At 39.4% G+C, this 72,089-nt stretch overlaps 1 protein-coding gene across 1 annotated transcript; it reads left to right on the top strand.

Moving 5' to 3' along the window:
• The first annotated feature begins 36,411 nt into the window (after nucleotides 1–36,411).
• On the top strand, nucleotides 36,412–45,435 carry AARD (alanine and arginine rich domain containing protein). Its single transcript, XM_036754803.1, has 2 exons — nucleotides 36,412–36,642; nucleotides 45,292–45,435. Exons 1-2 carry the CDS (start codon nucleotides 36,412–36,414, stop codon nucleotides 45,433–45,435), a joined length of 375 nt encoding a protein of 124 aa, XP_036610698.1.
• Nucleotides 45,436–72,089: the final 26,654 nt, after the last annotated feature.

The raw sequence follows: 72,089 nt of genomic DNA, 5'->3' as shown, positions 1-72,089 counted from the left end.
TACGAATACCAGCTATTATGATGATGATTATGATTACACAATAACAAATCTTTTAAAATTATCCAGATAATTTCCTCAACTTTCTATTTCTATATACTTACAAAGGCAGAGGCTACAAGACACATATAAACTCTCTCTTTAGATCTCAGTGTATCTCAGATGGTCTGTTGTGATTTTGGTATCTTGTTTCATCCCATACTTTCATCATGGGATAAGAGGAGAAAGCACTGAATCTCTGAGTCAGAAGACTGTATTTTGAGTCCTATCTCTGACATGTGTGATCATGGACAAGTCACTTACTTCCTATGGACCTCAGTGTTCTTATCTGTAAAATGGAGTAATAAACACACATGACCTATTTCACAGGACTGTTCTGAGGAAACAACTTGGGACACAGTAAAGCATCACAAAAATGTGAACTGTGATTATAGGACTGCCTTTGTGATAGTAGACTGCTTATCACCAATGTACCACCTGATACTGTATCTGAATTGGCCTTCAGCATTTCCAACAACTTGGTATTTTCTGAAAAGTTTAGCCAAATTACACAGATTTCTGGCACATACAATGTCAAGATAGGGGCTCACAGTTTAGGCCCAAATCCCAGAAAGATTTCCAGAAGAGATTTAGTTGAATTTTATCCTTCTTAACAGCATACTGCCAATGGGCTAACAGCCAAATAAAAGGGGCTAACCGGGAAAGCAGTTTTCATGCTGTTTACCCCATTTATCTATAATGGGTACAATATTTGCCTGTGGCTAAATTTGCCTATGATAAGACTGTGCACTTGGTTCTCTGGTGCTTCATGTTCCAAGGGTTGTGTGTGTGTGCGCGCGCATGCGTGCGCCCTATGCCTTGTCCTGGTTGATATGCTGCAGGTGCACCAATTGCTGGGTCTGGCAACATGAAAACGGCCTTGAAAGGTGGAATTCTGTGCTATCCAGCAAGCCCTGGGGGGAGAGGGGAGCTGATACAGAATGGATACTCCCCCGCTGGATTCAGGGAACCAGGTTTGGCTGGACCAAATACACTTTCCAGCACAAAGGCTCTTCTGGACCCTTTATGAGCAGTATTTGAAGTACTTTATCATCCCTGAATGTTTGAATCTGGTAACATATGAAATGAGAGGGAATGTGGTGTAGTAGATAGAAAGCTGGCCTTGAAGCCAGGAAACACTGGGTTCCAGTCCTGCCTCTGACCTGGTTGTGTGACACTGGCTAGGTCACTTAATTTTTCAGTGCTCTAGGCAGCTAAGACTGTAAGTTACAGAGAAGGTGCTGATCTGCATTGATAGAGAGTTTACTCACCTGGAAGTTCTTTAGGCCAAATGATCTTATAGGCCTAGTTTCTATCCCTGATATATAAATTAAGTCTATTGAGAGCCTGTCAAATTCAACCAGTATTCCACATGTCCTTGATTTTATCACTGTAAAGAAGTCCCACTGTGGAAACTTTCTTCACCAATGCAGATCTGTCCTCTGCAACTTCTAGCTTTAGAGACTCTCCTGGTGCCCTGAGAGATTAGGGATTTGAGTTGGAGTAACCAAGGAATGGTGCCAAATAGTAATATCCATTATATGAGCAGGCAGCCCTTGCTTACAAGGGAGAAGTGAATCCCATGGTAGACAGAATATTTAAATTCCCTCAAATGGGAAAGCAACAATAAAGGAAAGCCTGAGAAACAGAGGTTTGCCCCTCCTGGCAGAACCCTAGAAGGATAATCAGAACAGAGTCTGTAATTGGAACGGCTGAACCAGTCCTAGTCCTTAAAGTGCTAAGTAAGAAGGAAAAGCCAGGGGAAAAGAGTGGTGGGCATGGGAAGACTACGACCTTTCTGGGCTCTGAAATAGCTGACAGGCACTAGGGAAAGCAGCCAATCAACAACAGGTGGTTGTAGCCACACTGGCAAAAAGATAGCATATCAACAAACAGAGGAAAAAGGTCCGTGTCCTTGCCAGTGTGAGCCTGTTAATCCCAGACACCAGTCAAAGAGGCCAAACATCCCTCACCTTCCAGGAAGAGGAAACGGGGCAGGGAGAGGAATGGAAGTATTAGAAGGTGTGTATACTTTCAGCTCCATGGTCAGCAGATGTGGTGAATCTGAAGTTGGCTCAGGGAGCACTGAAGATGCAACCACCCATGTAACAGTCCCAAGGCTCTCAAAGCTGACTAGTATTTTCTGGCCATTGTACCCTCCAGGGAGAAGAAGAGCAGATATACTTACCAAGGAGGACAAAATGTTCCTGGGGTCCAGTGGATTCAGGCAGGCAGGCTGGCCTGCATTTTCTGCTGTTTGGATTGTTTAGAGCGTTAATTTGTCCAAGGAACTAAGGCTTGACCTATCAAGGTAGTTTCCAGGTTGCCTAAGTGAGTACAAAAGCCTATCACACAGAGGGACTGGGGTGCTCCTGAGAATCAACATCCAACTTTGATTGAATGCACCATAGCGGTGAATGCTGAGGCCCGGTAGCTGCACCCCAGGAAATCAATGCTACATTGTTGTCCAATACATTTTTCATGTACTTTTAAGTAAATGTCTCTTGCTGCAAGTTATATGCTTTATAAGGTTAGGCTAGTTTATATAGAATGGATGTGGCTCCCATACATTCTTTTACCGCACTTGCCAGGTTAATTTTCTTAAAGAAAAAAAAAAACACCCTTTGTTATGGCTGCTGTTCAAAAACCTGTAATGGCTCCACGATGTCTACCGGGTAAAGTTCAAAGCTCTTCCCCTAAGATTCTCCACAATCTGGCCCCAATGAACTATTTCAATCTTCCCATTCCTTGCTAATACAATCCCCTAGTAAGTCAACAGGCATTTATTAAGTGCTTAGAGTGCACCAAACATTGTTTTAAGTGTTAGAAATGCAAAGGAATATATATAAAAAGCAAAACAACAACGCAAACAAAAAAGGTCCATGCCCTCAAGGAGCTTACAGTCTGATGAAGGAGACAACATGTAAATAGCTAGGTACATACGAAATATTTACAGAGAAGATGGAAGGGAATCTGAAACAGAAGGCATTAGCGGTTAAGTGTTACCAGGAAAAACCTCACAAAGAAGGTGGGTTTTGAGCTGAGTCTTGAAGGAAGACAGGGAAACTGAGGCAGAGGTGAGAGGGCAGAGTATTCCAAGAGTAATATGGCCAAAGTGAGGCATCACACTACAATGGAGTGCCCACATACTCACTCCCCATAATATAATGTTGGAGAATGATGTGGTGACATTATGTGCTGATAAACATCAACGTCACAGAAAAATATATACATGTATGTATATACGTATGTGAATGTCTGTAAATATGCACATATGTGTATATGTATATATAAGTATATGTATATGCCAAACTCTGTGTGTGTGTGTGTGTGTGTGTGCGTAGAAAAACTTCCTGCAAAGGATGTGTGTGTATATGTGCATGTGTGTGTGTGTGTGTGTATGTATATATATAAAATGTATATGCACACATGTCCATTGTAGGAATTTTGTCTATACCCTTCTCAGTCTCTGGATTTGGCACACTCATTCCAACTTGCCCTCACCTTTCACTTTATAAAGTCTTAATTCCTAGAAATAAAACACATAGTTATATTTAAACTCTTTCAAGGTTCTAGGGGGTATCCCTGTTGAGGGGAAATATACTTTTCTTATCCACCACTATAATTCCAAAGTGTTTTCTGTCTATACCACCAGTTACTCAGAATAAGGATACTTTTAGATGTAAAACGTAACCATTTACTTAAGAGTATGGCAAAAGAAATAATGTGAAATCAAGTCAATCAGCATTTATTAATCACTTACTATGTGCTAGGCACTGTACTTAGTACTGAGAATATAAATGGAAGTAGACAGTCCCTGCCTTCAAGGAGCTTACACTCTAATGTGGGATGATGACATATAAAAAGGAGCTGAAAAGATGAGGTTGGGGGGTGGGAGAGGAGGTATGTCATGCAGAGGCAAGGTAGAGGAAGTCTGGTGAGTCATCAGGGCAGCCTGGGGAGAAATGAAGATATGTTTGCCCCGGGCTTCCTCTCTAAAATGGAGGGTCTTGGAGGAACTAGCCAATCAGAAGAAGCCTCAGGCGTGGAAGGTACTTCTTATGTGAGAAGTTTTCTGGATGTGGAGTGAGCTTCCAGGGTGAAGAAGTTTCCACGCATGGTAGAGAAAGTCCCGCAGAGATGAGTCTCAAGAAGAATGAAGAAATAAAAGTATTATTGATACTAATATATTAAAGCTAATTATAAATAGCAGAATACATCAAATTGCACGTATAAATCCAGACCACCTTCTCTCTCCCTCCAAAGCACTCAATATCTATAGTGAAGACTGAACACTCAATTTATATGAACCCAGCAGGGAGATATGGGATGAGGATGATGATGATGACTAGCATTTATGTAGCATTTTTGAAAAGTTTGCAAAGTGCTTTACAAATATTACCCCACATGGCACTTAAGGTAACACAACTCTTGCCTGCAGGTTTCAACATTACTGATCCATCAGGAGCATCTGCACCACACAAAACAGCTTCTCTGCTCACTGCTTGACTATTGATCCTCACCACTCTAGCTGGGAAAATCTTCTCTTTTAGAAGCTCTTTCATTTTACCATTGTCCTTAAAAGAGCATTTAGAAAATGTCAGGTCTTATGATGAAGCCAGAAAACTGTAGAACTCATCAGACTGGCTGTCCTTGGGTGAGACAGACCAGTCCAGCTGGTTATTCACCCACCCCCTGATGCGGTGTTGTCCAATCAGAACAGAGCTCACAGCTACTTGGCTCAGCCAGCTAACCAGAAATCAAAGCAGGGGCAAAGCCCCTTCTGCTTTACCCTCTCCAGTCAGAGGTGGCGGCAGAGAGCAATAGTCCCTAATGAGAAGCTTCGCTTCTCTCCAAGTGGTGCAGAAAGCACCGTACCTGTCACTGGAGCTCTCCGCCGCTGGAGTCAATTCTCTCTCCAACCAATCAAGCACCACTCAGCAGGAGCCTTCTATCATCCAATTGCCTCTAGCTGCCGCAGCTTGCCAGAGCAGATTTCCAATCGCCCTGTTCTCAGGTTTTGACACCTGTTCCTCTGCCTTTCATGACTTAAATGACTCTCAGGAACTTGCCTTTTACTTAAAAAGTCTCCATTCTGCAAATTCCCCCATCTCAAATCAATAGTCTCTTAAAATCAAATGCTTATGTGATCTGCCATTTTAAAATTTGATGCTCTTGAGTCACAATACGGGGCAGCTAGGTAGAACAGTGAAGAGACTGCCGGGCCTGGAGTCAGGAAGACTCATCTTCATGAGTTCAAATCCAACCTCAGATGCTTACTAGCTGTGTCCAATTGTGTCACTCCCTGATTAAGAGGTTTCAGTGGCTCTCTATTATCTCTGGGAGAAAATACAAATACCTCTATTTGGCATTTAAGTTTTTTCAGGCTTCAACATATCTTTCTCAATTTTTTTTCAGATTACTTGCTCTTACATACGGACATCTGGGTAAACTGGCCTAACTTGATGTTCCTTGCACAGGACATTCGGTATCATTCTATTCACTGTCTTTTCTCTGTTCCAGAAATGTTCTCCTTCATCTCTGCCTCTTGGAATCCCTGTGTCCCTTCAAGGCACCAAGCTGACTTTCTATTTCCCCTAGTTGTCAATGCTCACTTTCCCACTCAGTGATTCCCTTATATTTATTTTATATGTATAATGGGGGTAAACGGCAGACCCCTTTCCCCTAGTAGAATAGAAGCTCCTTGAGGGCAGGGACTGTTCAGTTTTCATCTTTTTATCACCAGTATTTATCTCAGTGCCTGACACATGGCACTGTTTCTTGTGGTAGTGTTGCTAGGGTCTATCAATCATATACATTTTTCAACATTACTTAAAAGAGACCTTTAAGGTTTGGCAGCACTAACTGTGTAAAGAATTGTGGTATTGATTATGCCCCATTGGCAACATTTACACCATTAATATCATGACCTTCCCATAACACCTGGCAACTTTCTTGTAAACTTTCATACTGTACTTTTATCATAGTCTATATTAATGATACCAACGATTGGACATTTCTGTCAAGAGCTGCGTGTACACACGGCCTATGCAGTCCCCAGCATTCCACAGTGTGGCTGGAATCAGAGTAAGATGTAATTGGGAGATATTTCATAAAATAAATAAAAGCACAAAAGAACATAAATAATGTTAATATGTGGTTTTCTAAATCAATATGTAGCCAGCAGAGACTTTTATGTGTGGTTTAGTGGGGTCTCTTTCTATATGAGTTTGACACCACTGTCCTATACCATAGATTCAGAGCTGAAAGGGACCTTCCCAGGTTATCCAAGAATAAATTCTTTACCCCCAGTCGAATATAAGTTCCTTGAGGACCAGTACTATTTCATCTTTTTTTTTGTATCTCTAGCATCTTTCCCAAGCCTGGAGCAGTAGATACTCAATAATGCTTATTGAATGAATTGAATTGAAACTAATTCTCCTTTACAGATGAGGAATAGAAAAGTGAAGGCCTGGTCAAGGTCACATAGGTAGTAAGCAGTAGAGCTGGATTTCCATCCCAGGTCCTCTAATTCTGAATGATGATGATAATAATAATATAATTGTGACTGATATAATGATATCCTACACTCTTGCCACTAGATCCTTGATGCCTCAGCATTAGCTCCATTAGGGGAATCCTAACTAACATGGCTGAATGGGTTTAGCAACTGTATCAATGGGACTAGTACATCTGGACCAGAACACAAAAAAGTTTCCCTTAAGCTTTTTTCAGTGTGAAGCAGGTAACTATGCTTAGTTTCTAACAGGAGATTGGGTTACAGAGTTTAGTGCTATAATAAAATAAAACAATAACATTAACCTGATTAATAGCATGTACAATATATTTTTATTTGTGAACGGGGTATCCTACCCACTTGTTTGTAAAAGTGAGCAGGTAAATTAGAGGATCTCCAAGGTCCCCCTCCAGCCATAAATTTTATTAGCCTAAAATCTTTCTGCTTCTTGGAAGCAAGGCTTGAGTCGTCTGCTCCTTGTACTCCCTTTGGGGTTTGGCCCTATGTGTTGTAGAGAGTAAGTTCTCAATAAAAGTTTGTTGAATTGAATTAATAGAGATATCGATTAGTCAAATATTATTTACAAGGTAGTTATGAGAACAAATGGTTCTCTTTGATCTAAAATATAAGCGGTATGCCTTCTAGTTTACAAGCCTACAAACTGTCCATGGTCTTGGGAAAAATGTTGGCAGGGTATGGTACTTTTTATCTTTTTGGACAGCAGGGGGCTCCCAGGTACTGGAGAGTAGCAAGTAAAAAATATATATTTTTTTTCATGTTTTTGAGTTGGGAAGGCAGTGATTCCCAGAGCTTTGGCCTGCTGACTTTCCTGTCTGTTGTTTAGAAAACTGAAGCAATCCCATCCGGGGCTATTGTCAAGGACGTTGTCAAAAAGTTACAGAGAGAAGTAGTGTCACTGTTTCTAGAATCTTATACATCTCTCTTTCTCTATTAGAGACGTGAGATTTGTCTGGACCAGGGACTGGGACTCAGCATCATAGGTGTTTAAAACTGGATAAGAATTTAAAGATCACCTAATCTAATATTTTGTAGATTTTAGATTTTATAGAAGAGAAAACTGAGGGTCAGAGTAGTCAAATGTTTGGGCCAAGGTCACACAGCTAGTTAGTGGCAGAAACAGATGTCTTTTACTATAGCATTCTGCCTTCCACCATATGTTATCAGAAGAACAGTGAATCTCCAGCTTGTTGACCTAGGAATCTTTCTTTCTGTTTCTCTCTCTCTGTCTTTTTCTCTCTGTCTCTCTTTCTTGTTCTCACAAAATTCTTCTGCAAAACATTTTTTATAAAATGTTTATAAAAGTTACCATTTATGATAAAAGCTTTTCTCTTATATTTATTTTCCAATTTTTATTTAGGTATTTTCTATGTATTATATCAGTTTGCCTTTATTTAGAGTAGGACTATGTTTCAGTTATCAACTTAATTAAATAATAATAGTAATGAAGATGATAATGATGAATCCTACCAAGAACTTAGCTTCGTGCCTAGCTTAAAGGCCTAATAGGTGCTTAATAAATGTTTGTTGATTAATTGGAGAGAATTACTAATCTGAAAACATGGCAATTCAGCCCTATATGTACAAAAAATTCTACAGCTACCCAAATTTTCACTGTCCCTACTCACATTTACCAGTTCTTTCTCCAAGCTCATATACTCTCCTACAGAGCACGAGGTTGATGCCTACAGCCAAATTCATATGAAATGGACCCATTCAGTCAAGTTCTGTTGAACAACATAAAATAGACATTTAAAGAAAGTCAGGACTTATTATTTTAATCTTTTCTTTAGGTTGAGCAATTTATTTTAAGCCTTGGGCAACTAATGATAATATTTAGTTTAATATTTCAAAAGACCCATGATTTCATTTATATGGATACTCCTTTCCTGGACACAGATTGCAACTGCCTTAGGAGATAATCTTCATGAATTACTATGATTAAAAAAATATCATTAACTGGTGGCCAACCTTTTGGTAATGAGGCCCTCTAAACTTAGCAGGAATGATTCTCCTATGACCGTTGCACAGTCCACTCCTGAGCCTATCCCCCTCCTTAGCATTGCAGGCCTGGGCACAGACAGTATTTTCCTAGCCCAGATAGGCTACCTTTTTACCACAATAAAGAACTGGAGGAAGGATTTTTTTTGTGGAATAATAATAATAATAATGTATTTCATTTCTATTTCCTACTTTATAATTTATAAAGGTTCTCAGATACATTTACTTGTTTGATCTACATGGGTGTGGGGGAATAAGGAAGGTAGATATTATCCTCATTTTGCAGATGAGGAATCTTAGGCCCTTAGAGGTCGAGTGATTTGCTCAGGGTCCATTAGCTGATAAGTATGTATGGCAGAATTTGAACTCATTTCTGACTTTAAGTCCCATGTTCTATCCATGACACCATGCCAAGTCATAGAATAAGAGCTAGATGGTCCAAAAGTGGCCAATCCATACTTGAAAAATAATTCCTTCTATTATGTATCTTATAAATAATCAACCAGCCATTGTCTGAAGATCCCCAGTAGAAGGGAACTCCTGTGGCAGCCCAGACTATTTTTGGAGAGAATTATTCTTGGAATTTTTACTCATATCAAACCAAAATCTGCCTCTTTGCAACTTTTGCCCATTGCTCATAGTTCTTTCTGGGGCCAAACGGAAGGAGTCCCATCTTTCTTCCATATGACAATCCTTGAAGTACTTGAAAACAATCATCAACCCTCTAAGTCTTCTCTTTTCCAGGTTAAATGTCACCAGTTCCTTTAACTGATCTTCCTCTGGAATGGACTCTAGACCCTTCATCATACTGGTTTCCTCCTCAGGGTGCTTTCCAACTTATCAGTAGCCCAATCTTGAAAGACTGAGTACAAAACGAAGAAGAAACAGTATGTCTTTGCGTACTGACCCAGGACTAAGATGCGTGAGAAATAAACCTAGCTAAGGAAAATGTAGCATCTATGTATTCCAGATGCTATCTGACTCAGGCAAAGGACAGTTAGGCTACCCTCCTTATCCTGGACACGATGTACCTTCACCTATCTTTTTTTTTTTATTTTTTTTATTTTTAGTTTACAACACTCAGCTCTACATAATTTTGAGTTCCAGATTTTCTTCCCCCCTCCCCAACTCTCTCCCCAAGACAGCATGGAATCTGATATATCTTCTACCTTCACCTATCTTGATGCACCCAAGATTCACTGGTGCATGGTAGCAGAAGAGCCGTCCCATTCTTGGAATATGAAATTCCACATAGATAGATACACACAGCTTTTGATGTCAAAATATTTTTTAATGTGATCAAAGATGATTCTTACAATTGATTCTGTTGATGTTTTTCTTAAAACAACAAGCCATAAATTGAAATATAAGTTGTTGTGTGTTTTTTTTTAGGTCCACAAACATGAAATATTTTGTTTTTACTCCATCCTGTTTTGCTTTGCTTCGTTTCAAGTGTTTCTTTTATTATACTCTGTGAAATTTTCAGCATTATTATTATTTCATAAATGTGTCCTTTTCAGAGGACTTCCATAATAGCAACATTTGTATGTGAGTTGGGGAGAAAGTGAAATGTCCTTCTTTTCTCTATTCAATAAGAAGGAGATAAAAAGGAAAAGAATAATGATGCTTTCTTGGGGAAATTCTGATTGCATTTCTGATCAAACTTCCCATAGGTCAGATGGAAGTTGCCTTTTGTTACAAGAAATAGTCTCTCTATGCCTAACAGATCTACTCCATCTACTGATAAAAGCCACTTTTGTTCAACCAAACATAATTAACTCTAAAACTCACTAGGCTACCTGCAAGCTTTTTTCCTTTTCCTTTTTCTTTTTTTTAGACCCAGACTTCTTCCCCTTAACAACAATTAGATATTATATTTCTTCTGGTTAACAGGAAGAATAAGATATATTTAAAAAAAAATTTGCATAAGAGCTCACATCAGCAATATCAGTCCTACCGCTAAGTAAATCAGAAAGAATTCCACAGAGCACCAGAAAATTTAGGAGTAAATTGTACAAATAAAAATAAAATGAAATGAAGGCAAATACATATTTTTTTATGTTCAGGACTTTTAAGGATAAGATTTCAACTAGCCTCTGTGAGTCTCAGTTTCTTATCTGTAAAGTGAGAGTCATTGGGCTAGATAACTTCTAAGTTGCCTTTTATGTTTTTAAATCCTATGAACATGGATCCAGTGCCTTTAAAAATTTGTTTAGATAAACAAGAGAAGAAAAACTTTGGAAACCTGCTTTTGCTGGTATGTTGAGGATGAGATGTTGTACTCCCTTAAAAAAAAACCAACCAAACCTCAACATTTAACTCTGAAGCCACTTCATGCACTCAATTCGTTGTGCTACTCCCATTGACATTTAGCAAATGGAATGTTTCATATGACCAACTATTTCACAAAGGATGCTTTGACTTTTAAGTTGTCCCTCTCCCATGGCATTTGGCTGAGTTTTCAGAACCAGGTAAACATGCTGTATTTTTCACAATGGTGTCAAGGCTAAATCATTTGTGAACCAATAGAATTCATGAAGATATAAATCAGGCTGGAAATGGATATAATTTAGTGCTATAGTTCAGCCCAGTCATTTGCATTTTGTTTATATCTAATTTTGAAATAAAAATAAAATAAAAAATAAGGCAAAATGAATCAATTCTAATTGGATTACAAAAATACCTCTGAAAGGCCCCAGACATTCTAATCCAGTTTTCACAGTATAGTTGAAATAAAGTTCTTCTCAAGTTGTCAATTTAATTCAACAAACATCTCTTGAAGCCCCCACCATGCAGCGCCTACCCTAAGTACTGGAAGATATGCAAAGTTTAGGTAAGGCTGTCTCTGCCCTCAGGGAGTTTATAATCTAGTGGGGGGGGGGGAGTATGGAGGGGGATGGGGTTGGGGGGAATGGGAGTGGGGGAGCGGAATGAGGCATAAGCATACTACTGAAGTAATACATGATAAGTTCATTAGGGAGGACTACAATTCACTTGCATGTCCTGGCATCACCTTCCAGATGTCAGGGTTCTTGGCAAGAACAAATGACAAACAACAACTTTATATGTCACTATACATTATCTCGTTTAATCATTACATCAACTCTATGGGGGCGGGGAGGGAAGGTAAGGAAGGTTGATATTCAGTTTTTTGCAGTTGAGGATTGAAGGTTCAAAGTGTTTATGTGACTTATGGTGCTTCTTCTCCTACACTGTTCGGCTTCACAGACTAATTTTCACAGTTAGTAAAATTTGGAGGCGGGGATTTCTCCTACTTGAAACAGAGCCCATCTACGTATTAGCATCTGGAAGACCGGTTAGAAGGTGAGGGATTCCATTCTGTCTCTCCTTTCCCAGAAGCCTCACAGAATCCTGGCTAGAGTCAGGCTGGACTCGAAGTCAACAATCTTGGGCTCAAATTCCACTACTCATCCTTACCACCTATATCATATAATCTCACTTCGCCTCAGTTTGCTCATCTGGAAAATTAGGAAAACAATACCTGTAGTATCTACCATAGAAGGCTGTTGTAAGGTTTGAATCAATGTATAAAGTCCTTTGGAAGCTTTAAATCACCAAAAAAAATTGTCAATTATTATTGTGGCTTGGGTGATATTCCCTCCTATCTCAGGCTAGTAAAGGAGAGTTTCTGATATTGATACATATTAAAAATAAGTGACTTTGGTAGTTATCAAGGCTTTTAGCTTGTCCTTGATTTGTCAGCCATAAAAGGCATACGTTGTTGCCCATACTTGTCTGTTTTGGGGTTCCTAGTATGGGGCCATGAGTTGCCACAGCTACTCCAATGCCTGGTGACCAATTTACTTTGGATAATATTTCAATTTCACTTTAAAGGAAGTTCATAAAAATACCACAAATATTGACTCCAGGAAGATTGCCACGGTGTTCAGAATGTTTCTTAGAAACTAAAATTCATAATAAAAGTAAATAGCATGGACAGCAAAATCTGAATCCATTGATATATGTGTTGGATTTACTGTTTGAACAGATTTGATGCTCGTTTCCATTTCCCAAAGTCCTTGATGATACTGGTACCCCCAAGATCCCCTAGAAATATTGTCATAAATTTTGTTCCATCAGCTTACCTGGCAGCCTTAGGTAAGTCTGAGGAAAGGCCTTTCAAAGAAATAAACTTATGATGCAGAACATGAGGGCAAGATGAACATTCAAAACAAATTTTAAAAATGAAGTCTTTTTGTTGTGGAAATGAGGCTGTGATTGTATTCACAGACTATAAACTGACAGATTAAAATTGCATGGCTCCCTAGGAGCCATTTCATAATCGCTACCAACATCAAAGTTACCTTTAAACATGCACACACACACACACACACACACAGACTCACTAAGCTCATATACTTTATCTAAGAAAAAAAAGTAAACATTTATTTGAACCGTTACCAGAATCTCCTGGTTATAGCACTCATTCTTCAACAACCTCATTGTAGTGTGAGACAAATATATTTATCACCATTCCTAGGAAATTAAAACTCTGATTAAATGGAATGCTTAGGTAACCAGATCTATTCCTCCCCCACCAACTTGCTATCCATGTTTAAGAAAGAGAAGCAGATCAGAAATAAGATATTGCAAGGTTTTTTTTTTCCAAAGCAAACTTGCAGGTCAGGACCTATTCAACTGCTTCCACAATCTTTTTTCTCCTATAATTCCCATATCTAATATACTCTAGGATTTCATAATTCAAAAGGAATGCAGTATATCTTAAATGTACATAGGGTGTGGAACACTGCTAGATACTGGGTGAGAGACTGCTTAAATAAGACATAGTCCTTATTATGCTCATGAAATTTACAGTGATATGGCAGGTACACAATTATTATAATAATACTACATAATACATAATACCAAGCAATCAACAAGCATTTATTAAGTTCTTACTATGTGTTAGGTCATGCACTGAGCTCTAGGTATTTAAAGGAAGGGCAAAACAGAAGTAGAAGTGACGTAAAGAGCTATATGAGGTCCAAGGTAAAGATGGTTATTATTGATTGGAGCGATGGGAAAAATTTCCTTAAAGATATGGCATTTGAGATGGATTTTATTGATGGATAATTTAATGGGATAGAGCAACAATAAAGGCATAGGGACAGGAAAGTATGGAGGCATGTACAGGGGTTTATAAATAGCCCAAGTTAGCTTAAGTTAAGAGAATGTGACGATGAATAGCATAGATAAGGCTGAAATCATAGAGGGATGCCAGACTATGGATGCACTTGAATGCTGGGTAAAGGAATTTACTTAGTAGTGAATAGGGAACCACTGAAGATTTTGGAACAGTGGAGTGATGTGGCCAGATGTTTATACAAATGATATGTTTGTCATTCTGTGTAGAATGATTTTGAAGTTAGAGAAAATGGTGGCAGAAAGCTTTATAGGAGGGTTTTAAATAGTCATATGAGTAGTTGTAAAGTCCCGTATTAGTATGGGGACAATGGAAAAAGAGGAGGGGGTGAGTAGTAAGAGATATTCTGTTGATTGGCTTGGTAACTAATTGGTTATGAGAAGAGAAAGAAAGGAAAGAATCAAAGTGTCACCAAGGTTTCCAATATGGAAGACTGGGCAAAATGGTGTTGTCACAAATAGAAAGAGTGCAGTTAGAAGGAGAAACTGGCTCAGGAGAAAGGATAATAATAAATTTGGTTGTATACATGTTAAGTTCAAGCTGCTGGTAGGATGGACAGGTGGTGATGTCTCATGGGCAACTGAAAATTTGGGTTTGGAGTTCTGGGCAGAGGTCAGGGTTGTAGATAAGGAACAGGGAGACATTTGCGAATAGCTGATAGCTAAAATAATGGACATTAATAAGATTGTCAAGGGAAAATGGGAGAGTGATCCAAAGAGGACAGAACTTTGGGGAATACCCACCTAAAGAGTTAGAAAGAAGATGAGAAGCTTGCAAAAGGAGACAGAGAAGGAGCTGTTGAGAATGGCAGAACCAGGAAAACTTGGCATCTCTTATGCCAAAGGAAGAGAAAGTGTCCAATAGGAGAGGGTGGTCAACAGTCAAATGTTGCATTTGCAAAGGGCATGAAAAAGAAGAGGCCACAGGTTTTGGCATTTAGGAGATTGCTCACCAATGACCTTTGAGAACAGAGCTCTAATATAGCCAGACAGAAGCCTGATTGTAGTGGATTTCATTTTATCATAGGGTTTAGGTCTGAAAAAGGCCTGGGATGTCACTGAATTTAACCCACTCATTTTATAGATGGGTAAACTGAGGTCCAAGGAAGTTAAGTGACTTGACCAAGGTTACACAAATTTCAAGTGCAAGAGCTGGGCTGTAAACCTAGGTACTCTGACTACAAATCCATTGTGCTTTTACACTGTGCTATGTTGTCTCTCAATTGAGAGTGGGTGGCATTAGGTATTGACAATCCCCTTCCCCCCAATATAATTGTGAGTGAAGGAGAGGAGAAAAGTGGGCTGCTAGATGAGTAGGGTTTAGAAGGGTCAAGGGAAGGATTTTTTTTTTGTCTTGGGGAGAACATGTCTTTTTACTGATGAAATAGGGCCAGTGGAGAGCGAGAGATTGATGATACATGTAGAAGATAGGATGAATGACAGAGCAAGATCCTCAAGGATCCAAGAAGGAAGAGGATGCTGGGCGCAAGATACAGTAGAAGAATAAGCCTTATTAAGGGAAGGGATATCCCTTATTCTGAGACAGGGAGGAGGGATGGGAGAAGGCGATTCGTTCATTCATTTTAACTATGTCATTATAGCATAAATTGTTCATTCACTCACTCAACATACATTAAGGGCCTACTGTGCACAGGTAAATTTTGAAGAAGGAGATGAAGGGAGTCCGCATGGCATGGCCTCATTCTTTTTAATGAAGTAGTAGGCTAAGTTATCTGCAATACATGTGAAGGGTGCAAGTGACAATGAGAGTCCAAGAAATGAGAGAAGGCTTGCAAGAACTCACTGGAGAATGAGATAAAGAGATCAAATAGAATAGAAAGGACTGCTGAGCATTAGTGGGGATCTAGCTGTGCTTACTTATCATGTATTTAGAGTAAGTAAAATCAGTTTTTTAAAAACATTGATGTTTAGATGCTTTTAAAAAAAAGATGGCTTTAGAGTCAGGAAGATCTGAGTTCAAATCCAGCCTGAAATATTTACTCAGCCAGTCAGGCAGTAAACATTTATTAAATTCCAACTATGTGCTAGGCCCCGTACTGAGTATTGGAGATACAAAGAAAGGCAGCAGTCTCTGGTCTGAAAGAGCTCACAGTCTAATGGGGGAGACAATATACAAACAATTACGTACAAACAAGCTATGTATAGGATATAGTAGTGATATGGAGAGAAGGCACTAGAATTAAGAGGAATTAGGAAAGGCTTCCTGTAGTAGGTGGGATTTTAGGTAGAACTTAAAGGAAGCCAGGGAAGCCAGGAGGTGGAGATGAAGAGGGAGAACATCTTAGACATGGCAGACAGCCAGTGAAAATACCTGGAGCTAAAACATGGAGTGTCTTGTTCGTGGAACAAGATATTAATTAAAATGATTAATGCCATTTTGTACAAGAAGACTTGAATAAAAGAAAAGGAATGAAAGAAAGAAAGAAAGTGAAAAATAGCATGCTTCAGTGTGTATTCAAATATTATCAGTTCTTCCTCTGGAGGGAGATAGCATACTTCATCATCAGTCCTTTGGCATTGTCTTGGATCATTGTATTCATTAGAATAGCTAAGTCATTCACAGCTCTTCATCGAATGATATTACTGTTACTGCATGTAACGTTCTGGTTCCATTCACTTCATTTTGCATCAGTTCATGTAAGTCTTTCCAGTTTCTTTGGAAATCATCCTGCTTGTTGCTTCTTGTAAGTGCTGGTTATTATTATAGTACTAGAGAGCAGAGCAGAAGGATCTGGTGGATGAAGTTATTCAGTGTTGAGAAGCAGCAGGTGAGGGGAGGTAGCAGGACAAGGGACTAAAGCTTTAATAAATAGCCAGACAATGGAGTTGAAGCTGAAGGTAGAAGCAAGTGAAGCCACAGTGGGGATGTATGGACTACAGGGCTTGATGAGAGTGAAACTCAGCCTTCGTATGGACAAGTGAGGGAGGAGTCATTAATATTTGAAAGGATGACCTGGGGCAAGATTCTTTGTCTGACATAAGGATTAATTTTGTTGTTGTTGTTCAGCCAAGTCTGACTCTTTGCTACTCCATTTGGAGTTTTCTTGGCAAAGATACTGGAATGGTTTGCAATTTCCTTCTTGCTCATTTGGCAGATGAAGAAACTGAGGCAAATGAGGTTAAGAGACTTGCCCAGAGTCACAGGGCTAATAAGTGCCTGAGGCCAGATATGAACTCATGTCCTGCTGACTCCAGGTCCGGTGCTCTATCCACTGCGCCACCTAGCTGCCGAAGATCAAATTACGCTCAGCCAACTAACTGTAAGACTGGAAAGTACACTAAGGCATTTTGTTGTTATTGTGTTTGTCCTTAGTTTTCAAAGAGGACCATGACATCAGGGAAATGATGACATGACCTGCAGTTGACTTTGATTTGAGTGAAGGAGGGCTGTGCAAGGTCACCAGCCTCACCTTCTCCTCCAGAGCCATCTGGTTCCAGTGACCTGATATTTAGTGTCCGACTGGAGATGACCCAGGATGCAATGGAGACCCTGGCCCTCTTACTCTAAGGCCTTTTCAGTTTGTCACTTTGAGTGAGGTAATGCCCGTTCAGTGAATGGGCCTCTCTAAGAAGTGAGCCTAGGGATGGATGGCCCTTTAATTTAAAAAAAAAAAAAACTGGAAGGGGAAGACCCTCAGGGTTGCTGATCAAAAGAGAAACAGTTACTATTGACATTCACTCTGAGCCAGGAGGGCCCAAAACATGGCCATTAAGTGAAGCTTGGGCAGGGACCTATTGTACTCCCATCCGTGAGCTTCGGCCTGAAATCGCTTTAAGGTTTGATCTTTGAGAAAAGAGAAAGACAGAAATAAAGGCAGAAAGAGAGAAAGAAAGACAGAAAGAAAGAGATAAAGAAAGAAAGATGGAAAGAAAGAGGAGAGAAAGAAAGGAAGGAAGGAAAGAAGGAAGAAATCTAGTCAGTAAATCCCAAGTTAACTGGGCATTTTATATGCTCAGTAACAACCAACCTATTGAGCAACGTAACATTTATTAGGCACTCACTGTGCTCCAGGCACTGTGCTTGGTACTGGGGACATGAAGAAAGGTAAAAGCAGTTTCTGCCCTCTGGGAGCTCACAGTCTGGTAGGGGACAACCATATGTGCAGAAACACACACATCGAAGGTATGTGTAGTATAGATTTAAGGTAACTTTAGAAAGGAAGGCATGGGCAGCTGGGGGCCTGGAAAAGGTCTCCTGTACAGCAAGGGCTGACACAGGTTTTTGTTGGGTAACCTTAAGTAAGCCACAAAATGACAAACACCTGACTTGAGGTTTCCTTTTGTTTCCCAATCCCAGATGTCATCCTCAGGAGCATCGCTGTTTGTGGTGACGATCCCTTTAACAACTTGACCTCTCAATTCCTCGGCCTTTTCGACTCCTCCGCCCTACTTCTAGTACATTCTCCTATCAAATCTCATGTACCACCCCCAAGATCCAGAACTTTGAAATTACACTGTCTGATTCCTCCAAGGCTCAGCTATAATCCTATCTTCTACAAGAAGCCTTTCCTTGTCCCTCTTAATTCTAGGGAAGGTAAATGGAACACGCATTTATTAAACACCTAGTATGTGCCGGGCATTGCGCTCAGTGCTTTACAACTATTTTCTCATTTGATCCTCACAACAACCCCGGGGGTAGGTGCTATCATTACCCCCATTTTAAAGATGAGGAAATTGAGGCAGACACTAGCAGGTGTCTGAAATTGGTTTTGAATTCAGCTCTTCCTGACTCCAGCCCTAGTGCTGTACCCGACACACCACCTACCACCTTCCGTCGCTGTTATGTTTGTCATTTATCATGTGTGTAGCCTGTGTACACAGTTACTTGAATGTTATTTCCCCTGTTAGATTGTGAACTCCTTGAAAGCAAGGACAATCTTTAACCTTTCTTTGTATCCCCAGTGCTTTGCACAGTGACTAGCACATAGTAGGCACTTAATAAATCTTTACTAACTGATAATAATCTCTTATCTTTATACCTTTCCTACTTTTTGTTCACATTAAACGTATTGTTTTTCTTTATCATGCTTTCACTTCCAATCTTTCAGCCTGTCTATTCTCCCAGTTCATCTCTTTTACTATGGGTCCACTGTATTGGGAATCAAGATGGGGTCTTAGCACTTATTCAACCAAGTGCCTTTGAAGAGTTTGGCCTTTATTTCCTTGATTAAATTAGGAGCCTTCTTGCCTCAAGGGAAAGCCTAGTTTACATGGTTTTGAGTGACATGTTTGTGATGTCAGAGGCTTTTAGACCACCTGGGTTTAAGTCGCATTTTTGTGACGATTTTAGGTCACGTGGGTGAGTCACATGTGTGACTCACCTTTGACCCTGAACAAGAAATATAAAACCAGGGGTTGGCTTTCTTTTTTCACAGCAGGAGTATTACGTGACTCTGGGCCAGCCCTTGTCCAGCTCCCGGCTGAACTCAGATGTTGGTAACTACGAATTGTATTTGGTCTGTCTGTTCACGTTTATAATTTGTTTGTATTTGCTCTGAAGTTCAGGGTGCTGGTTTTTCCCCCTGAACTAAGTGAATGACATTTGTATGCTGGATTAAAGTAAGATTGTTAACCCCTGAACATTGCTTTCCTTAGTAAAGCAGATCAAAAGAACCTGGGCTTGCAGAGTTCTGTGAGCTGGTTGTTGTTGGTTTTTCACCCCCACAGCAGCTGCTAGCCAAATTGTTACAACATCCACTTACTATGGATCCAAGTCCTAGCATTGATGCTAGGATCCTTTACACTCCAGACTTTTTCACATTTTAGACTTTTGAATTCTCAGCAGGAATCAATTCCTGTTATCCTATTTCTCTGCTCCTAATGACATTCTCCTGTATGACTGATAAGCTTCACTGGAGAAATTCATGTAATGAAGCCCACTACAAATATTATGGTATATAACCTCAGCTATTGTCCAGATTATAATATTACAGTTGGATGGATAATTTATTGAGCTGATCCATCAGCAAATTTATCTTGGACAAGCACTAAAGATGGATGATTACTTTTTTAATGATCTAAAGCTGCTTCCTGCCATCGAAACCCATCTTTTAAAAACCAATATTCTCCCCTGAGATGTTGTATGATCGAGAATCATGGAACATCATAAATCTCAGAAGAATCAAAATTATAGGTGACCTAAAAAGAGACAATTTTCTCCCCAAGAACTTTAGCAATGAAGGGGGAGAGAGATGGAACAGTACCTAAATGAGATATAGGAAAGATCAAGGGAAGATTTTTTTTTAGGATCAGAGAGACTAAGAATGTTTTTGTTTTTTTTTTTGCATTTGAGAAGGAGCCTGCAAAGAGGGAATGATTGAAGATGCATAAGGTAGAGGGGATGATAGCTTATAGCAAGGTCCTAGAGTAGGAAGGAATGAAATCAAGCTTTCAGGTAGAGGGATTAACTTGAGTGAGTAGCATGGATACCTTTTATGATCAGAGAGAAAGAAGAGAGAGGAAGTGATCACACTAAGAAATTTTGAGGTATAGCAGAGGGGCAATGATGCGATGACTTCGCTCTTCTAAGTTAAGTAGAGTCTAGGTCTTCGGCTACAAGTGTGTGTGAAAGGTAAGTAAAAGGAATGTTGGGGGAGGAGGCGGCTAAGAGAGTAGAAAAATTTTGAACAGATGTGTTGGGTAATGAGATAGGGAGCTAAGGCAGTATAGTGTAATGGAAAAGGATTGGGCTTGGAATCAGAAAATACTTAGATTTAGTCCCTAGTTCTAGCATTTTCTAGTTTTGTGAGCTTAGTTAGCTTAACTCCTCCAAGACTCAGTTTCTTGATCTGTAAACATATCTCAAACTGCCAATAAAATATCTACTTGGATATACCCATAGCTCTTCAAGCATGAGTCCAAGATTAAGCTTATTATATCTTCTCTAAATCTTCTCTGCTTTCTGATTTGACCGCAGCATGACCATTCTTCCTCTCTGCTATGTTTGGAACCCTGTTTCTATAGTTATCTCTTTCCTCTCCTTGGTTTCTCATATTCACCTACTTAACAAATTCTTTCACCTTTACTTCAGCACCATCTCTTATACCCCTCCCTTCTTCTCTTATTCCCATAGCCACCCTTATGTAGGACCTCACTGCCATCTGTAGGGCAGCTAGGTGGTGCAGTGGATAGAGTGCCAGGCCTAGAGTCAGGAAGACCTAGGTTCAAATCTGGCTGCCAATACTTGCTAACTGTGTGACCCTTGGCAAGTAACTTAACCCTGTTTGCCTCAGTTTCCTCATCTGTAAAATGAGCTGGAGGGGAAAATGGTAAACCCACTCTAGTATCTTTGCCAAGAAAACCCCAAATGGAGTCATGAAGAGTCGATTGTGACTGGAAAGACTGAACAACATTGCCATTTATTGAGACTATTGTGATGTGTTTCTAAGATGTCATCTTGCCCCATTCTCCCTTCTCTCCTTTCTGTCTTTCATAATACTGCCAAAATCTTCCTTAAGCATTAATCTGGTCATGCCATTCTTCTGTCTAGAAATATTCAGGGGCTCTATTGACTGTTCAGTAAAATTTATGCTGCTTGACATTAGTGGAGGGGGTTTCCACCTAGCGTATTTCTCACACTGATGAAATCACGGGTCTGGAACAACAATAACAAAAAATGTCATTATAATGAAATAGTACAATGCCATTAAAGTGAAAGTCAGATGAAGTAATTCAAAGTAAAGAAAGCATAGCCAGAAGACAAGTATACATATTAACTAATGACTACAAAAAGAAAGATACCTATGAATTAACGGAGAGTGGAAGGGAATGCAGAGTTTGTGGACATATGAGATGGAGAAATTACTGTTGAAGTATAAATAGATGGAGATGAATGCTTACTTGATGTTCTGTTATTAAAACATTGATATTTAAAAATAGCTAATAATTTATTTTTAAAAGTTAATGTTACATTTCACTTGGTTCCTAGCATGGAATTTGCCAGACAATATCTAAAAAATGTTGGTTGATTTAACTGAACCAGAAAATGTTACAGAATTAGACAAAGTGATAGCAAAATTTACATAGAGGAGCAAAAGTTCAAGGGAAATAATGAAAAAGTAGGAAGGAGATTTGATTTCCAGATATTAAATTATGGTTCTGATAAAGTTAAAAGAGAAAAGTTAACCAATAGAATATATCAGATAATAAAGCAGCAGTGGCAGTCTAGTGTTTGATTAATTTACAAGCAAAATTACTTCAGAAAAGCTTTAGAGAAGAACTACTAGGAAAATAGAATGGAGGTTTGGTGTAAGATGGATTTAGAACAACATGTTATAGGACGTATCAATAAATTATGAAAGGATAAAAAAATTGAATGCGAAGAAATCATACTCTTAAAAAGTTAGAGGAAAATAGGTTATAGCTCTCAAAACTTTGGGCAAGGGAAGAATTCAAAACCAGATTCAAGATAGAGGAGACTATAAAAGACAAAATAGATCATTTCCTTGACCTAAAATTGTTAAAAGCTTTTGCACAAACAGAATCAATGCATGCAGAATGAGAAGAAAAATATGAATCAGGAAAACACTTGTATTAAATATATATGGTTAAAATCTATTATCAAATTTATAAGAAATTCATACTAATCTATATAAATAAAATCTATCCCTCCATAGGTTAATGCTAGAAATGCCTAAAGAAACAGTTTTCAAAAGGAGAAATGCAAATTATTAGTTGTCTGAAAAGCTATTCAATATCAACAATGATCAGAGGAATGCTGATTAAAGCAACTCTGAGTTATCATATCCTACCAATCAAATTGACAAATACGGAAAAATTCAATATTGGAGGCGCTGTGGGACAAATGGGCATGCTTACTACTAATGGAGCTAATAATTGGTACAGTTGTTTTGGAAAGCAATTTGGAAACTATGCAATAAAATACTAACTTATTAAAAATCAATCAATAAACATTTATTAAGCACCTACTATGTGCCAAGCACTGACATTAGCACTTTGAATGAGTATTGGGTTTATATCCAAAGAAGGTCAATTATTACAAGAAAAGGGCCCATATGTAACAAAACATTAATAGCAACACATAATAACAAAAGTTTGAAAAATTGTATGTTCCCAATGATTGGAGGATGGCTGAAAATATTGTTGTATATAAATATAATGGAATTTCATTACATTGTAAATATTAATGAACATAAAAAAATTAGAAAATGGGAAAACTTACATGATGTAATGATGAGTGAAGAAAGCAGCCCCAAGAATAATTTATTCATTGTGAACTCGATCTGTTCCTATTTTTCCAGTCTTATGTTTTATTCTTCTCCACATATTCTATAATCCAGCAACACTAGCCTTTTTGCTATTTCTTCCTTACTAATTCCCTACTTTGTGCCTTTTCACTGCCTGTCCCCCATGCCTAGAATGTGCTTCCTCAATCCTGGCTTCTCTAGATTCCTTTAAGACTCTCCTCAAATCTTACCTACTGTAAGAGACCTTCCCCAGTACTCCCTACTGCTAGTCCTTCCTTCTGAGATTATATTGTATTGTATTATATTATTTTATATATTGCATTATGTCATATTATACAAATACATATCAAATATTATATCATATATTAATATATATCATATAGTTATTCTACATATATCTTATATATAAATTGTTGCTTGCATATTGTCTTCACCTTTGAAATGTGAGCTCCTTGAGGGCAGGAACTATGTTTTTTTCCTTTTTCTTATATATCTAATGCTTAGCACAGAGCGTGGCTCTTAGTAAGTGCTTAAAAATCCTTGTTGACTGATGACCGCAGCATTGTAAATGAAAGTAAGACTAAACATCAATGATATTAAGGTCAAATGCAATGTTAGAATCAAGTTTTTAAGATCAAAACTCCTATCGCTTTATTTTAGCAAGTGGTAAGCTACAAAAAGTAAAATCACATATAACATTAGTTATAATTACTCTCTGAAATGGTTCTACTTAATTGTTTTGTAGAAATGTCCTTTGTGGGGAATTTTAGGTGTTTATTGGGATGTATTACTATGTCAAAACAAAATTTATACTTAAAAAAATCTGCCTAGTATGAACTACAAGTATTTGAATAAGTGAAAGAAAATGAATAAAAATTAAAAACAAACAAATCAATGATGTAGATGTACTTGATGCTTTTTTCTGAAGCATAAAACATTTACTAAATGAAAAAGCAAAAGCAACAATAAGCATAAATTTGCTCATTAAAAGACAAAAACCAGAATGATCAAAACAGTTCTTCAATGGAAGGTAAAAAACAGGAAAAATCAAAACATCACAATCTATTCATAAACCTAGATCATACTCTCCCATCAATGTATGCAACATCCATGGTGGAAAGCAGGCACACGTGTATGTATATAAGTAGGGAGGCACTGAGTGGGGAAACTACTGTGCCTGCATCAACTCACAATTCTGCTCTATTGGCCTTAATGCTCCTTGGTCTCTTAAAGGATTACCTGTATCATATAAAATCCTTTCCCTGCTATCTGCTCCCCTTCTGGTCCTCACCACTCTCCTCCTAGACAAAATTGCTCTTTTTCTGCTCTAAAATGATGAAGCAGGAACAAAGTCTTTTTGCTCACAGCCACTTTTAACAGGGCCTGAGAAAAGTATTATGCTTTCTTAGTGACCAATTGTTCCTTTAAGCCAGAGGACTGCCATGGTCCTCAGATCTTCAAAGAGCAGGGAAGTCTATTTTGTCTAAGCAAAGAACATTTCAACAAAAGCCCATTAAAACAGATGTAATCCTCTCAAACTAGAGAGGGCAGTGGATATCAACACAGATAACCCTGAGAGGTTTTCCCCCTATGAGGCTTTTGAGGGAACCAAAGAGCAACAAACTCACTAGTGTTTCATGTAAGTAGTAGAATGCAGCTCTAAGCCTTTCTCTAGCCAATTCTTCCAATCAGCAAGTTCCCAGAAAGTCAACTGAAGATTTGCTATCTCAGACAGAAGCCCTTTTTATTTTCTGTTCTAGAGATTTTTTGCTTCTCCTCTTGCTGGCCTCTCAAGTACTCCCTTGCTAGCTTCTTTAAAAAATAAAATAAAATTTTAATTCTAAATTCAACAAATATCAAACAGAATGGGCACCCCCAAATATGTAGTAGAACAGGGAAATGGGGGTTGGGGGGGTGAGATTGTACATGAAATTGTGGATCTCTACTATGTAGAGTTTGCTTTTCTTTTAAATGATATAACAAATTCAAACTGTTGCTTTCAAAGCTGTCCTGCTATACTGAAATCGTTTCTGGCCTTCTTTCTGTTCTCTTCTGTGATGCTGGCAAAAGGCCTTTCTTTTGCTAGGAGTTGTTTGAAGTGCCCCCTTTCATTCCTATCATGGATATACTAGAAACCACCTTGAAGGAAAGAATGATTATATATATATGTATTTATATATATATATACACCCACACATACACACACATATATATACACATACACGTAGACACACATATATATGTATGTGTGTATATATATATGTATAAAGAACAGAGGAAAGGCCAGCCAGAGGATCATGGAGGCTGAGAGGATTTTCTTTAGTATGGTGTCATTCACCTCCTTTTTCATTTGAGGAAATAGATTCATGGGAATATTTGCCTCAACCAGCTAAGACATGAGGAGTGGTAGAGAATGATAAGAATCAAGAAATGAAATGTGATTATACTCATAAGTATTCTAAGAATCTGCTACTTTCTCTGAAAAGCCTATGTGAGTTGAACTGCTACAGAGCCATTGGCAAAAGACTGAAAGTAACTATAGATCTCTCTTGCAGGGTAATAGCAGTAAATAGTGGGAAGAGCAGCGGGTGGCTTAAAACATAGTCTTTCAGTGGGAGAGAATCGCTAAGGACCTTTAGGAGGCCAAAATAGTTGTAGTCCTTCCCTGCATGAGAGCATCACTCTGTGGAGGGTGGACGTGTGTGAAAGAGCTGATTCACAGTGCTATGGACTTTCCCTATAGGGCAGGTTATACACAGTATTCCCATTTAATGTTGGATAGAATATTAAGAGGCTATGGAGGTAGTTGAAAAACAGACAGAACAGAGTTGCGAAGAACAGGAAAGACATGACAGCCAAGAGGAAAAAGCTAAGGCATGATTGCTGGCAGGGTGCTGGCCCATCAGAGACCAGCACATGACACCACCAGAAGATGTAGCATGAGTTGCATCTCTACACTCATATGCTCTGGTTTCTTGTGCATCCTGCATGTATATGCCTTTACACGGGTACTCTGGCTGTATGTGTTTCCCGTGTCTGTATGCCCTCTCCATTATCCTTATTACTCTTCCAATGGAAGAAGATTTATGGAGAAAATGCTCTGTTGGTACTTTTATTATGATGGTGCTTCATTAAATAACTTTAACAACCTAAGTATACAATTAAAAGTCCCAAAGACTCACCACCTTGTAGATCAATAAGTTGATTAAAGAACACACCTGATCAGCAACCTACATTTCAATTTTCATTATCCTTTATATTGAAATAATATTTTAAAATAATGCTATGGGGGGGTCTCTTAAAATTGGCATACCCTCAACACCTTAATTTATCTTAATTTGGTTTTTACTAGAGATCATATATTATGTATAATAGACTAGCAATTTAGGATCCCGGCATAGTTTATCTTGGTTGGACTTTGACTAAAGTCATATTTTGTATTTTAATTCCATACAATTCATCTAATACTTATTAATTACCTATCATGTATAAGGCTCTGGGATAGACACTGAGGACACAAAGATAAAAAATGGCTTTTCCCTCAAGGAACTTAGAATAGGTAAGGATAAGAAATATACATGTGTCAAAGCATTGCCCCTTCCCTTCTGAGTGACAGGTTCTGCACTAACCACAGTCAATAGCTCCACATTCTCCTTTCTGGACGTCACTAAGAAATTATTCGGGGGTAGTTTGAATAATCTAGCCCAGCTGCCAGGGGGAGAAAGAAAGACAAATAGAAAGAAAGAGTGCTTGACCAAACCCTAAGAGATGTAGTGGGTGGCACTTAGGGTCTGCCCAGGTGCTAGAGGGTGAAGGGGATAAAAGTCTTTGGACTTGTCTTGAACCAACCTAGAATGCAAAACAGAGACCCATTAAAGTAGTCCCCCAAAGAGAAGAGAAAGTGGAAGCACCCATTGTAGATGGCCTTTTGAGGAGGTTAGCTACAATGGGCAGAAGAGATATAGGACTATTGTTAGCAGAGGTGGAAGAATCAAGTGAGAGTTCATTTTTTTTAGCATAGGAAAGACATGAGAATGTTTGTAGGGAGTAGGAAATGAGTCAGCAGAAAGGGAGAGATTGAAAACGAGTGAAAGATTGGAGATGACAGTGGGGACAGTCTGTTGGAGAAGACAAGATGGAATAGGATCACTTGAACAAATAGAGGGATAAGCTTTGGTAAGGAGGAAGGCCGCTTCATCATCTGAAACAGAGATGGAGGAGAAAGTGGCAGAAGGCACCTGAGTGATAGTGGATGAGGAAGAGTGGAGAAGAGTGACTTCACAGTAAATGGCCTCAATTATTTTTTCTGTAAATATGAGTCAAAGTTCTCATATGAGAGAATGGGGGTAAGGGGAATTACGAGAGGTTTGAAGAAGGATGAAAAGGTTTGGAAGAGCCATTGTGGAGAGAGATAGTGAATTGATAAAGGAGATATAGCTATATACAGGATAAATAGGAAATAATGAACAGTGTGCCTTCCTCCCCGCAAGAAGTCCTGTCCCCAAGGGAATACTAATAGCCAGCTTTTAATAGTGTTTTTTTGTTTTTTTAATATTCAAATTTATTTATTTTTAGTTTTCAACATTCATTTCCACAAGATTTTGAGTTACAAATTTTCTCCCCATCTCTCTACTCCCCCTCACCCCAAGATGTCATGTATTCTGATTGCCCCTTTCCCCAGTCTGCCCTCCCTTCTATCATACCCCCACCTTATCTCCTTCCCTCTTACTTTCTAATAGGGCAAGATAGATTTCTATACCCCATTGCCTGTGTGTCTTATTTCCTAGCTGCATGTAAAACAATTTTTAACATTTGTTTTTAGAACTTTGAGTTCTAAATTTAGTGTTTTATGGTTTGCAAAAAACTTTACAGATGTTATCTCATTTGATCCTCACAATAATCCTAGGAAGTAAGCGCTATTATGATCCCTATTTTCACAGGTGAGGAAAGTGAGATTAAGTGACTTGACCACAGTCATACAGCTAGTAAGTGTCTGAGGCTAGATTTGAGCTCACATCTTCCACACCCCATATAAAGCTCTTTATCCAGCGCCAACTAGCTGCCTGATTTATAATAATACAATGGATTGATTTTAATATCCCACCCAGTTGCCATAGAGATATTCTGTGGGACCTGAGAGATAATTAGGGACATATCGGATTGCTTTGTCAGCTTTTGAACAAGTAGAAAGTGCTTCTTTAGGTAGAGGGCAGTCTTTCTGGTTATCTAAAGGAAAAAAGGATGTTAAGAGTTGCAGCTACCATATTGAAACTTTGTCCCACTCTGCCTGGGACACTATTGCAGATGGAGGTGATGAGGGCACAGTCTCTGGGAACCCCCTTGAGTCTGGAGTGCAGTCTCTGGGAGCCCCCTTGAGCTGTCCCTGAGTCTTCCGGCTGGATCTGGCCTTCCCCTAGGGCCACAAGCCTCACATTGTCTTTGGGCCCAGATCTCTCCTTCTATTGTTACTTTAGATATGCATGCCTTCAGTTACTTCCCAACCTTAGATATTCCTTCAGGAACTTCCTGCCCTTAATTCTATTCTCTTGGTTCCTGGACTCTGACCTCATCTGGTCCTCCTTAGACTTCCCCTCAAGACCCTCCCCTAAACCCTTCCTCTAGTCACCCCAGACCACCCCTCAATCCTTCCTACAATCTTTGTGTATATAATCTCCATCTTGCCTCCATGAAGGTGCTCAGATTCAATCTAATTCAGTAGGTTGAATCTGGCCCGCTTCTGGAAACAGGCATCACAAAGGGGGGGATTGTTTTTTTTTTTAAATTTAAATCTATTTATTTAACATATTTGGTTTTCAGCATTGATTTTCACAGCAGTTTGAATTACAAATTTTCTCCCCATTTCTACCCTCCCCCCCCACTACAAGATGGCATATATTCTGGTTGCCCTGTTCCCCAGTCAGCCCTCCCCTCTATCACCCCCCTCCCCTCTCATCCCCTTTTCCCTTCCTTTCTTGTAGGGCAAGATAAATTTCTACGCCCCATTGCCTGTGTATCTTATTTTTTAGTTGCATGCAAAAACTTTTTTTTTTTGTTTTTGAACATCTGTTTTTAAAACTTTGAGTTCCAAATTCTCTCCCCTCTTCCCTTCTCACCCACCCTCCCTAAGAAGTTGAGCAATTCAACCTAGGCCACACATGTATCATTATGTATAACCCTTCCACAATACTCATGTTGTGAAAGACTAACTACATTTTGCCCCTTCCCAACCCATCCCGCTTTATTGAATTTTCTCCCTTGACCCTGTCCCCTTTCCAAAGTATTTGTTTCGATTACCTCTACCCCCATCTGCCCTCCCCTCCATCATCCCCCCTGCCTTTTATTTTTTTTTATCTTCCTCCCTCTTCTTTCCTGTGGTGTAAGATACCCAACTGAGTATGTATGGTATTCCCTCCTGAAGCCAAATCTGATGAGAGCAAGGTTCACTCATTCCCCCCTCACCTGCCCTCTCCCCTCCTCCCACAGAACTGCTTCCTCTTGCCACCTTTATGCGAGATAATCCACCCCATTCTATCTCTCCCTAGCTCCCTCTCTCAGTATGTTGCTGTCTCATCCCTTAATTTCATTTTATTTCTTTTAGATATCTTCCCTTCATCTTCAACTCACCCTGTGTCTGCTCTCTCTTTTACATATATATATACATATACATATATATACACATATACACATATATATACATACATACACATACATACACATATACATAGATATATACATACATACACATTCACTTATATATATACATAAACATATATATATATGCATATTCCCTTCAGCTACCCTAATACTGAGGTCTCATGAATCATACACATCATCTTTCCATGTAGGAATGTAAACAAAACAGTTCAACTTTAGTAAGTCCCTTGCAATTTCTGTTTCTTGATTACCTTTTCATGTGTCTCTTGATTCTTGTGTTTGAAAGTCAAATTTTCTATTCAGTTCTGGTCTTTTCACTGAGAAAGCTTGAAAGTCCTCTATTTTATTGAAAATCCATATTTTGCCTTGGAGCATGATACTCAGTTTTGCTGGGTAGGTGATTCTAGGTTTTAATCCTAGCTCCATTGACCTCCGGAACATCATATTCCAAGCCCTTCGATCTCTTAATGTAGAAGCTGCCAGATCTTGGGTTATTCTGATTGGGTTTCCACAATACTCAAATTGTTTCTTTCTGGCTGCTTGCAGTATTTTCTCCTTGATCTGGGAGCTCTGGAATTTGGCAACAATATTCCTGGGAGATTTCTTTTTGGGATCTATTTGAGGAGGCGATCGATGGATTCTTTCAATTTCTATTTTGCCCTGTGGCTCTAGAATATCAGGGCAGCTCTCCTTGATAATTTCTTGAAAGATGATATCTAGGCTCTTTTGTTGATCATGGCTTTCAGGTAGTCCAATAATTTTTAAATTATCTCTCCTGGATCTATTTTCCAGGTCAGTGGTTTTTCCAATGAGATATTTCACATTGTCTTCCATTTTTTCATTCCTTTGGTTCTGTTTTATAATATCCTGATTTCTCATAAAGTCACTAGCTTCCACTTGCTCCAATCTAATTTTTAAAGTCGTATTTTCTTCAGTGGTCTTTTGGACCTCCTTTTCCATTTGGCTAATTCTGCCTTTCAAGGCATTCTTCTCCTCATTGGCTTTTTGGAGCTCTTTTGCCGTTTGAGTTAATCTATTTTTTAAGGTGTTGTTTTCTTCAGTGTATTTTTCAGTATTTTTTTGGGTCTCCTTTAGCAAGTCATTGACTTGTTTTTCATGGTTTTCTCGCATCCTTCTCATTTCTCTTCCCAATTTTTCCTCTACTTCTCTAACTTGCTTTTCCAACTCCTTTTTGAGCTATTCCACGGCCTGGGGCCAGTTCATGTTTTTCTTGGAGGCTTTTGTTGTAGGCTCTATGACTTTGTTGTCTTCTTTAGGCTGTATGTTTTGGTCTTCTTTGTCACCAAAGAAAGAATCCAAAGTCTGAGACTGAATCTGGGTGTGCTTTCGCTGCCTGGCCATATTCCCAACCAACTAACTTGACCCTTGAGTTTTTGAGTGGGGTATGACTGCTTGTAGACTAACGAGTTCTATGTTCCACATTTGGGGGGGAGGTGCCAGCTCTGTCACACCAGCACTACTCCTTCCCCAAGAACCCCCAGCCCGGGCTGGGCTTAGATCTTCTGCAGGCTGTGCACTCCTGCTCTGATCCGCCACTTAATACCTCCCACCAGGTGGGCCTGGGGCCAGAAGCAGCAGCAACTGTAGCTGCCCCACCTCCGCTGCCCCCACCGAACTGCGAACTCCTTCCACTCCTGCAGCTTTTCCCACTAACCTTCTCCGCAGTCTTTGGTGTTTGTGGGTTGAGAAGACCGGCAACTGCTGCAGCTCACCGACACAGGGCACCAGGGCCCGTTCCACCTGGCTCCTGGTCTGGTTGATCCATGCCGCTCAGGCTGGGCTCTGCTCCACTCCATTCCCAGCTCCCAGCTCCCAGCTCCGTGTGGGATAGACCTCACCCAGAGATCATCCAGGCTGTCCTGGGCTGGAGCCCTGCTTCCCTCTGCTGTTCTGTGGGTTCTGCCTTTCTAGAATTGGTTCAGAGGTTTTTGGAGGGACTCGGTACAGAGCTCACACTAGTCCCTGCTTACCAGTCGCCATCTTGGCTCCGCCCCCAGGGGGGAATTTCTTAAGACAGCCCATTATGGTGAATCCCTAATAAACTTTCTCTTTTCCCTTGGCTGAGAAGGCTTGAGTCGAATTCTTTCGGCAGGACCCGGCCTGTAGGTATTTTGGGGCCGTGATGGTCACCCCTAGAAACATATGGTTCCCTTACAATCATCATTTACAAAAACCTCTTCAGAGGGTTTAGGGGTTCTGCCCTCTATGTGATTAGGAACAGTGGGAAATAGGAATAGCCTATGAAATAAGGTCCTCAGCTTGGCACTATGTTGCTAGAGCTGTAATCAGCTCTATCAGGGCAATGAATGTAACTGGATCTTGAAGGTGAATGCCTGCTGGTGGGTAGAAAATCCTCAGGGTTATTTTACCAAAAAAATCACTTGTATCTCCATTAAGACAGGGGAAATTTGAGAGGCCACCCTCTCTCTGGTATGAGGAGACCTCAGAGGAAATGTGCCCAGAAAGAGGGTTTGACCACACCTGAGGGTAATGCCTTGTACCACCCACTGGGAATAATAGAGATCTGCAGGGAAGCCATTTGGCGTACTAGGAGGGTAACACCTGACACCATCTGTTGGGAGCTAAGAAGAGGAGCCACTGGAGACTAATGCCTTATGCTACCTTCTGAAAGTGATGCGGAACTTCAGAAGATGTTAACATCAGCTGGGAGCTGGGACAGGGTGAACCTGTCCAGGGATGTGTTGGAAATGGTTCTTACCTGCTCAGGAGAAATGATTGTTATGTTTTTAGTGTGAGCATTTAAACTTCGGATATCAGCAAATGTTACAAATCAGGGCTTGATTTATTGTTTTATAGATTGTCTAGACTTAAGAAAATGATACAGAAAATGTTAATAGCACAAATTAAATTTAAAAGTGGGTTGTAGGTACATTCTTTATCCCCCTCAGGGAGCCAGTTGATAAACATTTACTAGCACACCACTGAACCTACCTTTTTCTGACTACAATAGTCAATGATCATTTATTAAGTACCTATTATGCATCAGGCACTGTGCTAAGATCTAGGGAGCCAAAGGCAAAAGATAGTTCCTGCCCTCAAGGAGTTTACAATCTCATCAGGGAAGATAACATATAAAAAGAAACTGAAAAAGGTGAGGGGAAGAGGATACTCTGCTAGAGGTATGATGAATTCCTGCAGCCAGGTAGTAAAGGATAATATGGCTGCCCTGGATGGAGATGATCTGGAAGGAAGTCTCCAATGTCTACCCTCCACCCTTTCCAATCAAAGGGCAGTAGACAGTCCCTGCCCTCAATGAGCTTATCTATCTATCTATCTGTCTGTCTCTCTATCTATGAAAGTCTTACATGTCAGCTCAAGTAATCAAATTCCCAAGTGCTAAATGGAGGAAGGGTGGCTACATAGCAAATTATCTGAAGAAGACCTGGGGGTTTTAGTGGAGTTTGAGGTTAACATGAATCAACAATGTGATATGACTACCCCCTCCCCACCCCCAAAGCTAATGTAATGTTAGATTGCATTAGGCAAGTCACTTAACTCCAACTGCCTGTCCTTCCCCCCTGTGAAAAAAAAGAGTGGTATTGTATTAAGGTAGGAAGGTAATAAGATAATAGTTTTTCTGCACTCTGCTTTGATCAGACCACATTTAGAATACCTTGTTTAGTTCTCAGTCATTTTTGGAGAGATACTGATAAACTGGAGAGTGTCCAGAGGAAAGCAATCAGGATTGAAAAGGACCTCAGGATCATGCCATAGGAGGACCAAGTGAAAAAACTGGGGATATTTAGTTTGATGAATAGAAGACTTACAGGGTGACATGGTGGCTGTCTTCAAGATTTGAAAGGCTGAAACACGAGAAAGGTACTAGATTTGTTTAACTTGGTCCCGGAGGGTACATCAATGGGTGAAAGTTTGCAGAGAGGCAGATGTAGAATTGATGGAAAGAAAATAGTTCTGACAATAAGAGCTGGCCAAAAATGGAATGGCCTACCTCACAGGAGGGACTGATTTCTTTGTCTCTAGGGGTCTTCAGACAAAGAAAGAATGATGACCTATCAGGCACGTTAGAGTGGATACTTCTTCGGGAGCAAGTTGGACTAGAGCACCTCGGATTTCTCTTCTAACTCAGAGATTCTGTGATGGCAAAACTTTTAGAGTGGGAAATTCATTACCAGCCCTGAATCTGACCATGTCCACAGAAGTATGGGTGCAAAGTCTTGGCTAGGCACTAGACAGATGTTATATGCTTGCACCCTGAGCAATTACACGAAATTGTTATTTATTGTTTATAGGAGATGCTATCACCTTAAGGGAGAAATTTGAGCTGTGTCTGCCATATGCTCTGAGATGTTACAAGAATGACAGGTGTCAGGAACAGAAAAAGCAAAGACAATGTCTAGAGCCTGCTCTTCATGTGTTGTGGATGTTAAAAATGAAAAGTCTTTACTGTCACCATGCATGTATGCTTGAGGGAGATGAATAATCACTTTGGGGGTATGGAGAAGGCTGAGCACATTTAACTGCAGTCCCCAAATGCAGATTAAGAGAAGGTGAAAAAATTTCTACCTACATAGAAGGTATAAGAAAGAGGTACTGGCCAAAGTGGTCATTAAAGGTGCAGTAACTATAGGGCACATTCACTGTAGCTGAGTTATGGCCCCACTTTTGATGTTTTCTTGGCCAAGATACCAGAATGGTTTGCCATTTCCTTCTCCAACTTGTTTTACAGATGAGGAACTGAGGCAAACAGAGCTGAGTAACTTGCCTAGGGTCACACGGTAAGTATCTGTGGCTAGATTTGAACTCATGAAAAGTGAGTTTCCTGATTCCAAGCCCAGTGCTTTATACACTGTGCCACATAGCTGCCTAATTGCTGTAGTAGCTATGGTAATAAAGCTAACACATAGCACTTTAAGTTTTGCAGATTTTGCCAACATATTGCCAAATGTGTTATCTCATTTGATCTTCACAATAACCCTATAAGGCAGGTAATATTATCATCCCATTTTGCAGATGGAGAAACTGAGGCTGAGAGAGGTTAACTGACTTGCCCAAGATCATACAGCTAGGAAGTTTCTAAGGCAGGATTAGAACTCAAGTCTTCCCAGATCCAACTTTAACACTCTGTTAACTGACAGAGCTGCATTTCTTTGGCTTCTACACTGCTCAGAGGAACCTTATGATATACTATTACCGTGGCAACTATGGTGCTTTGAAAAGTAGTACTCAGTTGCTCACGGTTAACAAAACTGATCAGAAAGATGACAAATCAGTAAATAAATAGGGAAGCTGGTATGAAGCAGCTTTGGGGCATAGGAAAGGGGGGGGAAGATAGATCACAGGGATCATAGTTCACAGATTTAGAGGCCATCTAGTCCAACACCTTCTCTTATTTTATAGTTGAGCAGACTGAGTTCTAAAGATATGAAGTGACTTGCCCAAGAGCACAATTAGTAAGAAAGGAAGAATTTGAAATTAAGTCCTTTGACTCTAAAGCCAGTGTGTCACTTTTGGATCTTTTGAGATTTTAAAAATTAAGTATAATATTTTCTGATGAAACAAAAATCCCCCCCGCTTTTGTCTCCCATCTCTCCTCCCTGACCCTGCCTTAATGAAAAGAAAGAAAAAGAAAGCTCTTGTGAAAAACATGCATAGTTAAACAAAAGAAATTCTGGAATGGGCCAGGTCCAAAAAATGTGTCTCCATCTGCACTCTGAGTCCATCAGTCTGTCAGGAGGTAGGTAGCATGTTTCATCTTCAGTTCTTTGGATTGTGGTTGGACATTGAGTCAATGAAAGTTCTACGTCTTTCAAAACTGTCTTTACAATGTTGTCATTGTATAAATTGATCTCCTAGTTCTGCTCACTTCATGTTGCATCAGTTCATACAAGTCTTCAAAGGTTTCTCTGACTCCAGCCTTTTGTTTATTTCTTGGGTCACAATAGTATTCATTAAATTCATATACCATGTTTTGTCCAGTCACTTCCTAGTTGATGGGCATCCCCTGTTTTGTACATGTTGAGTTTGAAGCCCAGTGCGACATCCGAGTGGAGATTTTAGAGTTACAGGCAGAAACTTGAACCTATGAGGGTGAAGGGAGGGAATAAAGGGACAGAAGAAAGAGGAGCCAAAGATGAAACTTTGGGGGAACACCCATAGTTAAAGGCAGGAGGAAGATAGTAAACTGAGTCAGGTTGCAAATGAGGACATCAACTAGGGCTGTCACTTTGCAAAGTTGCTTTCTGTCCCAAACCTCGCAGCGGTTACCCAATAGAATGGGGGCTGTTGAGTTTTCCATGCCTTATGCGGCACAGGCATTCTTCTCTAAAGATTTACCCTTACGCTCTAAAGGGAGCAAGGAGAGGTTATCCGGCTGAGCTCTCTTCTCAAATTTCCCACATCTCCTTTCTCTGCAATGAAAGAGCGGGAAAGAGGAGGAGGAGGTAGCAAAGGGTTGCACAGATAGAGATTTTTCCAAGCTGGGAAGAAACAATAGCGTCCCACATTTGCAAGGGACTTGTTGTTTCCCAGAGTGGCACTTACAAAGAGGCCCCTTCCCCAACCTGATCCCTACCTAATTGCTAGGCAGAGACTAAGGCTAAGACAGAAAGCAAGGGGGAGCTGGAGGTGGGACTGAATTTCTCTTCTTTCCACTTAGGCTAACGACGCTATGCTGCTAGAGTAGGTACCACTGCCCGCGGACTCCGGGGCAGACTGAAGGGAGGTCCGGGCATTGGAGGGGGACCACTTTGCTCTCCCCTTCCCGGCTTCTCTTCTAGGGATCAGCAAAGATGCATGAGTGCAGAAGCGCACGAGGAGGACGCCGCGTCCAGCTTGTTGCTGGACGACATCCAGAGGCGGCTTCGGAGCGCTTTCCGCAGCCCCATCTCACACCAGGAGCCTGGGAAGCAGCAACAGGAACAGCAGCAGTCCTGGGAAGGCTCTGGGAGGCGGACCACCGCTTTGCAGGAGGCGCTGCGCAGGGCGTACATAGACGGAGCCATTGCTTGGCTGCGGGCTGAACTGGTGAGCCCTGCCAAGATGGCCTGGGCTAGAGACTTTCGCCTCTCGCCTTCCTTCCAGTTGTCCTGTGCTTTCCTCTGCTGTCTTCCTGTTTCTCTTGTCTCCCTGATCTAGCCTCTTCTCCCCTCTCCTAACTTTTACTTTGTTATATTTGTACATTTGGCTCCAAGTGTTTGAACCTCTGAACCTCCAATCATTCTCACTCACCCGCTCTTCCATCTTTCATCCTTTGAAAGGAAAAATGGTAGAATTCACAAGTACTACCTGGGTAATTGGTTATACTCCTGATAGGCCACAAGTTCTCCAGTCATACATTATGAAGGATCATAGATTTAGAGCTGAAAGGGAACATAGACCCCTTAGGACACCAAAGAAATTGTGCCTTGCCTGAGGCCTCACCAGGTACAAATGGGGCAGAACCAGGATGTGATCCAAGGTAGGGGTGGGGAACCTGTGGCTTCGAGGCCACAGGTGGCCCTCTAAGTCCTCAAGTGTGGCTTCAGGACTTGAGGCCACAGGTTCCCCACCCCTGACTCGGTCTTCTGATTCTTACCCTTGAACCATGACCTTTTGATTCTTATTGCACCATGTGCAGTTTGGTTTTGTCTTTTGTGCTCACTTTAGGTAATGATTAATTCTGGTTAAAAGATCCAGATTCAAATGGCAGAAAAACTGCAGTACTACCTGTAGCATTTCCATGATAAGGATTCCAATCCCACCTCTGATACTTATTACCTGGGTGAACTTGGACAAGTCACAACCTCCCTGAGCCCCAGTTTCCTCATGTGTTAAAGGACTAGATGGCCTTTAGAGCTCTTTCCAGGTCTCAATCTATGATCCTATGAACAAATTGGAGAATGGCCGGCTTGTGATGATTGTGACTGGCCTTCTGCACACTGAAGACGTTGACCCACACTCATCCTCTTTCTTTTCTTGTAGAGTAATATTTTGGAAATGTGAAAATAATTTAAAGACATAGGGCTATTTCCCCAATCTGCACAGGGGCAGCGTCCATTCCCCTTTTCAGTAGTTCAGTAGTGGAGATAAAATATTTAGCAGGTAGATCAAGTATTTTAGATTTATTTTTGGGTCCAAATTAGAGTATAGAAAGTTACCAAAGTGTTCTTGCTGAAGCTCAAACAGAAATGTTGAATCCTCTGAATACTTAGCTGGTATTTGTGTGTGTGTGTGTGTGTGTGTGTGTGTGTGTGTCTCCTTATTACCTTGTAGACATTTTGTATGTACTTAGGTATGTTGTCTCCCCAGATAGAAAATACATTCTTTAAGGCCATGAACTACTTAATTTTTGTCTTCATACCTCTAGCTTCTAGCACTAGAACTACTTAATTTTTGTCTTCGCTAGAAGCTAGAGGTATGAAGACAAAAATTAAGTAGTTTGTGCTATTAGCACTTAGTAGGTGCTTAATAAATACTTATTGAGTGATAATGGGGAATTCTACTTAGCAAAATGATGCTTTTCTCCATTAAATTACATGGTATTGCAGACTTCAGAAGTTAAGTTTCTTCTATTAGCCTATTTTAAAATGCTTTTTAGCATTTAGTAGCTACATTGGAAAGAGGGCTGGATTGGGAGTCAGAGGGCCAGGGTTCATATCCTAGTTCTGCCAACTTGTATGACCTTGGACAGGTCATTTAATGTCTCTGAGCTTTAGTTTCCACAGATGGAAAATTAGGGAGTTGGACTACAGGACATCTGTGATTCCTTCCAGCATTGAGTCTACGATCTTATGAGCTTCAGGGCTATGATTAGCTGTGCCCAAAATCACAATAATATTCTTATAGAAAATCTTATTTAGAGAACACCAGGTTTTCTTCTGGATCTCCGAGAAGATAAGAAAGCAGACAGAAACTTTTGAGTAGGAAACAGATGATCATCCTGGGAGAAACAAGATATCTAGAAATTGCCATTACAGCCAGTTTTTATGGACAGTGCCCTCAGTGCGGTACAGGTGATTAATGTTATGGAAAGGGACTTAGTTTGTCCTGATGGGAAGATGGGTTGGGTATCGACTCATTCACTTGAAACGTTTGCAAGATTAACTTGCTTTTTGTAAATAAACTTATTCTGGGAGTGATTCCCTAACTATTGAGTTATTTAGAACTTTTGCTTTGGTTCTTATTTCTTGCCTTTGGGGCATTTTCTGAGCAGGAAATATGGTTGAATAGAGCCTTGGTTTCAGTGATATGGTACTCCCTCCACAGGTTTAGATTGTAGCTCCTCCAATACCTCTACATCCTTTATGACTCTTAAATACATTTTACCATATATTCTCCATGGAGGATCTGCCCAACAAGATAGAGCCCCTCCTTTCCTATTGTCTCAGTGTACCAATTGGGTTCTCTGTTGTCATGTATTTTCACATGTCCAGCTCATTTCTTTCAGTAATACATATCCTCATTAATGTTTTCTTCATTTCTTCTCATGCACAAGTCATGGTTGGCAACATGCTTATAACTACCATACATTGTCCTTTGGTTTTTTGGCATTTTAATTCTTTGATGACATTCCATGGTCTGCAGCCATATAGTGTCAGTGGGAGCACATTGGTGTTGAAAACAAGAGCTTTTTATAGCAATTAACAATTTGGAATGAATGAAAAAAACTGATGATTTCTTTGTCTTGGCTTTCTAATAAATTCTGAGCTCTGCTCTTTATCTGCATCAATACTCTATAAATATGTACTGCTAGACCAATTTAATGGGATGCTTAACCACTGGGGATATAAATGGGTAAAAACTAAAATATTGCAATCTTGTGACTATAGGCATTCAATAAGTGTTTGTTGAATTGATGATTGAACACCTATCCTTGAAAGATTTAAAAGACAGAAGTGACTAATAACTAAAATGGATTTTGAAAATTACTTGCAGATTTTTAAATGTCTATTCTAATTTAAAAATCAATATTAAAACCCATTTGTTGGATTTTGTTTTTCTGATCATCTTTCTTAGGTAATTCGGTACCTGAGTAACAATTTTTTTTGTAGCCTTGTCCTTGCCTTCATAGCATACATGTTGTATACTGGGGGACTTGTTGTATTGAAGGGACAACAGACATGTTGATATTCCCATCAAACACCTAGGACTTCCAGTTTATAGGAGCATCAGATATAGAAGAGATCCTAGAAGCCAAGAAGTTCAATGCTTTCATTGTACAGATGAGGATACTGAGGCAATGGTCACATAGCTAGTAATGGTCTGGGACAGGATTTGAACTCAGGTCATCCTGACTTCAGACCCAACACTTTATCCAACATGACACCTAGCTACCTCAGCCTCCTTACCTCCCATGAATTACGTCTTTACCCATAAAGGTTATTATAGGTATGTCTTGCCAATCATCCATATCAATGTGATTTCTATCTTCTTGAACTATGAAATTCTTTTTGTCTTATTATAGTTACCTAGTCTTCCATCTTTCCTTGTGCTTCACTCTTCATAAACCCACTCTTTGTCCTTACTGTGACCTTTAGTCCCTCTATCCTTTGTTCTCACAATCTATCACACCTCTGGCTTTGGCATGGTCTCTTCACAGTCAATAGTATGGTTCATCAGTTCAACTATACCTTGTCCTCCATCCTTGAATTATTTGCCTTCTAGTCTTACTGCTATTCACATCCTTCTAGTCTTCAAACATACCATATACGTTCTCTATTTCTTTCTCTGTTACTGAACACAACTGGAGGGAGGAGTCACACAATGGTGTTGACTGTATCAAGCAAATTCATGTTATCTAATCTCAATTTTGCCATTGCTGATGTATGACAGTCCTTTTATTCTTCCCTGATTCTCCATCTTGTTACTTGAAATAGCTATTCTAATCATTATTTTAATGCAAATATATTTCTACACATGTCTTTCAAATCTATGCATTTAGTCTGAATTTTTCTCATGTCCCACATTACCAACTGTCTATCGGACTACGTCCTTCTCCATCTTGGATATCCTGTCAGAATATCAAACTCAACACGTCCAAAACATTTTCCTTTTCCTTCCTTCCAAATCTGCCCATCTTCCAAACTTTCCTCTTTCCTCTTCCAGCACTATATCTTCCCAGTGACCCAGGTTTATAGCCTCAGAATCTTTCTTGACCTTTCCTCTCTCTTACCACCCTCACACCTACCCCTATTCAATCATTTGTCAAGTCTTGTCTTTCATGCCTCCTAATCTGCCCCTTCTGTCCACTCACATAGTCACCCTAGTTCAGGCCTTCATCCTCTTCCCTCTAGACTACTATAATTGGTCTCCTATTTCCAGTTTTTCCTCTCTCCATTTCCACACAGCTCTCTCCACACAGCTGCCAAAAGACACACAAGTCTGACCATGACACTCTTGTTCTCAGAAGCCTTCACCGGTTCCCTGTTGCCCTTAGGATAAAATATAGCTGGATCAGCCTGGTATTTAAGATCATTCACATTCTGACTCCAATCTACCTTCGTAGCTTTGTCTCACATTACTTCTCTCTATGGATTCTCATTTCTGAACAAGCTGGATGACTACATTCTCTGATATCAGCATTACATTTCCTGGTTCTGCACATTTGTAAATCATATTGTCCCCTAACGTGGAAATGAATTCCCTCTTGAGCTTTTTTCTTAGAATCTGTATATTCCTCCAGGGTTACCCTGAATCCTTTCAGCTGTTAATGATCTCTCTGTCTCTCTCTATCTTCAAATTTCCTTGTATTTACTTATCTGTGCACCTGCTATATTAATCTCCCAGTAGAAAGCTAGCTCTTTGAGGACAAGGAGTTTCTTTTTTGTATTTGTATGACCAATACCTATGTCATTGTTCTGTACTTAATAGGTGTCTAATACATGTTTTTTTAAAATAGGTTCCTAATACATAGTTATTTATAATAATAGCATTTATTTAGCACTTTGGGGTTTGCTAAGTGCTTTACAAATATTATTCCATTTTATGTTCTAAACAACCCTAGGAGGCAGGTGCTATTATTTCCTCAATTTTACAGATGGGGAACCTGAGGCAGACAGAAGTTAAGTGACTTGCTAGTCACACAGCCAATAAGTGTCTGATGCTGGCTTTGAATTCAGGTCTCCCTTAGTCTAAGTCCAGTGTCCTAACCACTGCACTGACTAGGTGCCTTATCTGTCTGTCTGTCTATCTATCTATCTGTCTATCTATCTATCTACCTATCTATCTATCTATCTATCTATCTATCTATCTATCTATCTATCTGTCTATCTATCTATCTACCTATCTATCTAACTGTCTGTCTATTTATCTATCTATCTATCTGTCTGTCTGTCTGTCTGTCTGCCTGTCTGTCTATCTATCTATCTATCTATTTTTTAAGTTATGGAATAAAACAAGCATTTCCATAACAGTATAAGAAAAAAGACGATTGCACACGAAACTGCAAATCTATTATGTACAACTTGCTTTTCCTTATAAATATATAATGCAGTTATCCCTTCCCCATTGTGGTTTCGATATATCATGGGTCAGCATAAGAAATTAAATGGGAATTTTTTGGGAGTTTTGCAGAAGCCGCAGATGACACACGAAGGCCAGCAGATGACACAGAAAAAATTTAGAAACTCAGAAATGCATTATATATATATATGTATACATATATATATATATATATATATATATATATATATATAGTATTGTATTCTTTCAACACATTTTATCTCTTAATACCATAATAATTCAGACTTCTTCTCTGGTATGAAGGGAGGGCCAAAAAATTTTACACTGATTTTCTAGATCTCGAGAGCACCACACCCCTAACCCCTGCAATGTGGAAGGGATAACTGTAAAGTTATCATGTGAATTTCTTTTTATTTATTTTTTTTTCTTCCCCCTTCCCCACCCTAGAGATGGTTACCATTAGACACAAATAGGTATACATAGGTAAAATTATCCTATACATCTATTTATCAGTTCTTTCTTTGGATGCAGATAGTGTCTTTTTCATGTATTCTTTATTAGTAAATCTGGGTGTTTATAATAGTAAAAAATGACTTATTCACTCAAGTTGTTCTTACAACAATATTGGTCTTACTGTATACAGTGTTCTCTTGGTTCTGCTCATTTCACTCTTTATTATTTTGTGCAAGTCTTTCCGTGTTTTTCAAAGATCATTGAACCCACCATTTCTTAAAGCTGCCTCATATAGTTAGATATAATACTATATCCTATGAGAAGCTCTCTGAGTCTATAGGCTCTCTGTTTTATCTCCGTTTGGTGGCTCACTCAGAATCTAATACAGTGCTCTGCAAAGAGTGCTTCGTAAATTGAATCAAATGAGATTCTAGGAGGATGAGGGCATAGTGGATAGAGTGCTGGGCCTGAAGCCAGGAAGAACTGAGTTCATATCCAGCCTTAAACACTTAACAGCTGTGTGCCAGGGATTGGACTTGAGATAATAATAATTACTAGCATAGAGTTTTAAGGTTTGCAAAATGCTTTACATGTGTTATGTCTTTTGACCCTCACAACAACCCTGACAGGTAGTGCTCTTGTTATCCCAATTTTACTCACAACAATGGAGTTTATTATAATGATAGCAGCAGGTGCTAGTCTCCTAATTTTCCAGTTGAGAAACTGAGGCAAACAGATTAAGTGACTTGCCCAGGGTTACACAGCTAGTGTCTGAGGCTGAATTTTAACTTGGATGTACCTGACTCTAGGTTTAGTGCTCTATCCACTATGCCAACTAGTTGTAGTGTTTGTGTGAGTTTAGATATCTATACATTTTCTTCTAAGGTCATAGATGTCAAAACCCTTGGGGACTATCACCCCTGACAGTCCCCAACACCCTTTCAGAGGGTTCATGAGGTCAAAATTATTTTCATAATAAAACATACATTATTTATCTATTAAAATACTCCTCCTCTTTCCAACTATGTATCTATGTTAACAGCAGATTTTCTTCATATATTTCAACTGAAAACAACAGATGGAATGCAGAAGCAGATTTGAGAATCCAGATGTCTTCTATTAAGCTAGTCACTAAAGAGATCTGCAGAAATATGTAAAACAGTATCACTCTTCTCAATATAGTTTTTTTTGAAAATATAGCTACTTTTCATAAAAATATGCTATTTATTTTAACATTCAATTGGGTTATTATTGTTATTTAAAATTAATTAATACATAAATATTTTAAAATTTTATCAGTTTTAATTTCTACTATGGTAAATATTGATATATGTGACCCACATAAACAAAAACTCTTTGGGTGCTTGATAATTTTTTAAGAGTGCCAAAAAGTTTGAGAACTACTTGAGAACTACTACTCACTGAATGATAGGAACCACTTACACTCTTAGAGGCTCAAAGTAGCAAGTATTTTGAAACTTCCATGGAAATACAATTATCTAACATGAATACTGCCTCCTCTATGCAAATGGGAACCCATTCAGACTATCTCATTCCATGAGATTCTTGTACATGCCTAAGTCCTCCAGAGAATATCCTCCTAGTGTTTAAGAGTTCTTTCTTAAGGACTTTTAAAATTTCACTGGTACACATTAACACACAAAAACTAGGCTTCCTACCTGTCAGTCATGGCTTTTTCTACATGGCTGGGCCTCTTCCTTTCCTATAGTCTGTACCCATGACAATGCCTTTTTCATTACTTCTTGCATGATGATGACAGTGATGATGATGGTAATAGCTAGCTAGTTAACCCTACCTACTTCTAATCATCACAAATTACTTTTAAACGGATATATCTCTTGGTTTCATGACTGGTTTCCTATAGCACTGCAACAACAAAACAGTAACAATGGTGATGATGATGGTGGTGGTGGTGGTGCCTGTGGTGATAGCTAGCACTTGTATAGCACCTTAAAGGTTACAAAGCACTTTATAATATTACCTTGTTTGATCCTAAAAACAGCACTGTGAGGCAGGTCTTATTATAAACCCTCATTTTACAGATGAAGAAACTGATTACTATTGTTAGTAATATGGTGTATCCTTCTTATGCCCACTATGGATCTTTTTAGAGTTAAATGTTCAGGTATTCCCCAGACATGTATCTTATGGCCCTCTAAGAATGGATGAATTTATATTTGGACACATGACATTGTCTGAAAGTGGTTTTCCATGCATAAAAACTTATTATTAACAATTTTGCTCATCAGTTACTTTTGCTTTAATTTCACTGTCCCTTTGGAAGTGATTCATATGGATCATGCATCATAAATTCAGAGGTAGAAGAGAATTCAGAGGTCATTTAGTTTAAACCTGTCATTTTATAGATGGGGAAGTAGAGGCCTAGAGAGAGGGGTTGTGGAGAGAGAAAGTGAGGAGAGAGAGAGAGAGAGAGAGAGAGAGAGAGACAGACAGACAAACACAGACAGATTAAATGACTAGCCCAAGGTCACACAGATAATAAATAACAGAGGTAAGCTTGAATCCAAATCCTTTGACTTCAAATCCAAATGTTCTTTCCACGGCACCACTCTTTGTTGATGTAGAAAGTCCGTTTCATAGCCAGTAAGAAAGCTATAACTAAAGAGTAAAGAGAAGAGCGAATTTACTGCCCATGTAATTTTTCTTCCCCACAAACTTCTTATTCATCTTGCACAGTCATTCTTCTTGATGGTTATCTTCAGCTAATAAAATCCCCCTTGTGTATTTTTCCCCTCCTAGTTGGAGATGCAATTCCAGAACTGGCAGCTTGCCAGAACTTTGGTGGATTTAAACTTGGAAATGCAGCAACTGAAGATTGAAAATGAACTGTCTACAGCTTCTGAATGTCCAACCCTGGGAAAGATAACTGTGAGCTCAGAATAATAAAGTGTATGTCAGGAGACATAAAGCCCAAAGACAAAATATGTTTTTCACAAATAATTCTGACACAGATATCATGAACAAGATGCACAAGCTCCCAATCTAAATTTTGAAGAAGAATACAATGAGGTGTGATGGGAAAATGAAAGGGAAAAGAAAATCAATAGTCAATGTGGAGAAAATTCTGCCCATGTACCTTTCGAAAGGTTCCATGGGAAAGGGAAAAGAAAAGAATGTGGTCCTTGTGTGGGCTGCTTTAACTTCTTTCCCCAAGCATCCCCTACTGGTTTCATTTATCTTTGGTAATTTAGCTGTCCAAGGTCATCTTAAATTTCAGAAGTGGTTGGTTACTCATCACTTCACATTTTGGAGAGTCAAAATATTTCCTCTTGTTGAATGAAAACATTTAAAATACATCTTTAAAATACTGCATCCTTTTCTATTATTGTAGAACTTTTCCTTTCCATTAAAAAAGATGAAATAATTTTAAAAGTTGAGAAATCAAAAGAAGTCCATAAATCTAAGCATCCCTTTCTATTAAAAAACACACATAATAAACAAAAACCACATTTAGATTTTAGAACACATGTAATTTTAACACTAACTGATGATAAAAATAGTGTCTTAAGGTCATGGAAAACAGATCTGGCTCACATGTCTTTTCCTTCCTTCCTTCCTTCCTTCCTTCCTTCCTTCCTTCCTTCCTTCCTTCCTTCCTTCTTTCCTTCCTTCCTTCCTTCCTTCCTTCCTTCCTTCCTTCCTTCCTTCCTTCCTTCCTTCCTTCCTTCCTTCCTTCCCTCCCCCTCCTCTCTTTTCCTTCCTCTCTCTTACCTTCTTGCCTGCCTGCCTCTCTCACTCCCTTCCTTTCTCCGATTCTAATTATTGTGCCTGGGTAAAGATTTGGGAATCACCATAATTAGGTTAAACTAGTAATTGTGTCCTCAGTTATGATAGTGGTGATGCTCAGCTCACAGAATTATAGATATGGAAGGGACCTCAGAGCCTATCTTGACCAAACCATATCCTTCAAAGTACCCGTAGTATAACAAATCTGACCAATGAATTCAGATCTAGCATCTGAAGAACTCCAGTGAGGGAAAACCTACTTCCTCCAGAGGCAGCCCATTTCACTTTTGGACAGTTCTAGTAACAACTAGATTCAATTTTTTTCATGATATTCAATCAAATTTCAATTTTCAATCAAATCAATTCAATCAAAATTCATTTTTTTCATGATAGTTTAAAGTGGACTCTTTGCAACTTCTATCCAATTCTCCTGGAAGAGCTAGAGGATGTGGGCATGAATTCAAGCTCTGCAACTACCTGGGTGACCTTTGGCAGGTCACTTAGTCTCTTGGGGCCTCACTTTTCTTATATCTAGTGTAAAATGAAGCATTAGACTAGGAGACTTCTAAGACCTCAATCTAGCTCTCAATCAATTATTTTTATAATTCTAAATCTAATCCATCTTCCACAAGATAGCCCTTGGGGTCTCCTCCAAGATGACCAGAACCATCATCTTTTTCTATTTAATAATAATAACTCAAATATATAGAGCGTTTTTAGTTTACAAAGCACCTTCCTCGCCATAGCCCAGTTGGGTGATGTGATTATCTCCATTTTACAGATGAGGAAATGGTTTTAGAGATATTAAGTAACTTGTCCATCATTAGAAGCTAGTAGTACTAACAGCTAATTTGAATTTGAACTCAGGCCCTCCTGACTCCAGGGCTGGTGCTTCATCCACTGTGTCACCCCTTTAATGTTAAAAGTTGTGTTATTTCTCAATAAATGTAGTATTTTCAGTGTGCTCTATATACGCAAAATCTCATTTAAGCCTCACAAAAACCTATTGTTAGCAAGGTATTGTATTATCCCTATTATTCCGATGAAGAAACAAGCTTTGGGAGTTACATAGTTTGCCCTTGGTCACACAAATAGTGTGGCAAGATTTGCATCCAGGTCCAAGTTCAGCATTCTATCCACTGTATCACAGAGCTAGCACTTTTTTCACCAGTACAATGGATGCATTACAATGGTATTTGCCCATGGCAATTGGTTTCTAAGAATAAGATAGTGGACCTGGCTCCTTGAGGCATGAAGAGGTTGAGAACCTGGCCTAGTCTGCCAATTACTTTATGGCCTTTGGCTTAAAGAAATTCATTGTCATTCTTCAGATAAACTGAGACCTTTCTTAAGATGAATCCTAATTCAAAGAACAGACTATAAACCTCTGTCCCCCAGTTTCTAGAGCCTCTTCCCTATTAAAACAATTGATGTATTTCCCAAGAAATGATTCTCAGTAAAAGGTGTAGCTTCTTTCCCAACAGTTGGGTGCTTTGCTGCCAACATGTATAGATCTTTGCAATAAGAACACATGAGAGGTGATCGGTTTTGTGGATGTAGAAGTAATTAATATTAAATAATTCGGATCTACAATTTGACTTTGTTGATGCCATGTTGTATTTTGGGATTCAAGAACTCTGATATGGAAAAAGTCATTTAAATAGTTTCATTGACTCCTTTTAAAATATTATAGTCATTTCTGTGTATATTCTCCCCCTTCCCCCATTATACTGTCCCATGTAAGAAAGAATAACAGTGAAGGAGGAAAAAAATTGCTATAATGACTGCATTAGGTGAGAACATATCCAACATTCTGCCCTTGTGGTACCTAGTCTCTCTACCAATAGTATGAATGTAAGATGGAGGTATGTTATATGATCTGTTCTTTGGGACCATTTTTGGTTTATGAATGAGAGGTTTTTTAGAAAAAGGTTGCCTCGTAATTCTGGTAGAGGAAGTTGGTTTTTTCTAATGTTCTTCCTTTCCTTGGGGATGGCCTTTCTTAGGTCTACTGTATGTTTTTGCTGTGGTTTCATCAGCCAGGGAACTTGGCCTGTGATATGAGCCCAGCAACATGGATATACAATGGAAGCTTTTTCTTCAGAGCATTATACTTATTTTAAGTTTTCCAATCTGTATCCTACCATTAAGTGAATTTTGTAGTGAATGATATTCTCTTTATTCTAGTAACAGAAAAACAAGTTTCCTTTCATTTAAAAATCTCTTGTAAGTGGTTTTCACCTGTTTAGTGTTAATATGTTAGTGATCTTAGGGGTAGAATGTGTAGAGGCAGCAGGTAAATTAAAGGATGCACTTTCAACTGTTAACTTTTTCTCCTTTGAGCTGCCTTTTAAATAAGCTAGAAGAACAATGTGACTTTTTAAAGAAGTGAGAGATAAAAGGAACCACGCCATTACCATCAGGGGACTAGGGAGAGTGAGGAAAGGGAAAGTCATTGTAATCAAAATGGTGCCCTGTGGGCAGTTAGTCCTTCAGAAAGAAGAAAGGAAAGTATTTAAAATGATGGCGGGCACAGAGAGCAACAAGAGAGGATCAAGCAGTTTAGTGAGAAAAGTAGGGGTGTTTAGATTTCTTAGAAGATGCATTCTCTTTCAACTCTTTAATTGGAGGTGGGAGGGACAGGAAGAAATCAACTGTAGCAGAGAAATTCCAATCTGTGTGTTTCCTGCTATATACTAGCACTTTTTGCAACACCTAGTTGAGAGTGGTTGTGAAAGAGATGAACTCCTAAGGTTCCTTCCACCTCTGAAAACTGTGGTTATGGTCAAGAAAAGAGTCAGTTTAAGTAGCCAGAATATACACCTCTACTTTCCTTAGCAAAAACTCTCTACTGTTTGATTTCGGGAACAGAGCTATGATTTCAATCATGTGGGGAACTCTTGGTGAAGCAACATTGCTTATCAGTGTAAATTAGCAATTGTCTTGCTACTTACTGTGTTAGAAAGTTGCCTAGGCACTAAAAGGTTAATTGACTTGCCCAGGTTCACACAACCAGTGGGAGTCAGAGATGGAACTTGAACCCACGTTTTTTGTTTTTTTGTTTTTGTGGCTTCAAGGCCATCTCTCTAAACCTTAAGTCATGCTGCATCTTATACCTAATAAATAAGTAAAACAACAAATAAATGGACGAATGAATGACATTTAGATATCACTTTAAGGTTTGCAAAATGCTTTCCAGATATCATCTCATTTGATTTTCACAATAACTCTGTGAGACAGGGAGAGCTTCCAAAATTGTTATTGCCTTTCATGGGTATGTCATGTGGTGAAGGACTCCTGCAAGACTCTGGCCTCGTCAGAAGGATTAGGTATGATTCTGCGGGCTAATCCTGAAAATCCAATTTTTCTCTTTGGCTCATTACACCCTTCTGGAGGAACTGTAAGAAAATCTCTAAATATAGCTAAGATTTAGCTCATGTCTAGGTTTCCCCAAATGTGAATAACAGGATCCCAGCACTCAAGAAGTAATACATACGGGTAGGACAGCTTTTATTGTAGTTGACTGAAGACACAATTAGTGTATAGCAGCCCATAAACAGATAAACACATAAAACACTGAAATAGCCCATCAATTCTTCTCAGAAGGGCGCTGAAATTGGGGTTGCCTTTGAAGCAATTCTTTGACATTCTAGGTGATCCCTAGCTTTTCCTCAGGGTTCTACATAGTCCCTCCTAGATCATTGTATCACCCAGGGGTTTAGATTCCTCCTAGAAGGCAAATATACTTTGGGGCTGCTGAGTTATTTACTTTTTCCATCAACCTCGTACTGTCTGAATGACTTGCTGGCCAAGAAGGTGCTGCTCAGGAATTATGGGACCAATTCTTTTCATTCTTAAAAGGGGCATGTTGCCTCAAGAAATCATCTTTCCTGGTAAGATTTAGTATCTGAATTCTTGATCTTGGAAAATCTCATACTGGGAAACTCTTCAACTTGAGATTACTCAGGCAACCCCTCAAAGCTGGCCCTTTGTAGGAAATCTTTGTTTTCTCTAGATAGATGGCCAGATTCTAGAATCACACTCCTTAGTCGACTAAAGTTCTTACTCCTTTGTTGAAGTCCAAGAAACAAGGTCAGTGAGCTCCCTTCCCAAGCCAAACCCGTGAACACATAACACTTAAGTATCACATTAAGGTTTGCAAAGTTCTTTCCAGATATCATTGTTATTTCATGTTGATTCATAACAACCCTGTAAAGTAGGAAGAATTTTGGGTCTTATTATTATAATTTTATAGGTGTAATATTTGTTATGGGATTCTCCCTGTGTGGGCTCAAGGAGCCCACATTTAAGCCTCTGCCATGTGTTTAATGCAGGAAAATCTATGTCTTAGCCACTATCATCTCTTCAGCTGGGAAAATCCATTCAGCATCTTTCTTCTGAAGCCACAGACAAGCACATTCTTCTCCTGCATACCTCTGACCCAAGGCAGCTATTTCCAATTCCTGATGAGACATTATGCATGGGAATGCAATTCTTCTCTCTGGGAACATGACAGCTCTGAAGCATGGTGTTATGTTGTCCAATGTGAAAAGAAAGTTCAAGAGAGATATCATTTTATATGTCTTGGCTAAGAGGCCATTCTCCTGCCAACCAATCACCAAGAAGTAGCCTTAGTCATTAGGAGCAAAGGAAGAGTCTTGCAGACTCTCATCCAGGAGGCAATGCAAGTTGTGCTCACATTTTCTGTAGGGAGGTGCCCTTCATCTGCTTCCCCAAAAGGGCTAATATTATATAATCCTATCAAGTTGAATACAGAACTTCATCAATTGATCTAGGATTACTCTCGATTAACCCCACCCATTAAGCCCTGATGAATAAAGGACCAGATTGGTCAAGTCAACTGACCAGAGTCACATAGGTGGTATGTAACAGAAGCAGGTTTTGAACCCAGGCTGCCCCCCAATCAGGCACAACTTCATCAGACTCTTGGATTTTTCCAATCAACATTTTAAAGTTTTCTATGAGATAGCAAGATTTTTTATCAGATTGCAAATTTCTATCAGATTGATATTTCTATCAAATATTCGAGGACAAAGATTTGTACTTATTTATCTTTTCTGTAATTTGTACCCTAAAATGTATGCAGAGCTAAGATTAAAATAGAAGAGCCTACATTTTTGGGTATGGGATATCTTCGGTACTGTCCATACAGGGGTGTTTTGATAACTGTTTAACAATCAGGTCTCTGAAAATGCACAATATATTTTAATGTTTAATTTGCATTACTAACATTTTCTCCACTACTTTCTTAAGTTTAGACAATCAACAAAACAATAAATCAAGCCCTGATTTGTAAGTTTGCTGATTTCTGAGGTGTAAATGCTTACATTGAGAATTTAATAATTGGCTGGCCCTAGCAAACCCTTTCTTCCACATATAAGAAGTTGATACTATAACTACAGTAAGTTTCCCTCCATGCAAAAGCACTTGCCTCCTACCTGGGTCCAGTTGCCTTTTATGTGATTGAAAATTCATCTGCATATAGTATTTCATAAATTTATCACAAATCTGCTCGCTGTGCCCCCATTCCATATGGTTCTTATCTTCTTCCCAACTTTGTGTGAACCAGAGGAAAACACTCTCAAATTATAGGTTAGAGTGTATTTATTGCATGAATCAGAATTAGCCATATTAAATGTTAAAATTCTGAGTGGCTATTCAATGCATAGGTAAAAAGGCTGTCTTTTCCAGGGCAACATCTCTCCACCATTGAGTGGTGGGTTCATGACATCACTTTTGTGGAGAAACTCATTGTGCCCAGTAGATCCATGGACAGGTGGTATCAACTTGTTACATCTACAACCACAACTAAAATGGTCTGAATTGCCCTGACCTTTTGTTCTCAGCCTTCAGCATCTTCCAGATGAGTTGGAATTCTTTTGTTAGAGCATTCATTGGTCCCCAAATATTGCAAAATCTTAAGGAGAAGGATTAGCATTTACATAACACTTTATACAAAATACCTTACAACTATTACAGTATCTCATTTAGTCCTTAAAACAACCTTGTGGGGTTGGTGCTAGTATTATCCTCATTTTCCAAATGAGGAAACTGAGCCATGAATTGACTTGCCCAGGGTCACATAGCTCATAAGTATCTGAGTCACCTTGAATTCAAGCCTGTCATCTGTTTTAGTTTTCCTAAGCCTAGGGTCCAACAAACTCAAAACTGCAATCTTACCAGCCATGCCATGGCTAAGAAAATATTTCCCATCCAGGCAGCTGAGGTAGTAGCCTCCCCATCAGTCTCTAGGCAGCCAACTCTAACCCATGGATCCACAGGCAAGAAAAACAGAAGATTCTCCTAATAGATATGCAATATGACCTCTATTATGGCATGCAACACTCTCCATGTGTTCCTCTCTGGCCCAGCTGCCTGGCATGCTGTATAGATATGCCACTCTGGTCTGGTACCATTAAGCAGATGGATTCTTTGGGTTTTTGTTTTAACCCACAGTCTGGGGGCAGGGAATCTCTTTTTCACAAAGGAATTTGGTTCTTGACTCATGTGGACCAGGGTCCATGCCTGTGGAAACTTGATCCTAAAGAGGAGTCAGGCTTTTCTTAGACTCTCTGGCTCATTATGCATTCACCCCAGAGTAGATTTCTGAGGAAAATATCTAAAAAAAGGCTTAGCTTTGGTTCATGTCTAGTGTCTTCCCAAAAGGAATTTGCAGGGATCTCTTCTAGAAAAGTTACTCAACGTACAAAATGTTAGATACCAGGAATAAGGCAGGTATTTAACTATTTCCTTTACCACAGAAGAAATGATTAAAACAAAAGACTCATAAATATTTTTGCTGTTGTTCAGTTGTTTTGGATTCTCTATAATCCCATTTTTGTGGGGGGTTTCCTTGGCAAATATATTAGAGTAGTTTGTTATTTCCTTCTCCAACTCACTTTACAGATGAGGAAACTGAGGCAAACAGGATTAAGTGACTTTCTTGGGGTCACCCAGGTAGTAAATATCTGAGGTCAGATTTGAATTCATGAAGATGAGTTTTCCTGACTCCTGTACTTCCAAGTACAAAGCTCTATCTGCTGTTCCACCTAGCTGATCCAGCACTCATAAGTATATATTGACAAATAATTAACACATGAAAGGGTAAACAGTCACTCCTATTGTACTTCTCTGGGAAGTAAGAAAGACTGAGAATTTTTGTAGGCAAGAAAAAACTTAGGGAATAATGATTTTGGGTGTAAAAGATTCTTGTTCATGTACAGGTGTGATGAAAGGAATCATAGGATCATAGAGCTAGGGTTAGAAGTCATCTAGGCAATTTTCCTCATTTTATAGAAATAATTTGTCCAAGGTGAGTGGTGGACTCTGAACTTTGAGATACTGATTCCAAATAGAATATTGTTTCTCGTGTAGCACCTTTTCAGTACTTTCTGATTTTTAAATTCTGTGATTGTGTGCAGTGTGAGGGGGAGGTCAGAGTGCAGCACAGATGAAGAATGACCAAGTGACACAGGGACACAGGGGTAATAATATGGTGCTTCTGGATTTTCTCTTGTTGTCTCTTTGTTGTATATGGGCTTGGGGTTCCTCTTCCCCCTTTTCCCACCACTACTTTATGCCTAGGAAGGCAACCAGACGCATGTGATTAGAGCTCCAGGTAATTTTCTGGTAACTTCATAAAAAGAAAGACACAGAACCTGTAATGGTGATATTAAGGCCAGATTCTAGGTTACTAATTGCTTTTATCAAGGAGCTTCAGTGGCTAAGAGTTGTCATGGGAATGGAGGAAGCAATGCTGATTTGAGATTTTTAAGGGGAGATTAAATGAAAGGCTTAAGGATCAGTTAGCCAGGTGCATGGGGTTTCAGTATCTCTAAATGCTAATGATTTCACAATGTACTTAGTGAACTTCTGTAGAAATGAAGGAGTTGGTATCTGGACAGACAACCTTGAAACCACTAGGGGAAGTTATCTGAAGCCTGGAGCTGTTCAGAATGGAGCCACAAGAACCCTCAATCATTGGGCCTTTGGAAATATTGGGTCCTCATGAACTGTGTTTTAGTTGTGATGCTTTTAATTAACATCTTGCTTGAATCCTGTCTTGGACCCTGTGTGACCTTGAAAAAGTCAATTCATCTTTGTAGTTTGTACCCATAAAGACAAGGGAATTCTGTTAAAGCACAAAAAAATATGAGTTCAAATAGGAATGAGGTAGAAATCTTGGGTTAATGGTCAAGACCAAATGCCATAAGGGCAAAAAGTCCTTTTTCATCTTCCCCCTTATCCATAAAGGGAAAAAATCCTTTCTTATCTTCCCCATTTTGGGTAGAGATGCTGGGAAGCCCTGGCTTAGAAGAGTTAAGACATCCTGTGATGTTTGGAGGCTCTGGTACATTAGGAAATTATGTAACCCTAACCACAGTGATAAAGTGGTGAATGTCTCTCTACTAGGAAGCTACACTTGGGTAAGTGTTGATGGTGGATAATAGACCTTGGGATAGGAGGGGTCTGATTTGATGCTGAACTCTTCTGCTTATACGGCAGACATAGTGTGGTAGGAGTTGCAGGTAGGTAGTCTGAGAAGAATCAATATGGCAGCAGCACAGGCGATACGTGGGTTGCCTTGTTTACAATACTCTATAATTTTAATAATTGTTTATATAATTACATCATAATTATAATTTACATAATTTATAAGTGATAATATAGAATTATAATTTATAAATCAATAATCTATACAATTATAATATAATTATATTTTTATAAATTATAATATTTATTATCCATTATTATAATTCTCTGTATAGAACTTGGGATGTGGGCCAATGTGGCCAGTTTTAGAGATTTAATTCAGTGACAATACATTGAATTGCAGATTTAGAGCTAGAAGGAACTTTAGAGGTCATTGAATCCACCTTAACTTCTTTGAACCTCAGTTTCTTTATCTATAAAATGGAAAGGTTAAATTAAATGGTCTCTCAGTTTTCTCCAACCTCTATATTTACAAATAAATGAATGAATAATCTTTTATTAAGTACTTATTATGAGCCAAACTCTGTGTTAAACACAGGCAAAACAAAAATGGAAAGGCAAAGACAGTCCTTTCTCTCAAGGACCTTACATTTTAATGGGGAAAACAATGTGGGGAGGGAGGAAGAGAAAGTGGTGGCCTGGAAGGGACACTTGGATATGTAAAATGACAGGAATGGTGAGTGGGGATGTGTGGAAATACAGTGACACACACATCCAGGAGCAGCGGCAGAATCGATTGGATTATGTTTCCAGAACTGGAGATGGGCAGGGGAGATGAAATGAAGGAGAGAAGAGGATTAGGGCACAATGATAAAAGCACCCTAGAATTTGATTAGGGCTTGCAGGAAACTGTGGACCAGGGGAGGCAGTCACAGTCAGCACAGTGGGGTCCCAGGGCAAACATTCTAGAGAGGAAAAGGTTAAACTTTAAGGGTTTCTACTTCCGCTGGACTAGGGAGTAAAGTGAAGCATGGCTGGGGCTGGCCTTAAGTCTTTAAGAGCCTCTTATTTAAATTCAATAAGCACTTATTAACTGCCTATTATGTACCTGACACTAGGCGATGGACATTAGGTCCCGATCTCTTAGGAGCTTACAAATTCAACTGGAGGGAAATAGCCTGTACATAAAGGATACTTACTAGAGGAATAAGGAAATTAGCCCAGGAAATTTCTTTAGACTAGGTAGCCATAGGTAAGAGGCAGGAAACATATTCTTAAAGGATTAAGATTTGTAAAAGGCAGCTAGCAAAGGGCAGGGATGGGGTACTCCCCTTGTCATTACATGAGAAGTCTGATTGTTCAAATCATCTCCTGCTTGTTTTCTTACTACCCCATAAAGTCATAAGATCAACTGGAAGTGATGTCCAATGGGCATCTTAAACTCAAAACACATCCCAAACAGAACTCATTATCTTTTCCTTCAAACTCTCCCTTCTTCATAACTTTCCTATTTATGTCAAGGGCCCCATCATTCTTCACTCACCCAAGTAAGTAACCTTGGAGGCATCACTGACTCCTCACATTCCCTCACCCCACATATCAAATTAATTTCTAAGTGTTATAGATTCTTCATCTATTGTATCTCTTGGGAGTGGGACTCTTCATTTTTTCTTTCCTTTTCTTTTTTTTCTTCTTAATTTATGGAATAAAATAAGCATTTCCATAACATAGTACAATAAAAAAGACGATTACACATGAAACTTCAAATCTACTATGCACAACTTGCTATTCTTTTCAAATATACAACAAAATTATCATGTAAATTTCTTTTTTCCCCTTCCCCTCCTCCTTGCCCTGGAGATGGCTACCATTAGACATAAATAGGTATATATATGTAAAATTATTCTATACATACATCTATTTATCAATTCTTTCTCTGGATGCAGATAGCATCTTTCTTCATGTGTCCTTTACAGTTAATATGGATATTTATAATAGTCAAAATAACTTATTCACTCAAAATCATTCTTAAAACAATATTACTGTTACTGTGTACAATGTTCTTTTGGTTCTGCTCATCTCGCCCTTTATTATTTTATGCAAGTCTTTCCATGTTTTTTCTAAGATCATTGAGCTCATCATTTTTTATAGCACAGTAATATTCCATAATATAGCACAACTTATTGCCTTTTTCCGTCTCCACAGCCATTTACCTCATTTAGGCCTTCATCATCTCTTGCCTATTCTTCTGCAGTGGTCCTAATTGGTTTCCTTGAATCTAATGTTTCCCCTCTCCAGTCCTCCTCCACATAGATGCCAAACAGTGGCATGACTATATCACTCCCTTGCTCAAACAGGCCCAATAGCTTTTTATTTCTTCCAGCATAATAATAATAATAATAATAATATTCTATTAAATAATATTCTGTTGATTCTGCCATTAGACAAGTCAGAATAGACTGTGTGGACTCAGAGCATAACTTATTGTATGTAGGTACGTGTTTGATAGTAAAATTAAAAGTAATTGAAATTTAAAAGTAATTAAAAAGTAATAAGTTCCCAGAAGCGTTTCTTATTTTATGAATATAAAAGAATTATATGTAATAATAATAACTAACCATGTATATAGCTTACTGGGTTAAGTAAACACTTTATAATTACTTTATCATTTGATCCTCACAACAACCCTGGGAGGTAGTTGCTATTATTATCCACATTTTACAGAAGAGGAAACAGGCAAACAGAGGCTAAATGACTTACCTAGGGTCACACAATGAATAAACATCTGAGGGCAAATTCGAACTCAGGCCTTCCTGATTCCAGGCTCAGTACTTTATCCACGGCGCTACCTAGCTGCCCCTAAACAATAATAAAATGGGAACTGCTTTGTTTGGCAACAGCCTACCTATATTCCTGCCATAGTGACTTGCTAACTCTTCCTGGAACATAACATTCCATTTCCTACCTGGAATACATCTACGTGCCTGGAATACATCCCTTCCTCACCTTCAGCCCAGAATTTCTAGCTTCCTTCGTAGTTCAGTTCAAATACCATCTGCTAAAGGAAGACTATTCTGATCCCCAAGATTACTAGCACCCTATTTCTTCAGAAATTAGTTCATATTTATAAACTAGAAAGCTAGTTGGGCAGAATACCAGGCCTGGAGTCAGAAAAAGTGAATTCAAATATTACTTCAGATATTTATAAACTGTGTGTCCTTGGACAAATCATTTAACCTCTCGCAGCCTCAGTTTTCTCATTTGTGAAATGAAGGCTTAATTGCCTCTAAGGTACATTCCTACTCTAACTCTATGACTATGATCTTTTGTGTATATTTTGCATTTGTTGTTTAAGATACATCATTCCCCCCCCCCCTCCATTAGAATGTAAAGTCCACTGCTTGGTTTGTCTTTTTCTCCCCTGTGTCTTGAGTAGGCTCTTGAATGCTTTTGGTTGCTGCTTGGGGGACAGATTTATGTTGTGAACAAGAGAGAAGCTATGATCCTTGTAAGTATATGTTCAGGATGACAATACAAAAACCACAGGATGTGATGTCAGGGCAAGGCAAATACCACAGTCCCTTGAACCTTTGCACTCCCTCTCATTTACTTTTTGCTCTCATTGGAAATATCTGCCCCAAACATGCTGGCATGGGTTCCTGGCTCCCACCCTTGTCTAAGATCGTGTGCTGACTTCATGACAAAAATATATGCTCCAAAATGTACCCTCAGAACCACAGCTTCTCTTTAGTATTGAAACACACTTAGGGGTTTGTTGTTCCTTGTTCCTTGTCATGCATGCCAACACTCTGTCTACTTTCTGACATGTCTAAGTGGCCCCTGCAAAATTACAAACAAATGTCCCTCCTTCTAGGCTCTTCTGAAATAATTACCAACACCTCTCCTCACTTCAGTCCTTCAGTGTCTCGTTCTTCTGAAACCTTGCTTTGGAGTGGGGGGTAGATTTGTGGCAGCACAGTCATTGTCACCAGTATAGAAGGCCACCATCATCATCATGGACCACCTTCCCTCCCCATTTTCCCCTCCAAACACATCACCTGGTTTCATGAGTTAGATTTCCCAGAGCATCACAAAAGGCTTGGTACTTTCCGAATAATATGGCCCCATTAGATGAACTCAAATATTGGTGGATTGGTGATTAGGACAAATTTCAGGAGGGCCTCTTGAAGAAGCTAGAAGGATAACTTCTCCTTACAAAGGTATATCAGCCCATTGGATATCAGTCCAATTTCACACACCAACCATTGAAGTAAACAAATTCTGTGTTCCTACAAGCATCATGTATAATGAAATTATTCACAATATTTATTCATAACAGACTTCGCGCATGAAAGTAGGTGGTACATTCAGTTCTCTGGGGCTTTTCAGGTCACCTACAGAGATACCCTGTGCCTTTGCTTGGTAGCTGTTTCAGAGGCATTGTGGCTACCTGTTTTAATGCAAATACAAGTGGGAACTGAGGCCATATTGCAAACTTTGGAATTACTGTGGGAAGAAAGTCAAACAAGGGAGGTGCTAGAGAAGAAGGACCAAGAGGTCAGTCCTGGCTATAGCATACTATCCTTCCATGTATGTGCCTTGCTTGGCCCTAGAGGATTAATACATAAGACCACTAATCAACATTCATTATTTAAACTTTGTCTTGTGATGTAGGGCTACTGAGTTCCTGGGAAATAAATCGAGTATTCCTTATTTTCTATTTGAAACCTGAATTCCTAAAGACCTCACACACCACCAGGAATGTCAAATGAGAGAATATTTGTAAAGCACTTAGGATAATGCCTGGCACATAGTAGGTGCTGTATAAATGCTTGTTTCCCTCCCTTCCCTTCAACATCAGTCTTTAGGATAGATATAAACTATGGCACTTACTAGACCAGTGTCTCCCCACTTGAATTCAATTCAGCAAACATCTACTAAGTGTCCTGCTACATGCAAAGCACTGGGCTTAGGAATTGAGAATACAAAGACAAAATGAAAAACAGGTTTCATCCTGGAGAAGCTAACATTCTGCTGGAGGGAAACAACATTCAGATAAGTAAATGCAAAGTAGACACAAAATAAATATAAAGGAGTTTTAGGTGGTGAGGGAGACACTACTAACTATGGTAGATCAGGGTAGATCAGGGATTTTATAGGAGGTGACACAGAAGTGAACCTTGAAGGGAGCTGGGGACTCCCAGAGGGAGAGTTAAAGAAGGGGGTTAATTAGTGTGTGTGTGTGTGTGTGTGTGTGTGTGTGTGTGTGTGTGTGTGTCAAAGACTTCTGGGAGGGAAGTCTTATACGAAGGGTGGAAAGGTAGAAAGTGTCCAGAACATCATAACATCACCTACCTCCCAGGGTTGTTGTGAGGATCAATTGATATAATAACCTCCTAACCCTCTGTGGATATAAATCATGTAGAATTCAGAGGAGAGAGAATTGCCACAAGGACAACAAGAGGAACAGCTGGCCCCAGGAGTCTAGAGAAGCTGGCCTTGGACTTAGGACCGCCCTTGTGCCTGGCTCTTTCATTCATTGTAGACCTTGATGACTTGCTGACACTTTGCTACCTATTCATCTGCTCTGCTGCTGGCCTTGTTCAGAAATCAGACTCTGAGGCTCTCAGGTCTTTACTCTGATCAGTAATACCCAGCCACCTACACCTCAGCACTGACAGCTAAGCAATTCCCTGTCACCCCTGGATATCTGTCTGTACTTATTTTTCACATCCAATCTGTAACCAGGAGAAAATGTCACATTTGCACTTCAGGGAAAAGAGAAAACTACTCAAAACTTTGTTTTTATTTTTTTTTCTTGGTAGAAAGTTCTACAATCTAGTGAAGGACTGAATAATATCAGCTTTCACTTTAGGGATTATCTCCACATCTTTAGTGGTTGGGAACACTGGAATTTAAGGGCATACTAGATTAGCACATGGGGCCTACTTCATACATGGCCCCCTAAAAAGCTAACCCAGATGTGAGGCACTTTGTTGGGCTAGCCATTCATTCAAAAAACACAACTAATGAGCTCCAAAGAATGTATTTGCTTTCTCTAATGGCTCAAGGACACATTAAAGCAAGAAACTTTTAATCAAATTGCATACTAAAATAAATGATAAAAAAGATTGGCTATATATACATGGCTATACTCTTCCATGGGTTCCACGCCGATGCTGAGGGAAGGAATAGATGGAGAATACATGTGATCAATACACATATGTGGTTGGGCATCCCATGTCTTTGATAATGATGTCTGGCGATATGTCTTTAAGTAAACTGATGTTTCAGTAGAGCTGGGGACTTCTGCTACTCTGGCCTCTGCCACGCCATTTTGTGCTTGATGTCTATCAGAAAAGAACACCAAAGGAAGTCAGAATGCTTCTTGTTGCTTGCTTCAAATGTTTCAAATGTGTTTTTTAAAAGAAAAAAGTAAAGGACCCATCATTATTAAATAGGAATGGTTTAGATAGAAGTACAACCTACTCTTCTCCTGAGGATTCCAGCGTCTCATAGTAGATGAAATGTTCCAGATTGCTAAGAACTTGTCCCCATTCTTACACTCCCTAAATACCTCTTGGTCTTGGGATCTGTTTGAATCTGATGGCTATGAAATATTCTATTTAGTAGCTAAAAAAATGAGGGTTAAGTAATTTCCTAAAACTCAACATGTCCAAAACCAAATTCATTTTCTTTTCTCTTAAACATTCCCTACTCTTACTTTCCCTCATACCAGAGAGGGCAGCACTATTCTCCCAGTCCCTTAGACCTGAGACCTAATTATCATCTTCAGTCTTCACCCTTTATGTCCAATCTGTTGTCAAGGCCTGTTGATTGAATACTCCCCCTTCTCTCCCCTGACACTGCCACCACTCTAGTACAGTCCCTTATCACCCCAGGCCTGCATTACTGCAATAGCTGCTGGTGGGTTAGCCTGCCTCAAGCCTCTCCCCACTCTAATCCATCCTCCATACAATCACTAAAGTGATTTTCCTAAAGCACAGGTTTCACTACCTCCTACTCAATAAGCTCCAGTGGCTTCCTATCCCCCTCCTATCACCTCCAAGATCAAATACAAAATGCTCTGTTTGGCATTCAAAGCCCTTCACAGCCTAGCCCCTTTCTACCTTTCCAATCTTTTTTACAGCTTACACCCTGCTATATATTCTTTGATCCAGCAACATTGGCCTCCCGGCCATTCCATGAACAAGACACCCCATCTCTCAGCTCCGGGCATTTCCCTGGCTGTCTCCCTTGACTGAAGCATTCTCTCTTCTTCTCTCTGCCTCCTGGCTACCTTGGCTTCCTTTAAGTTCCAACTAAAATCTCTTCTTCTGAAGAAGCCTTTTCCAACTCCTCTTAATTCTAGTGCCTTCCATCTCTAATTTGTCTTCTATTTATCCTGCATTGAGCTTGTTTGTACATAATTGTTTGCTTGTTGTCTTCCCCCATTAGATTGTGAGTTCCTTGGGGTCCTGGCACAGAGTAATAAATTAATAAATACTTATTGACTAAGGGTTACATCAATACCTTTAAAGCATAAGTTGGTAAACTAGTGTTTCTTGTTCAGTTGTTTCAGTTGTATCTGACTCTTCATGACTCCACTTGGGGTTTTCTTGGCAAAGATACTGGAGTAGTGTTTCAACAATTTGGCTAGCAGCTGCTGGTGAAAAACCAACACAAGCCCAACAACAAGAATGCTGCAAGCACAGGCTTTACTAAGGAAAGCAATGTTAAGGGGTTAACAATCTTACTTTAATCCAATATACAAATATCATTCACTCAGCTCAGGGAGAAAAGCTAGCACCCTGAGCTTCAGAGCAAATACAAACAGAGCAAATAAACACAAATCAACAGATAGATTTCTGTCTGACAAAATCACAATATACAGTTACCAGGGAAGCATCAACATCTGGGCTTTCTTCAAAGCCGAGGAGCTCCTAACAACGGCTTGCCTAGAGTCACATACCACTCCTGCTGTGGCTCAGAGCTCCAAAAAGGGAAAGCCAACCTCTGGGTTTATATATCTTGTTCAGGGTCAAAGGTGACTCACACATGTGACTCACCCACATGACCTAAAATCGTCACAAAAATGCGACTTAAACCCATGTGGTCTAAAAGTCTCTGATGTCACAAACGTTACTCAAACCAATGTAAACTAGGCTTTCCCTTGAGGTAAGGAGGTCATCGAGGACTCCTAATTTAATCAAGGAAACAAAAGCCAAACTCTTCAAGGGCACTTGGTTGAATAAGTGCTAAGAGCCCATCTTGATTCCCAATACAAGTAGTTTGACATTTCCTTCTTCAGCCCATTTTACAGATCTTCATCCTCTATGTCTAATCTGTTGTCAAGGCCTGTTGATTGAATATACCCCCTTCTCTCCTCTGACACTGCCACCACTCTAGTGCAGTCCCTTATCACCTTATGCCTGCATTACTGCAATAGCTTCTGGTGGGTTAGCCTGCCTCAAGCCTCTCCCCACTCCAGATGAGGAAATTGAGGCAAACTGGGCTAAGTGACTTGCCCAAGGTCACACAACTAGAAAGTATCCCAGGACATATTTGAATTCAGGAAGAATAGTATTTCCGGACTCTAGGCTGGTACTCTATCCATTATACCATTTAGATGTCCGTAAACTAGTTTATCAGCTCTTAAATTTTGTATCTCCATGAGGTTTTAGCAAAAAGTTAGAAATAGCTTTCCATAGCTCCTATAGAAACTATTTTATAGAAATAATTCTAAGGGCGTGCTTATTGCCAAATTCCAGCAATACTGTACATAATGTATCAGGGATGGATGATGGTAGTTGCCTTTCCTAAAATGTCTGTAAGTGTTGGTACTAAGCAGAGTTCATCAGCTAGACTGAAAAGTGATAGCAGGGCTCAACCTTACAAATAGATGGAGGTAGTGTGATCTGAGATGTATCCATTTTTTACTAGGGTTCCCCAAATTCTACCACTATGCATTCATTTCATTCTGTTAAACATTGCCCTTTCCACTCAGTACTCTTTTAAAAATGCAGCCCCCCCTGACAGGGGTGATAGATTACACTAATTCATGCTAAGGTATGAGGGGAAGGATCTGATAAGTCACTGCAAAGAAGCAATATGATAGCATTGGGTTTCTGGCAGGAGGATGGGGAGGACATAAAGATGAAGGAATGAGCGAGCAAAGGCACAGAAAGGGGAGGTAGGTGGTGGCCATGTCAAGGACAGACTATCTATTTCATCATTTTGCCCAGGTCTGGTTTTGCAACCATTCTGGATGTTAATGGACTGAATATCTTCAGATGAGTGAACTTAACCTTTCTTGTGTCTCAGTTACCTCATCAGTAAGATAAGGATAATGAATTTGTCTCCCGGAGAGTTTGTGAAAATTAATGAGCCACCTGGAAAATGGTTTTTTATTCCTCTGAAGACAGATCCAAGTATTATCTTCATTTCTTTTGATATTAATTTAAGGGAGAGAGATACGGTTGCTATCTTTCCTTACTACTAAAAACAAAATCTTTGAATCAAGGACCCTTTTCCCATTATAGAATCTAAGATGAACAGATCATATGTAAGATCCTGCCTGATATAAGTCCTGACCAAGAATCCTCTCTGTCCCATTTCTGTTGCTACTTTTGTCCACCTCACAAAAAGTACAGTGCTGAAAGGTTTTGTAATTTGCAGCATTTTCTCTTATCAGACAAACAACTCTGCTGATTTATGCCCGAGTCAGTGTTCACAAAACACTACTTAGCACAGGGGAAAAGAGATTCTTTCTTGTAAAGACTCCTCTGCTGTGGGGTGTAGCTAGTTTTCCCTCTCTCCTTGCTCCTCTTTTTTTCAACCAAGTGTTGTTTGTCCTTCATTTTTGAAGAGGACCAATGATATCATGGAGTGATGTCTTGATTTGCAAGTGAATTGGATTTAAGTGAGGCAGGCCTGTGCAGGCCTCACTCTCTCCTCCAGAGTCATTGAAATTCAGTGGCAGGATGAAGGTCAAGATGATTGTTGATGGCCAGGGAGGTAGGCCAGCTAGTTATTTTGAAAAGAACGGATTGAATGAATTTAAATGATGGGTTACCTAAATTCAGCTATTTGTGGCCTAGTTCCCACCTATTTGTTAGGGAAACTAAAATTGCATAGAGATATAAGGATTATAGATTTAGATCTGAGAAAGAATAGAGAAGACAGCTAGTCAAAGCCCTTCCGTGTATGAAAGTGATACATAGGCAGGTTAAGTAAATTGTTGCAGGTCTCACAGTTAGTAAATGGCAAAGCCCATACCTGAATATTTCCAGTTCAATGCTTGCTCCCCGGCCATACCCAGAGAAATTGAGCTTGCCTTCTGAAAAGAGAATAGAAAAGGGAGTCTAAAGACTTAGATGATTTACCCAGAAGAATATTTCTTTTCTTTGATTTTCAAATGGGCATGCAGAGTTGCTATTAATCACGATCTTGATCTGATGAGATTTTTCATTCTCTTAAATTCTACTCTTTTCATGACTCTCCCAATCTGACCTTTGTAAGGGTATGTTTCCCTACTGCTCCCAGGATGTCAGTGCTACAAAAATAACACAAAAATACCTGCCTGTGGGTGGTTTCCGAGTCAGGTTGCTCCTTCTTAATGGTATTGGAGGAGTGGGGATGTATTTTTGCATAGAAGATGGAAGGGAGCCAGCCGTGTAGTGGACAGAGCACTAGGAGGAAGTGGTTTCAAATACTGCCTTTGATGCTTACTACCTGGCTGACTGTGGGCAAATCACTTATTCTCTCTGCATGTTTCTTTGTAGGGCATTGCATTAAATGGTCTTCGAAGTCCTTTCCAGTTAAATGTATTTTTCCAATGCATTTAAGGGCTCTGAGGATGGAGAAGTTCTCCCAGATCCTGGAGACATAGGTTCCCTATGTGACATAGGAGAAATGATTTCAGCTGTGGTTCTCTTTCTCCTATAAACCTTGGAAAGAGCCTATACAAGGTTGAAAAGGTTAGCCCCCACCCCAAATCTTCCAGGAGACCCCTAAATTAAGCATCCTTTGAGAGTGAGAGTCTCTTAATATTAAAGAGGAGAGTATTTCCTTCAGTATCCCCCTACCCTTCCCCTACCATCTGCCCTTGGTAACTCATTCTTCCTAGCAACTTCAAAGAGGTATTATGAAGATTAATAATCTTTATAAAACTATTTTAGACCTCCATATTATGTTCTCAAGCATCCATTAAGGCCCAATTCGCAAAGGGGTTGATAGTTCCATAAATATACATGAAATCTGATTCATGTGCTTTCTTAATATTTGGGGGACACAGTTCAGAGGATACTGGTGGGATGAAGCTAACCTTTGCCTATGTTCAAATTATAGTTCCTAATAAAATGTCCCTAAATAGTTCTCTTTATTAAAATGGACATTTATTGTGAAGTGTAAGCATACCAGTTCTGCTTGTTAAATCTATTAGTTAATTTATCTCTGTTCATAGGATGGGTTTGCGTGATGGTCAACCCAAATCTGAGAGCTATTAATTCAAAGTGAATTGTAAAACTGTGGCTAAACAAGCTACGCACTCTGATTTAGCAATATTACACAATGGTTCCTTGGAGATAACAGTGCAAATGACAAATTAAACGCAGGCAGCCTTGTTGCTGCAGACAGTGCCTTTAAAAGGCATTCACCAACTATTCAACCACAGCTACACTACAGTTGCTTATCAGGCTTATGGAGGATTATTGGGTTTTTTGTTGTTGTTGTTTTTTAAAGGAAACTTATCTGCCAGCTGTGTGTTTAAAGACTACCTGTCACCATAGTACCTGAGTGCTTGGATACAAGGTTCTTTGAGAAAAGGCTGGTTTATGGAAATTAATAAAGCCAGAGCTTGTACACAGTGATCTAAGTGGCTAGCTGATGGTAACTTAATAGGCACAGTAGATAAAATAATACACAGTGCACTACCTTCAAAATCTTTCATCCTGTGAAATCCTGTGAATCCCCCTAGTGGATTTGTAGAAAGTCCCACATCCCATAATATCCTGCCCTCCTGTTCTCCTCCCCTCTTTAATCCTAAATGGTCTCACTCTGACAATATGATGGAAAAAGCTTGGACTTATAGATTTTGGTGGGCTGAGAGGGGAAGATCATGGAAGATTTCCTGAAAAAGGTGACATTGAGTTAGAGATTAAAGGTTGAGTGTGAATTCAACAGGTGAAGAGAGGGAGGTACGACTTTTGAGATATAGGGAACAGTGATATTATTCAAAGGGGGAGAGTTAAGAATGCACGGGGTAATTTTAGCAGAGTGGTCTAGCTCATCTGGAGCAAAGGGAATTCGGGAAGGAGTGAACGAGTGAATGAAAAAAAAAACCATTTATTAAGTGCTTACTATGTGTCAGGCACCGAGCTTTGTTGGGGATACAAACATGAAAATGAAGCAGTCCTTGGTCTTAAGGAACTTATATTCTAATAGATGGTGAAAATGCAAATACGGGAATGATGGCCAGGAAAGAGTGTGTCTGGTGAGTCACAGGGAAGGTAAGCTGATTCATAGGGAAACCGATCGACATGCCCTTTCCATGAACAATGGTGCCATGGTATTATTATTTTGATTACCGAGCCCAGAGCAAGTGGAAAGCTGGGAGTGGGGAGAGGGCAGGGCAGGTGGCAAGATGATCAGGGCCAATAGCTAGAGGGCATATGAAGTTTGGATTAGCGTAGGCACACCCGATGCAGTGGTGTTGCTGAGATTGCATTTACTGTGTGCTGGAGGCCTCGAAGGCAGCTCCTTGGAGTTTGAACTTTAACAAGTAATAGAACGCCGTCCAAGATTTTTAAACAGTGGAATAAAATGATCAGATTTATTTTACTTCAATTCAATAAGTAATTATTATATATCTATGTGAAACCCAGAATCCTTTCAAAAGAAATCCCCCTCAAGTTGAGGCTTCCTTTGGGTCAACATTTATTAGAATCCACATCTCACAAGCCCTCATCTGATATTTTCCTTTTACCAGGGCAAGTCAAAGGGAAGGGGGAAGTGAATATTTATTAAAAGCCTACTATGTGCCAAGCACTGTGCTAAGCACTTTTCAGATATTCTTTCATTTAATTAAGCAAAATAGCAAAGCAAATAACAAGGAAAAAATAGTACCAAACATATAGCGGGTAGGTACATTCTCCCACCTACATTACCAGCAGGAGAGAGAATATGCCTCCCAAACAACATACTCTCCTAAGTCTGTATCCCAACTGGAACTTTATCTGCTTACAAAGACGCCACTTGCTGCTCTTCTACAGAGATGCCCATTTTATCTCCTGATCTATGGAAGTCTTTGCCTGGGCTGCTGCTGTCTTTGCTTAGCTATAAACTATAATCTGCTATTGTTACTAGCTGGCTCTTTACTGGGATACTACTGGCCCCTACTGTTTCTCCACTTATTGCAGCTGGCAGGAAGGTACATCTTTTTTGAATGTTTGGCCCATAACCCCCAGATTCTTTTAGCTCTTTTGTGATTCAAACTTATAAAAGGACCTAGCCAACACAACTAAGTCCTTTAGGTCATATATGTCTTTTGTCCTGCTTTTTCCTTCCCAAAGCAGCAATTCTCTGAACCCAACCTGCTACAGAGGGATTATATTCTTTCAACTTCCATCATGAATCAAGTTATCCAGTTAAGGTCATAGAAATTACCTGTAGTGGTTTTTCATTAGCAAAGCTAATGAAGGGGTGGGGTGGAACTAATGACATTTGTTAAGTACTTTTTCAGGTATACTCAAGTTTCTCTCTTTATATGTGCCCAAGAAGGATCAATTTAGCAGTAATAGAAACTTTAGATTGTAGTAGAGAGAAAAAGAAGATAAAGAAATATTCAAAGGCTATTATGATAGTCCAGGTGGATGGTAACATAGGCCTATATTAGAGTGATGGTAAGAAAAATAAAAAAGAAGGAAACAGCTACAATGAATGTTGCTATTGATAGGAATTGGTATCTTATGCAATATATGCTGTTGAAATAAATAATGCTGTGATAATCTCCTACTGTGTGCAAGTGACTGCGCTTGGCACTTGAGTAAAAAAATAAAAAATTATAAAGTCTCTGCAATTTAGGAACTTAGAGTCTACTAGGGAGTTGTCATATTTGCAAAGAAATAGAATACAAAATAAAATGTGGTAGTGGTAAAGGACAGATGCAAAATACTCCAGGAAAATGTTAAGGAGGAGAAATAACTTCTAGCTGGAGGAGGGAGGAGTGGTAGTGCCAGAGAAGGTTTCATGCCAAAAGTGGTACTTGACCTTGCAAGAAGAGGAGGTTTTTGATCAGAAAAGTGAATAGTTTGACCAATGCTTTGGACGATTGTTTTGGAAGCTGTTGAAAAGATAAATCATAGAGGGGATAGACTGAAGACAGGCAGAGCAATTAGGAGGTCATTATAATGGTCCAAGAGAGAGGTGATGAGAATGTGAATTAGATTAGTGGCAGGATGTGTGGAGAGGAAGAGATGGATAGAAAAGATATCATGTGAATAGAATGGGATGTTGGTGACTGATTTGATGTGAGGGGTGAGAAATATGGAAGAGTCAGAGATTATTCAGAGATTTTAGGCTTAGGTGAAAGGAAGGATGCTGTCATAAAAAGAAGTAGGGAAGCTGCAAAGAAGGGTGGGTTTTGGAAAGAAGATGATGAGTCATTGTTTGATGTGTCAAATTTGTCAGGGTAGTATAATGTCTGAGTAAAAATGTCTAAGAGATATTGGAGATGTGGAACCAAAGCTCAGAGATTAAAACTAATACAAAGGTCTGATTGTCATCTACAGAGAGTTTATTGAAGCCGTGGTAGAAGAGATCAATAAAGGACAGAGAATAGAGTCTTACCTCTATTTAGAGCCTTGTGGGATACACATGCAAGAAGTCAGAGAAAGAGGGTGAACCAGTAAAGGAGACCGAAGTCTCAGATAGGAGGAAACAGTGTCCAGTGCAGGGAGTTGTCAATGGTATCAAATGCTATATAAAAATCAAATAAGATGAGGACTGAGAAATGACCATGGAATCTGGCAGTTAGGAGATCCCGTGGAGGGAGCAGTTTTGTTAGATTTGAGGGATTAGGAACCAGATTGTAGAAAGTTGGAGAGAGAGTGGTTGGTGGGGCAGCTAGGTGGTGTAGTGCACAGAGCGCCAAGCCTGGAATTAGGAAGACTCATCTTCCTGACTTCAAATCTGGCTTCAGACACTTAGTAGCTGTGTGACTCTAGGAGAGTCACTTAACCATGTTTGCCTCAGTTTCCTCATCCGTAAAATGAACTGGAGAAGGAAATGGCAAATTGCTCCAGTATCTTTGCCAAGAAAACCCCAGACTAATGAACAACAACAAATCTCTCCCTTAATCCTTCCTCTTATTCCCTCTTCATTCCTTTCCTCCCTGTTTCCCTATGGAAGTGAAACATATTTCTGTATTCTGTACCCAACTGCAATAATGTGTATATTTGTGTATGTATTTTCTTCCCTTCTTTGACCAGTTCACATGAGGGTGAACCTCAAAGTGTCAACAACTTCCCCCAACCCTTTGCCCTTGTCTGTGTAGGCTTCTACTTATGGCCCCCATGTGATATAATTTTCTCCATCTTTTTTCTCTCCCTCCTCACCTCCTACCCACCCAGTGCATTCCTATTCTAGTCCCTTTCCATTCTTCTTTTAAGACTATTGAAACAAAACAGAATGACTCCCAGGCCCTCTATCTAAGTTAACCTCTCTATGACCTCCCACTATACTAGGGTCTAAAGGGACACATATATTATATTCCCATATTAGAATGTAAACAATTTCATCCTTTTTTAAATTTCTTAAGATGGCTTATTTTTAATTACTTTTTTTGGCTAGGCAATTGGGGTTAAATGACTTGCTCAAGGTCACACAGATAGTAAGTGTTAAGTGTCTGAGGCTGAATTTGAACTCAGGTCCTCTTGATTCCAGGGCCAGTGCTCTATTCACTATGCCACCTAGCTGCCCTTCTAGTTACTTTTTTATGTTTCTCTTGATGCCTGTGTTGACCCTTCAAAATTTCTGTACAGCTATCTTTTCACCAGCAATGTGTGGAAGTCTTCTATTTCATTAAAACTACATTTATATTTCAATCTCTCTGCTCCTTTTAAGTGGTGGCTGCCAAACCATGACATCCTGACTCTGACATCTCAGTGCTTGAATTCTTTCTTTCTGGCTGCTTTCAGTATTTTTTCCTTGATCTAGAAACTCTGGACTTTGGTTGCAATGTCTGGGGATTTTTTGTTTTAGGGTTTCTTTTAGGATATGACTGGTGGATTTTTTTCTATTTCCATTTTGATCCCTAATTCTTAAGAGATTTGAGCAGGTTTTTTATGACTTCTTGAAATATGTTATATGGTGCTCTTTTTTTTTTTTTTTTTGCTCATGATGTTCAGGCAGTCCAGTGCTTCCTAAATGCTATCTTAATATGTTTTCCAGACGAGTTGTTTTTTTACCACGAGATAATTCACATGTTCCTCTACTTTTCAGTTTTTTGTCTTGGTTTTAATATTTCTTGTTGACTCCTCAAGTCTTCATCTCCTTTTGGTCCATTCCAATTTTTAGAAAGATTGTTGCTTGGGCAAGATTTTGCCCATCTTGTACCAGATTATAAATTCTCTTTTCAGTTCTTTCTTCCATAACTCTCATTTCTCCTTCTAACATCAGTTTTTCCTCTAGTATTTTCAATCAATTTAGAAAAATATTTTAAAGCTCTTGCTTCAGGTCTTCCAGGACTTCTAGTTGAATTTGTGCACGAACTGTTTTTCTTTGATGCTTTACTTATGGATGTTTTGAAGTCACTCTAGTCTACTTTTTAAAAAAAAATTCAGACCTGATATTGGGGTCAGGCTCTGTGCATTTATGAAGGGAATATTTGGACTGATATTTGTGTCCTCTAGGTTCACACTATTACTTTTTTGTGGGTATTGAGTATTGTATTATAATGTTGCAGGATCTCAGGGACAGCTCAGGCTGGGGACCTTTAAGTTTTCAGTGCTTTCAATATGGTCTGATCCAGGGTAAAGTTTGATCATTGTCATTCTGATGTGACTGTTCCAAGTTTCTGACCTGGATTCAGGTCTGAACAATACATCTATGTTCTTGCTTGTGGTTGGAGTTCCAGTAGACTTTTGCTTCATCCAGCCAGCTAGAAAGCTCTGCTGGTTCATAGGGACAGAACTCCAGGTTCCCCTTTGGTCTTGGATTCCTGCCCTGATCATATTGCCACAGGCTTATGGCTAGTTTGGAAGCTGGAATTAAAACCCTGATCTGCTTCTGGGGTCAGAGCAACATAGCTGCTGCTTGCTTCTGAATTTACACCTTTTTTGGTACATAGCCTAGGATCT

This window comes from Trichosurus vulpecula, chromosome 1 (assembly GCF_011100635.1).
Source record: "Trichosurus vulpecula isolate mTriVul1 chromosome 1, mTriVul1.pri, whole genome shotgun sequence".
Classification (NCBI taxonomy): domain Eukaryota; kingdom Metazoa; phylum Chordata; class Mammalia; order Diprotodontia; family Phalangeridae; genus Trichosurus; species Trichosurus vulpecula.
The sequence above is the reverse complement of the archived record's forward strand: the minus strand, read 5'-3'. Positions and strand labels throughout refer to the sequence as shown.

Coding starts and splice junctions, on each gene's coding strand:
- AARD (XM_036754803.1), top strand. CDS start 36,412: ATGAGTGCAGAAGCGCACGAGGAGGACGCCGCGTCCAGCTTGTTGCTG. Junction 36,643..45,291: donor CTTGGCTGCGGGCTGAACTG/GTGAGCCCTGCC, acceptor TTCCCCTCCTAG/TTGGAGATGCAATTCCAGAA.